The sequence below is a fragment of the Calidris pugnax genome, unplaced genomic scaffold (assembly GCF_001431845.1).
Source record: "Calidris pugnax isolate Ruff unplaced genomic scaffold, ASM143184v1 scaffold8, whole genome shotgun sequence".
NCBI lineage: Eukaryota > Metazoa > Chordata > Aves > Charadriiformes > Scolopacidae > Calidris > Calidris pugnax.
The window spans coordinates 17,393,240-17,465,328 of record NW_015090830.1 but is presented as its reverse complement, the minus strand read 5'-3'; the positions used below and the strand labels follow the sequence as shown (position 1 = coordinate 17,465,328).

General features: G+C 38.2%; 1 protein-coding gene across 3 annotated transcripts; it reads left to right on the top strand.

The window, feature by feature from the left end:
• The first annotated feature begins 12,924 nt into the window (after positions 1-12,924).
• SLC35B3 (solute carrier family 35 (adenosine 3'-phospho 5'-phosphosulfate transporter), member B3) lies at positions 12,925-42,238 on the top strand. 3 transcript variants are annotated; one of them, XM_014940994.1, is made up of 10 exons: positions 12,925-13,030; positions 17,814-18,083; positions 19,416-19,537; positions 21,469-21,623; positions 23,176-23,283; positions 27,586-27,683; positions 30,488-30,580; positions 30,966-31,077; positions 36,113-36,182; positions 37,271-42,238. In XM_014940994.1, exons 2-10 carry the CDS (start codon positions 17,883-17,885, stop codon positions 37,419-37,421), a joined length of 1,110 nt encoding a protein of 369 aa, XP_014796480.1. In that variant the 5' UTR covers positions 12,925-13,030; positions 17,814-17,882; the 3' UTR covers positions 37,422-42,238. The 3 variants fall into 3 exon arrangements, with proteins under 3 accessions (XP_014796480.1, XP_014796479.1, XP_014796481.1); XM_014940993.1 differs by having other exon boundaries at positions 13,014-13,139; XM_014940995.1 differs by lacking the exons at positions 36,113-36,182; positions 37,271-42,238 and adding an exon at positions 32,708-33,553 and having other exon boundaries at positions 13,014-13,139.
• Positions 42,239-72,089: the final 29,851 nt, after the last annotated feature.

Genomic DNA, 72,089 nt, shown 5'->3' with positions numbered 1-72,089 from the left:
TCTGTTTATATTTATGCAGAGGATTTGCTTATAGTAGAAAGGGATATAACATCAAACAATTAATTTTATAAACAGAAAGTATTTACCACTCATGTATTCTCTTCCTCAAATAGAATAGATTCAGCAAGTCAACAATAGTAGGAGTTGAACAAGCTTGGAAAGCTTTGAACATGCTTATATAACAAAGAGATTATATTATGAATATAACTGTTGAGTTACCCTTCTCTGCTCCTTCAAGATTGTCCACACTCTCTTATATGTTCATGACAAACAGACAGCAAAATACCTTGTGCCTGTCAGTATTATATCCACTTTTATTTTCCACCAGAAAACATACAAAAGCTGCCTCTAGGAGCATCTCTCCAGGGCACGGAAAAATGCATCCCTAATCTTTCTGTCCCTTTTGTTCAGCCAGCCAAATATCCAAAGCACCCAAGTGAACAAGCAATACTGGAGAATACATTCAAAGCTGAAATTAGGTTAGTCACTTCCCGACTCTGAAGAACAACAAATATTGTATCCAAACCTATTACCCAAGAAAACATGGAATCAAACTGTGCAGCACTGAGCAGATTGAAAAAGCACTTTCACCCAAAGAGAAAAAAAAAAAAAGTATTTGCAACAAAACAGCTGAATAAAACAAGCATTTCTCCAGGCCTGCAGAGTAGAAGAGAATGCCAGGCAAGGCTCAAGGAAAGCAAAATTAAATCTAGCAGAAGTCCAGGCACAGACTGCCAAGCATTGCATGCAGCAGGGAAACCATTTGCCCTGCTCGTAGACATCCAGTTCAGTATCAGGTGAAAACACCTCATCATTTTTAGTAAGCTCACACTGATGATCCAATTGCTTGAAATGAAAAATAGCTTTGCCAAAGAATATTAAATTCAGGCAATATTTGCTGTGCCTAATGACAGTTGAGCACATGGCCACAAAAAGAGCAAGACCAACGCTCAATTTTTCAGACTCTTTTTCAGTTTTGTGGGAAACAGAGACTTTGTTCCTCAACAGACATTGTAGAAATTGACACCTATATGAAAAGCTTGTTTAGTAGTTCAGTTGCATTTTTGTTCCTTAAAACTTAGGACTTAATCCACGGGCTTCATCTTCTGTTTATGAAACGGGCACTTCAATCCACAGACTACTAGAAGGAAGATCTACTTAGCCAATAGTACTGTTCACATCCACATTCATGATCAGAGAAGCCTTCCTAATCCTGATTAACTCTTGAATTTCATCTAACTAAAATCAGGTTGCATGAAACTTTTTCCATGACTACTCTACATGCTTAAAGATTTCTAAAAAAATTTTCACAGAACAAGAACATACATATATGAGTAAATAAGAAAGGAACAAATGCACTGAACAAGCAAAATTTTGAGAACAAAGACAAACCCGCCTGTCTTCAACAACAACAAAAAAGGAATCAGCCTACATTTTAGATTGCAAAATGAAGTCAAACTCTCCTCAAAGCTGAAGCATTCTGGGACAATGATCACTGGGCTGTGAAAGGAATTAATGAGCTCTAGCAATACAAGTACTACTGCCCACTGTGTTTTAAGTGCTTTACTCACTTCTTCGGTTTTCTCACCTATAAACAGGAGCTAGAATAAAAACAGCATGGTGTTGAAAGCCTACTTGTGAAAGTTTACGCCATCTTCAGAAATTATCAAACACTGTACTAGTTCAAAGTATTACAGATAAATGGCTGGACTAATAGACCACATTTCTGTGCAGATGCCTTCTCACTTTAGGAAACAAGCAAACAGTACAGCTTTGATTCTTTCATGATGGAAAATGTTATATATGGACGATGTAAGTCATGGAACATCACTGTTCATTGCTTAAGGTCATGTTTACCGCCACACTAAATCACTTTAAAGTGCATTCCTACTCAGTTCTGTTTTGTAGTCATGGAATTCAAACATCTACATGGACACTTCAGCATGTAAAATACTGAACATCAAGAGACTGGAGAATCCCAGGGAAAACTACACAAAGGAACTTTGTTTCAATCTAAAAAAAAACCCAAACCTGTTGGTCTTGGAAGAGTCACTGAAATATGTCCAAATACCTCAGCCAATAGCAATGATTCTGGTTAGTGAGCCCTGGAAAAACTGTGCTGGTGAGTGAACTATCAAAGATTTCCTAATAGGGAGGTTCAAAACTAGCAGAGTTCTAGCTATTCCCATAAGGAACAGCCTTTAAGACACCTGTAGTACCTTATAGGCAAAGGACCGTTTTCATACAACATTTTCATACAACCAGGTACTCTTCTAATACAAGTGTAGAATAGCATGTTTTCAGAATGGCTGACTGCAATTAATGCTCACACAAACAAATAGAAAAATAGTAACCATTCTTAGCAGTCACGGCATTTGCCACAGATAATATCAAAAGAAGATCAATTATTCACTATAGTAAATCTACAAAATCTATTTTCCCCTTTATTATCTTTTTCTCTCCTGCAGTAAATATGAAAAAAAAAAAAGAATTGATTAATCTTCAAAATTAAATGCATTGGGTACATGGAAACTAAAGGCCACTAGTTTTTATCTAAACAAAAATTGTTCAACACTGCCTTTAATCCTTTAAAGTGTACCCTGCTGGTTCTTGCTTGTGGAAGGATTTTCTACCACCAGCTTTTGTGCCCCAAGTAATTTTCATCTTTCTCACACACCATTAATAATACTACTGCTCCAGGTATCACTAAACAATATAATTAATGGAGCCCAACAACACTGCAACCTAGCCATGTTGCAATGTGATTTGGGTCTATAAAGAATATGCTGAAGGCCTTGGCAGAATTGGCCGGATTACCCCAAGTAATAATAATGTATAGGTTTAGAAAAAGGAAAAAAAAAAAAACAACACACCAAAAAACCATAAAAACACACCACTTTAAACATAACCAAACAATTGGAATACAACTGTAATAAACTAAGAATAATGAGCATGTTATAATGCTACTTAACTTATTTGTAAATATCAGTTTAAACTGCTTAGCAAAGGAAAAAAGCTTGCAAGATGGACCATGGGGGAAAAAAAGACTTGAGATTATTGGCCTAAGTTCAGCAGCAGAGTTAGCAATTTATGGACTTGATTATACCTTCAAAATGAACAATAACCCAGTAACTACTGCAGTAGAAAGGTACTAAATTTTTATGATATGGGGTAATCAGGTTGGCTACCAAAGACATAGTAGACATGCTGCAAAGAAGAAACAATTCACATTAAAATAGCCAAGTAACAAATTCCTTTTGTGAAAAGGATATTTTTCTTTATATGATGTCTTTAGTAGACTGTAGGCTGTTTCTTTAAATGAATGCATATGACACACTTAATTTTCAGGCACACTTGGTTACAGAAACAGGCACTGCATTGTACATCATGTTTAGAAATAAATAGAGCTGTCATACCTGGATTCATATTGACATTTACATCAGACTCTTAATCTGTATAGATTTGACATATAGGAAAAAGTCAGTCACCCCACATATAAATGATGCTTACATATTCATAATCAAAATGTTCTTGGTTGTTTACTCAGTAAAGCAAAACTAGTTTCTTTATATATCTCTACTATGGCAGTAAATAGTCTGACATTTCAGCATATTTGGAGACAGTACGCTATTTTATTGCAATTACTATTTCCAGCATTAAGGGGCAAAAATTGTGGTGATTTTTCAAAAAAATAATGTATTCTTTTGTGTAGAAGGTTGAAAAGAATTGTATTTTTTGCTTCATGGTGTAATGGGTACTCACAGACTGTGGAATTAGCAATTTCATGCAAAATCAGTAAACTTTTCCCTTCTATTTAGTGCATGAGTTGTTAATAAAAATGAAATAAAAAGTACCTATGAAGACTCAATAAAAACTCAAAGGAATGTAATGATTTTTTAATTACTTAATGCCTACAGAAGTAACTCAGTTGCTATAAAAATGATGCAATAAAATTATAAAATAGAACATTCAGAATTTAATATAAATAATATCCAAATGTTTTTATTACTCTACTGTGTTTTTCCAAATTCTTGCTATCTTCTAGAACTTAAAACAGTTTTTATACTGTCCTCTCCTGAATGTTTATGTAATGAGTTGAGCCCAAAGTTGGGCACCATACCTGTGTAGTTCAACTTTGGATGCATCCATCAGGATTTCCAGTGAAGGCAATGAAGTCACGTAAAAGAATCAGAAGAGACTCTTGACAAACTAATCATCCTTTTCCAAGGAACAATGGAGATCAACACTTCCATACATTCTGGAAAGCTATCAGATGTCTGCACTGAAAGTGGTGAGATATTAATGGTTCACCTCATGGCATGCTAGCCCTAGCTATCCACCACGCATGCTAGTGCTTAATAATTGCCATATACTAGAAAGTTATGTGTGATATTCTTGCACTCTCTCCATGCACAGTAGAAGATGCCCAAGTAAAAAGGGAACCCACAAAAGGTGCATTATACCAAATGGACTGTACATCATATGAATTAGTATTTATCTCTATTTTTCCCTAAGTTATTCCACATTATAAGCTCCCCTGGTCAGAGAGTTTTTTTAATTTAAGTTTATATGAACTCGAGCACAACTCAAGTCCTGTCTTGCTTGAAGAATCTAGACACTATAGTAGCAATAATAAAGAAGATTCAAACATAATTAGGAGACTTGCTTACTAATGGGAAAAAGAAGATAAATTCTTACGCAAACGTGCACAATTTCCAAAAAAATATTGCTATAAAAGGACAATACTATGGAAATAAAATGCTTAGAGTTCTTTTGTGACTTACATTCTTTGTACATTGAAATATTTACTTGATAAACATTTTATACTTCTATCGGTGCTACAATGAAGCTTTCAAAAGGCAGCGGAGGAGAGGGGCAGGAGGAAGGTCAGTGTTGATTATTTTTTCCAATGCACAGGGTTTCAACTAGTCTGAAAACACAGGCAGCTGTTTGCTATTAGAAGGGAACGAAATGGTTCTTCAGGAGCCTATAGCAGTCAGTAGCTGTGCAATGATCATGTGCACGTCTGAAAGCATGTAGCACCCTGCTGCCTTACAAGAGTATCTCCAACTGGCTTGACCAGACCATTAGCACAAGAAATCAGAGGTCGTGTTCACTGTAGTGGAAAGATAGGCCAGGCCAGTAAATGTGCACTGACAATATAACACTGAAAAGCATCAACTAACTCTGCTTCCTGTCTCTGTACATCATAGTAACATTGAAATCACACAGGAAAAAAAACAGTATTTGGGAGATACAGCATTTGGGAGACTAAGTACAACTTTATTGAGGCAAATGATACTTTTCTTTGGGAGGGCAGGGGAAGAGAAATGTCTGCTGTTCAGTTGCCCTTACTCCTCTTCTGTACAGCTCTGAAACTTGAACAATTCTCATTTCTAGAAGTGTTTTTGTCATTTTCATTGTCTTCACAACATTTTTAGTATACCAAGTAAGATCTTGAATACCAGGGCCTCAGAGAAAGACAAATACTTAGAAGCAAAGCAACACTCTTGCAGGCCCAGCACCACTGGTCCAGACATCTGGGCATTACACTACAGTCATCAGTCTACACAAATTTTTCCTATGGCCTGTTAATATAGCAAATGATAGTGAGATTGTATAGAAGGAAGGATATGCTCAATACATCACTCTTATCTCATCAGTTCCACACTGTGTGAAACCAGAGACGGGACATCTCCTGTAACACTAAACAGCACTGATGCTGTTGCTACAAACCAAACCAGAATGCAAGTTCATAGCAAAGATGCCAGAGGATGAAGCTGGCAGTTACAGAAGTCTCTGGCTCTGACAGCTTTGGTCACCTTGCCTGTTGCAAAAATTGTACCACGTTTCTCACCAACAGACCTAGAGGAAGCTGAAACTAGCACATGTCTGTTCGAACGAGCCTCTGTTCAATGACAAGTAGAGAATATCTTTGACGATGACTCTCTGGCTACTCTAGTAAATTCTCTGTAGTCTCCAAAATACATTTTCATGCATGCAAGATATAACTCTATGCTGATATGGAGCAGGGAGAAGTATGCTCAATCGTAAACATTTTCAGTGGATGCTCTTTGCTGCAGTGTGGCATATGGATCCATTCTCAGATAAATGCAGGGTTGAGATAAGGATAGCTTAATAGAATTTTTCATAAAAATGGTTTGGCACACAGATCACAAGTTCTCAACCTTTGTAAAACACCAGGAAAGTTAATAGAAGAGGGAAATCTGCATTCCCTTCCTACCTCAGCAACAGAAGTCCATATAAACCTGGACATATCGTTTTGTCTTGTAGCATACCGTTTCTCAGTTCTAATGTCCACAATGAAGTGACAAAAATACTTCACAGGAGTGGTTTTTAATCAGCTCATGTTTGAAAGATACCCATAAGACACTATAAAATACCATAAAAACACCCATAAGTACAAAACGAGTGATGCGAGGATTCATTTCAAAACTTTCCCATGTGTAACATGTTAGTTTCTTCAGGTTACATTATGTTATGGAGTTTTTCACAATTTTTCTAGCTTTCAGAAAATTTAAGAATACATATAAAATCCATTATTTATTGTATCAGGTCTTTAGTAATAAATACAGTATATTGCTTTTAACTGCAATTGTAGCTAATTCCCAGATGACAATTTTTCTAGCACATCAGCAAAGCACAGAGTTCTTTGACTCAAGCTATTAACTATTATTATTAACTAATTCAGCAGAAGAAACCACTGAAGTGTAAAAATTACTTCAACCCTCTTTTAAGAGGAATTAAGATGTAATGAGCTTCAGAAACTCAGGAATTTTTATCCATATTTATTTCAACAGAATATAATATATTTATATAATATATTTGCTTATCTAAAAGTATTACTTTCCAGGGAAGCCTGTCCAAACCCATTCTCTCCCTAAAGCCACCAATCAGAAGCATAAAATAGACCTCGTATTTTCCTTTCCTTCTTCCAAGCAATATCAATCCTTCCTTTCCAGTATCCACTTGACACCAAAAACTGTTTGTTTTGTTTTCCAGGAACACACCTTGCTTGTCAAACACCTACCTTCCAAGTTCATGTACTTCAAAGTACTGTATAATTTCTCCACTTACCCATTCCATGACCTTTACAGTACCCTTCAATCCTAGATATATCTAAGCAGAGAATCTGTTACAGCTCTCTACAGAAGCTCCTTAACTGAAGATTACAGAGGCCAAGAACTTAAATGGCTTTAAAGCAAGATAGACAAAGTGATGGGGGAAATGTCTTCTAGCAGCCAATAAACAATCTAGACACAACCTCCATACAAGTTACTAGCACAAGAAAGGGGGCTTAATGTATCTTCAGCTCCCTAGACTCCATCAGAGAGAGTGACTAAACAGACCATTGATCTGACCCAATATTTTTTCTTAACTTAGCTCTCAAGACCAGATATCCCTCGACATTTCATCAAAGCACACATCACATACCTCCAGGATGTATAAAAAGCCACATCCCTACTCAGCAAACCTCCCAAATCTTACACTTGAAGAAGGAACATCCATTACTTCTTCACTTCTCAGAATTCAAACTTTGGGCAGCCATGACATGCCCTATTAATTACAGTCTTGAAAACCCTAAACTATTACAAAAATCATGCAATAGGACAGTGAGGAATTTTTATATAGAAAACATTCTATCAATCAACCTGTCTTACTAGTACTTACTCTGCCGTTGTCTCCCATGTAACAAAAGAGCTGCAGGCACAAGTAAGACAGCTTTTACTTGCCTGCTCTGGAGTGTCATCAGTGGAATGCTGTCAATTTCGGGTCATACACCTATGAATAAAAAATACATTATTCTAAAGGTTGCTTGTGACATAAACTTACTGGTAAAGTTACTTTACTCTCCTCAGACCACAAGGTACAAAATAATTTGAATACCTCCTTGCTTAAGCACAATTTTTCTGATATCAACTAGTTATGACCTCAAAATTCCCTATGATGTTATTCCAAAGAAGTGGTAGAACATAGATCTGCATACGCATTCTCTCTAAAAAAATTACTGTTAGCATTTCCAAGTACTAACATGTATATGCTAGCAGTGAAAAGACAGAAATAATGAAGTTGTATCTAGACAGTTATCAACAGTTGATAGATTATCTGTCTAGTCATATGTTCTATGTTTTAAGTGCAATTTAAAAATTTAAAAATCAGTATTACAGTACTTTGTAATGTCAGAGGCAGAACCTTAATTTAACTTTATAATTCTAGATACAATAACTTTCCCTTGAATACGAAGTGATGTATCACACATTTCAAACTGGGTATTCTATAATCATAGTGCTTTTTGTTACTGTTAAAACTGCCATTTAGTTTCTGAGGCAGTAAAATGCAGTAGTACAAGGAATACATTAGAAAAGGTTTTAAAAATTAGGCTAAGAAAAATTATTGCAGCTGGAATTTAAGCACAGAAAACTACAGGAAAGAATTCAGAAAACATTTATTAAAGAAGCCTAAACAACATATATATTTTAAGGTAAAATACATGCTTTTATAATTGCATTGATTCTGTGATATTTAACTAGCCACCCCCAGCTTGGATGGGCACTTATTCTTAATTTAAAAAATATTTCTAGCAAAAAGCCAATCAAGCCTTTCTTCTACATGTGTCTTATTTATTTTGTCCTCATCCCACAACATCTCAGAGTAACAGCAAAAAAACCCCAAACAAACAGTGCAAAGCTGGCAGGAAAATCTTACTGTGAAACATACGGTCTTAAATTATCAGTAACACCACTATATTTGTCAACAGAAGAAGAGAACTATTGCTTTGCTCTTCTCTTCCCCATGCTACGAAGGTAAACAGCCTCTCTTCTTTTTCTCAATCAAGTGTCTAGGTTCACCTAACTCCCAGAAACTCAGCGGATGACGTTACGACAGCCAAAATGCACTTTCATCTAACCAGAATACTTACTTTTGCATAATACCTAGCTGTCTTGAATGTAAATCCTAAAGCACAATTCATAGAAAAATATGAAGCTTTGTATGTAATTTCCCACTGTTTTTTGTAAAGACAATAAACCAGTGAATTACATTGGGTTTAGCTTTATCATTGCTCACAAACTGCACCCTCATTTGCATATATCATGTTTAGTCAACATAGCCAGTTCTAGAATTATTTATACAAAGCTAAAAAACACACAGGCTGAAGTATAAGAAAAATCCCTCATTGTTTTGCTTCACCAACTTCATTTTATTTATCTGCTGCATGAAAATGTTTGTGGATACTTGTGACACAAATGGTATACCTACGTACATGTTTCATGGGGAAATATACCTGTATTGGGTAATTTTTCCCACACAGGAAATATTTTTTACTCCTTTAAATTCTTAATAGGAACACACAATATTACTGTCCATAATCCACTAGCAAAAAGCAAGACATGCACCTGTTGAAAATATGTCATGTTTGTGTTCCTTTCCACAGACAAGAAATATACAACACACTTGTTTTGGTTAATTCCCAGCCAGCTATACAGGGCATGGGTACAGGCATACCATTTAACAGTTGAAAAATTAGAAATGCTCATATGCAAAGAGCTGGAAAGTAATCTAGGCTAAACAACAAAGACAAAAAAAAATCCTAATATGAATCTGGCATTTCTAAGTCAGATTGTAGTGAACAGAAGTTCTTGTCAATAAAACTACAGCCAACATCATTATTGTGTATTTTCACTTATGTATTCCAGAAGAAAGACATAGGACTAAGTTTGTGCACAGAGTACACTTCCCTATTGGTATCTTGAGTTGGTCAAGAAGAAGTACAGACATGCTGCATGACAACTTTGAGGTCTTTAATACTTCCACTGCCTCTGCTTGTGATGTACAATATCTATTTCCTGGCTAAACAGAGAAGTTAGGTCCCCAGAGTCTGAATCCAGTACCTTTCATAAGCCCTAACTTCATTTTTAAAAACGATAAAAGAAAATGTAATTTGCTTCCCAGCTTTACCAGTAATCCATACGTGTTCATATTGCAGACTGCAAAAACATCTGTGAGATCAATAATAAACATCCTACTCGTCATTCATTCTTCTGCTTTATTTAAAGAGAACATTTCCCAGCATACACTCCACTCTATGCTTTCTCCAGTTTGAATGATGGAACATGGATAATAGCAGAAAAATGCATCACAAATGGCAGAATGTATGTTCTTTACCAATAAGCAGGAGACCTTCCAAGAAGAAATTGAGCTTTCTAATTTCTACATTTCTGAATTAAAAAAAATGTTACAGTAAGACAGCAACAAGACTGCAAAGTCTCAGATATTAGGGACTAACAGAACCATATTTGCTACTGTGTCTCTCCTCAACACTCTTCCTAATCAAGAGCTCCATGCCCTCAAGTTCCTTATTCCCAGTAGTGCTTATTTAGCCAATCCTATTTAGTGGTATGGTTTGATTTTTCCTCCTATCCATCTGCTTCCACTGAGTCATTCAGGCACACTCTACTCCACATCTTGCCTCCTACGCATTTTAACTTGCCCTCAAACTTCACGATGTTGGGAGCTTTGTGATCCCTCTTGATACCTATTTCCCACCTAGCAGTAGCTGGAAAAAAATAACATCGTAGACAAGTAATCAGTCCACTTCTATCCATAATAGTGAAATTCATTATAGACGACATGTCTAGAGAATTTACTTGTAGTAAACTAGAAAACCCCAGTTGACCATGCACAAGCTTGGATTTATTTACCTGAGTTATTGGAGTGGTTTCTTCTGTCATGGAGACAGTGAAAAGCACCATCCGTATTGCTGCAAAAAGCACAGTTGTTTGCTAAATGTGAAATCCCTCAACCCAGACAGAGGAAACACAAACCAAGAAGCACTGGTACCTCTAAAGAACATGGGTTCAACATTATTATTATTAATAATATTTCAAAGTCAACCTCAAACACATAGTTTCTTTTTGGCATTTGTCACTTAATAAATATTCTTAAAGATATAGAATCATAGAATCATCTAGGTTGGAATGGGCCTTTAAGACCATCAAGTCCAACCATTAACATTCCACCGCCAAACCCACCACTAAACCATGTCCACAAGCGCCAGCCACATCTACCTGTCTTTTAAATACCTCCAGGGATGGCAATTCAGGCACTTCCCTGAGCAGCCTGTTGCAATGCTTGATAATCCTTTTCATGAAGAATTTTTTCCTAATATCCAATCTAAACTTCCCCTGGTGCAACCTGAGGCTGCTTCCTTTTGTCCTATCGCCTACTACTTGGGAGAAGAGACTGATCCCTACCTCCCTACAACCTCCTTTCAGGTAGTTGTAGAGAGAGATAAGGTCTCCCCTCAGCTACCTTTTCTCCAGACTAAACAACCTCAGTTCCCTAAGCAGCTCCTCATAGACCCCTCACCAGCTTCATTGCCCTTCTCTGGGCTCACTCCAGAATCTCAATATCCCTGCTGTAGTGAGGGGCTCAAAACTGAACAGTACCCGCGGTGCAGCCTCACCTGTGCCAAGTACAGGAGGACGCTGACTTCCCTAGTCCTGTTTGCCACACTATTCCTGATACAGGCCAGGATGCTGATTTTAAATGCTTGTACACTTGTTGCTACTATCAATAATACATACTGATTTACTGTGGCAGCATTGGAAAAAGAAAACTTTTAAAACACTGCAAACATAAAAGCTCAAATTTCCCAATGACTACAGGACATACTTATATATATTTATGAATAATGTTAAATACTTCTGCACATTGTTACTAGAAACACAGCATTTCCATTTTATAGCCTGATGTGATTTTATGTATTTTGAAGTTGGATCTAATTCATATATTTCCACAAAAATGCCTTTGGCTACTTTTCGTGTAGAGCTTTTTACCCGATTCTTTTGGCTCTTATGTTCTCTATGCATTTTGCTTCTTCTCTGTGCATTTTGCTGGTCTCATTCACCTTTTCACTTGTTACTATTAAATATTTTTATTCTTTTCTTCCTGCAGCCTCACATGGAACGATCACGTGCTGTGTAAAAATTTTTTTTTTTTTTTTTTTTGCGGTTTTTATGAAGGCAGCAGGTTCACGTGACTGGGTGGTTTACAACTCAGGTTAGAACGGCAGAGAATTAGCCAACTCTTGGAACAGAACCTGTCAGGGGTTCCAAACTATCTCGATGCAACCCTGGTGTGGAAGAGGGGAACTCCTGGGGCTGTTCCAGAGCCTTAAAGCCGGACGGTTCCCAACCGACCTGCACCAACGGCCTGACCAGGGAGTGACCACCAGCCCCTGGGCTGACAGGATGCACCACAGCGGTAGTTACAAGGCGGCGGTTGGGGAGCGGCCATTGGAGAGCAGCCGTTGAAGAGCGGCCGTTGGGGAGCGACCGTTGGGGAGCGACCGTTGGAGAGCGGCCGTTGGGGAGCGGCCGTTGGGGAGCGACCGTTGGAGAGTGGCCGTTGGGGAGTGGCTGTTGGGGAGCGGCCGTTGGACAGCGGCCGTTGGACAGCGGCCGTTGGCCCTACCCCCGCGCTAAGGCGGCCCCTCCCGCCCTCTCCAGACAGGGGGAGCTGGCAGACGAGGAAACCCCCGGCGGGGCATCCCTAGCGGAGGGGCTGTGGCTCCTGACGGCCGGGACTGCTTCACCAGGCCGGCAGACCGGCTCCCCGGTTGCGTCCCGGCGGGATGGAGCGCGTACCGCTACCCGCCGGGAAACGTCGCCGCCCGGCCCCGGCAGCCGGAGCGGAGAGCCCCGCCCCGGTGGGTGGCCCCTCAGGAAGAGGCCCCGCCCCCAGCGGGGCTGAGGCGGCACCTGGAGGGCGACGGCAACCCCCCCCCTCCTCTCCTCGAGGCCGCCTTAGCGGAACGCCGAGCGAGCGGCGCTCCCTCGATGCGCTCGGTGCTCCCTCGATGCGCTCGGTGCTCGCGCCGGCCCCCTGGCATCCCCACCGCCACTTCCGGCGGGACCGGAGGCAGCGGGAGGGCCGTCGCGGCGGTTGGCGGCGGAGGAGGACGGGAGGGGGGCCGCGGCCGCCGCGCCCCTCCTCCCCGGCCTAACAGGTACCGGGGGCGGGGCCGGGGCCGCTCCTCCCCCGGGCACCGGGAGCAGGGCGGCGAGGTGGCTTCCTGGGGAGCGTCACCCGGCAAATAGGGGGCCATGGCCGTGGCGGTGAGGAGTGCGGGGGGCTGGGTCGGGGCCAGTTCTGGCTGGCTGGCGGGTTTTGGCTGGCCGGGAGGGTTTTGCCTGGCCCGAGGAGGCGGTGTGTCCCGGCGCTGGGCCCGAGGAGCCCGCGAGCAGCGAGAGACGTTTCCTTCCCCGGGAGGAGGGACGAGGAACGGCGGCCTGTCGGTTTTCGGAAGCCGCAGCCCCAGCCCAGGGCAACTGGCAGGTGCTGGGGTAGAGCCACGTCTGTCCTGGCCTCGGGCCAGCGCCCGGCAGCTCAGCTGGCACAGGGCTGGAAGGATCTTCAAGGATCACGCCGGTCCCTGCCTCTCTTCCTTCTTATGCCTCCGGGGCGGGAGCCAGGTACCGCCAGGGAAAGTATCTGCTCGGGTTTCCCACAGGTACACGTTTGCGCCCCTGTAACCCGGAGCATCCCTGTTAATGTGCCAGCGACCGTCCTCCCACCAGGGATTTGCAGAAACTGGCTCCAAATAAATGGATCTTGGCCAGTGTGGAACTTGCCTTGTGTGGCTCATGCAGGCAATATTTCTGAGAGTTTCTGCCAAACTGATATTTTTAATGGCTATTTTTCAGAGTCAAATAAAAAAGCCTCTGCTCCTTTGTAATGTTTTTTCCATGCTTGATACAAGTCATTAACTTTTTGGAGGCCAAAAATTTTTTTCTTTTCTAGTTACTTGTTCATTTGCTTCCTTTTCATGTAATAATCACTCTATTTTACTTGTGTGTAAGTTTAAAATCTTGCTATGCATGGTACTTTTCAAAGGGGAAGGAGCAAAAAGTGTTTGATCTAAAGAATGTGTTGTTTACATTTTTATACACAGCATTAAAAAGGAGGGGAGAATGCTGTTTTACACACATCAGGCCAGCTCTTTAGCTACTTGACTCTTCATAAAACAGGTTTTTGCTGCATGTTTTTTCAAAATCAGTTGCTTGAGGGTGACTATTTTTGATACTTAGAAAAATAAGAATTTGAGAAGTCACAGCGGACTTCAGAAGAGTTCTGTTGCTCTTGGTAATGAAATTACTTGGTAGAGAGTGCTTCAGATGGATACATACATTTCTTCAGATATTAAGTAAAGCTCTTTATGAGGGAGTGTTGCAATAGGATGAGGGGTAACAAGTTTTGAACTGAGAGAGAGGAGGTTTAGATTAGATATTAGGAAGAAATTCTTTACTGCGAGGGTGCTGAGGCACTGGAACAGGTTGCCCAGAGAAGCTGTGGATGCCCCATCCCTGGAAGTGTTCAAGACCAGGCTGGATGGGGCTTTGAGCAACCAGGTCTAGTGGGAGGTGTCCCTGCATGCGGCAGGGGGGTTGAAACTAGATGATTTTAAGGTCCCTTCCAACCCAAGCCATTCTATGATTCTATAATGTTCCTTGAAATGTTTCTTGAATGTGGCAATTTTTTTTTCTTTCCTGTAGAACATAACAGAGGAAAAACAATTGCTATGCATCGTCTTCTTATGGATGGCTTTGGGCATGACTGGCCCTGTCAATGTTGTTTCCTACTACTTTAGTGGTAGACTCTGTAATCTTCAAGAGATTTAATGGACAGACTGTAAAAATTGATGGTATTCCTGAGGAAATATTTTGAATATAAGTAGTTGAAAATTGGAAAATTTGTTTTAATTGTGGTGTAGGTTAAGGCTGCTAGGCAGCTAAGCACTACATACCCACTTTCTCACTTTCCCCCGATCCCCAGAGGGATGAGGGAAGAGGCATGGAAGGGTGAAAGCAAGAAAATGTATGGATTGAGGTAAAAATTGCTTAAGAAGTGGAGGAGAAATGAAAAAAGAGTGACAGAAAACAAACCAGGTGATGTAAAGACAATCACTCCTCCCACAGATAGACCGATACCCAGCCAGTTCCTGAGCAAAAGATGAGTAACCTCCCTAATGCCCCTCCTCATGCTTTTTATTGCTGAGTGGGAAGCTTTATAGCATGGAGTATCTCTGGCTAGTTTGGGTCATCTGGTTGTGCCCCCTCCCAGCCTCTTGCACACACCTCAGTCTGTTCACTGGAGGGGGGGGAAGATGGAGAAACAGAAAAGGCCTTGATGATGTGCAAACTCTGCTCAGAAGTAGGTAAAACATTAGTGTATTACCAGCATTGTTTTGGTAATCTAATCTAAATCTAAACACAGCACTGTGCAAGCTGCTATGAAGAATATTTACTCTGTCTCAGCCAGACCCACTTGTTACTGTTTACATAAATACACTTGTTACTGTTTCTTCTTCCCTCTATTTCTTCTGGTCCTAAAACAGTTATTTGACAAGTAATTTTTAAGTTAGTGGCCAGAGTGGAAAATATAGGTATAAAACTATGTGTTACACAATTCATTCCGTTTTTGCACTGTTGAAGCTCACATGACAGTACATGGCTGTGTCTTCTGCTGGGCGTGTGTCATTCTCTGTGTTTCAGTGTAGGTAAAAAATGAGGCTCAGATTACTTTGGCAGCTGTTGTTCCTGCTGAGAAAGTGTGACATTAACAAATGCTGTGTGCCTCTCAAGAGGAAGTGTATGCTGGACAGGAAAGATCTGAACAGGCACCAATGAAAATACAAGTTCAGCTAAGATGGCAGCAATGGGTAGATTGCTAAATACATTGTCTTTCCTTCATAGTGATTTATTCCTTGGCCTTGAACTTTGGAGTCCTAACTTTGTATGCAATTCTTCTGGGGAAAGTAGTAATTCACGTCCTGGTTTAGTGACCAAGCAGGGATCAATGAGTATCTTCTGCAGGTACCTTACTTTGCTTTCCATAGTGGCGGAATGCTATAAACACAGGGCTAAAGCGTACTGCTCAGTCATCACACCCAGTCTTAACAGCTCTACATAATTGCTTTCATAAACTTCACCTTAAAAACAGTTCAGTTGTTCCTTCTTTCATTTTTAGGCTGCTCTAGAATAGAGATAGTCTAAGGATGAAAAAGTAGTTTTTAGTAATGTTTGTTATGATCACTTCATGCCCATTTGCTCTCATGTTATCGTCATGAAAATTAAAATTATTTTTCCTCATTATTGGCAATCCCTGTGATACTTTTATTGAAAGCAGGTGTATTTTCTTTTCCTCAGGGTTTTGCTAGGGTAGGCAAGTCATGTTTTCATCTTATTTCAGTTCATAAGGTGGACAATCTGTTCCTCCATCCTGATAACCTTTTTTGCAGTTATTGTTTGATTCTGTCTTTGAGGATGATCAGAACAATGTATGATATTGTATGCGAAAGCTCACTAGTGCCTCATTGCATGACATGGATACTTTTCTGTTTTTACGGAAGAGAGTCTACTTAAACTTTTTCCATTTTTTATGGCCATCTCATTATGGAATTAGCTAACAATCCGCAAGGGTACTTCCTACTTCTCACTTTTGGTTTTCAACTGAAGAGCTCTGAATTTAAACACAAATTATTATTATAGTCCCTAAACTCCTGTTCTCGTCCCCAAGCTATGGTTGTTCCAACCCAGTAGTAGGTTGTATCAGAAAAGGAGACATAACCACATTGCAAGTTTTATACTAATTCTTCATTTTTCAGCTAAACTTGTCATTTCTTGTGTTGTGTAATAAATTGCTAATGTCCATGCAGATTACATTTACTACTTTTACTGCATGTTCTAGCTTTTATATACTAGCACATTTTCCATTTAAAAACAGCAGGAAAAGCATTTTTCATACACGTGTGATGAGCAGAGGTATTTTTGAGCTGGGTAAAATAAACCACTAAATACTTAAGACAAACAGAATTTAATTATTGACTGTTTGCTGGACTAGATGCTGACTTACACTTAAAAATCTTGGGATAACTGAGTGACAACTGTGTTTAACGTGAGGCCAAAAAGAAAAAAAAGGAAAGAAAAAAAAAACAAAACCTCAAACATCATACTCTCTGCTGAGCTGGAGGAAAGAATTATTTGCCTGTCAGTCTATTAAGCCACTAAATTCCTTCTCCAGGCTTCAGTTATCCAATTTTGTTTTCTATTACATGTGGAAATGGCTGCATGTGATTAATATTAGAGGTATTGCAATACCATAGACCTCATCAGATAACCAATCTAATTTCAGAGACTGACTTCTTAATCTTCTTGTTTCCATCTTCATGTTCTTTTCCTCTGAAGTATGTGAGAAATAAGCAGTGAGTAAATGTGAGAATGAGAGTTCAATGCTTGTAAGCAATCATAGGCTCAAATCTGTAGTTTTTAGCAAGTCTTCTCTTGTAGTGGACTAGTCTTTCATATTTTGCTGTGAAAATGAAATCAAGTAGAGAGAACCATAGTACTTCAATACCAGTTCTTTCAGTGATTTGATCATGGGGATCACTTCTCTCCCAAGCAGTCAGTCCTGTGCGTACTAGCATAAAAGAGCTAGTTTGAGCTATTGTGAAACTGACGCTGGTTTTGTGTTGTTGATGTTTTGGGATTGTTTTGTTTGTTTGTTTTGTAGAGTGTAGGAATGCTACTTCCCACAGGAAGCAAAAGTGTTTTCATAAAGTGTTGCTGGCCTCTGATATTAATTGGTGTTGTCTTTCGACATAAAAAAGAAATTTGTGAATAAAAATAATCCAACAAAACTCTTAAACCTTTATATTTTCCATATAAATGTCTTTAATGTTATTGTTGGAAGGCTGTATGTTATGTCTTACCTGACTTCAGTGTTTCTTTCAGCTTTCAGACACAGAAAGGAAAGAGCAGAAGGAAAATAACAATAGCACCGAATGCAGCGAACTAGAAATCATGGATTTGAAATTCCCTTCTTCAAGAAAATACATTTCCATCAGTGTGCCTTCCAAATCTCAAACTATGTCTCCTCATATCAAATCAGTAGACGATGTTGTAGTTCTTGGCATGAATCTCAGCAAGTTTAACAAACCTACTCAATTTTTCATCTGCGTTTCTGGAGTTTTTATGTTTTATCTAATCTATGGATATTTACAGGTGAATATTATGAACTTTTAGGCCAATTCCTCCTTCCCCTTTTATGTGAGATAATAATATAGTATGTGTTTTAATATGTATAAACATTTAAAGTAGATATTGATTGCAAAGTCTGGCTTTCAGAATTCAAGAGCAGTAAGTAATTGTATAATGTAAAATGCCGTTACAGTTCATGTGCCTACAAGGTTTGGTTCAGTTGGAATTTCATAACTTGGTCTTTTATGTCTGTTTACAAGACACACCTTTCATTATTGTTTTGAATGTGCACTTTAAAAATGTGATTTCATAGTCTTCTGAAAACAAACAAATTGTAGAGCCATAGAGACTTACATGTAAGTCTTTATTGGTGTTGAAACCTTTAGCTCTCCTTGAGTTCCATGAGTGCCTTACAGTAACAATAGTCTATGGTTCTCTCTGCTTTCCCTTAATGACAGACCTGAAACACGTACTATGGTTGTTTGTTAAGCAAAAGCATAATGTTGATGCCGCTTTAGTTAAACGTTTCTCTTCCTGCTAACTTTTACCTTGAGCAGCTACATTTCTGTTCCTTTTTAAATGTTTTTTAACTTCATTGCGTCTTCTCAATAAAGTAGTGATTTAAAAAGTTAATAAGTAAAAATCACTGTATTTCCAACACAGTTTTCCAAAACAGCTGAGAAGTTTGTTAAAATAAAGTTACTTTCAAAGAGTTAGGAAAAGTTTTCATTAATTGAAAGTAGAATCTCAAAAAGGAAAATATTAGGTAGCCTTTTGTTTCTATAACTGACACATCTGCATAATTCTTCATGTAGTGCGTGTATTTTTCTGTAACAAATTGCTCTGAGTTTAAATGTTCCTACAGCCTGAAAATTTATAAGCTCACAAGTGCTATTTAATGTAGGCACTCAAAATATTCCGTGCATGTTCCTAACAAATGAAAGTTGCTAGTAAGTATGTTAAGAGAAAGTTTGTATTTGTGTTACTGTGAGCTATTTATAAATTCTGGATAAAAGCAGTCTACTGGAGTAAATGAAGTGAAAGCTAACAAAAAAGCAGGCAGGAAACAGATATAATTTGAGGTAAATATTAATGAATCAAGTGTATTACCCTTATGAGTCAATCCATTAATTTAAGTGGATTTACACCATCAGTAAATTTTCTCATTGCATCTTGAAGAACCTAAATTGTCTTTAATACTTTGCAAGTTACCTATGGCAGGTAAATTCTTGTTAATAACCAGCAGCTGTAAAGGCTACATTTGCATGTACATGAAGAAAAGAAAATCTGTTGGTTTTGTTTTGATTTAATATTTTGATGTACGCATGTGACCTTAGTGGGTTTTTGTTTTTATAGGAATTGATATTTTCAGTGGAAGGTTTTAAACCCTTTGGGTGGTACCTTACTTTAGTGCAATTTGGATTTTATTCCATTTTTGGACTAATAGAATTGCAGCTCATTCAGGACAAAAGGAGAAGGTATGTGTTTGTTTTTCAGAGCATTTTACCTGCTATCCATGGAATTAGAAACATTTTTATATTTATGGTAAATTTAACTTCTGTTGTTTGAACGTCAATACTGTAAGGCATCAGTAGCAGTTATGTAATTAAGATAATGTGAATTTACTGGATGACGTTAGGAAATGTTACATAAACACCCACTTAGATTTCAAACCTGTATGTAGTCTTGTTGACTCTTCTGTTACTTTGTCGCACTTAGAGAGCATATTCTGTCCCTGAGGTAGTTGATACAGATGGGCTTATGTTTGTGTTGCTTGGGCTTATCACGTCCCAATCAGGCCGACTGCACTTCACGGCACTTGAAGCTATCTCTCATTTAATACCTTTTCTTCAAACCTTAGTGCCTCCTTACCAAGAGGTTCCTCTAACACTCCGCATCTTGGTGAGTGTCAGAGGTCTGCTCTCCATTTGTATGTGGGTGCTTAGGTTTGCTTCAGTGGATGTACTGAGGTTTTGAATTTTTCATTTAAGATAGCTTTCATAACACCCTGCCACAAAATTCTGCTGGATTTTTTCACTGCAGTTGACCGAGGAGATTCTTGCTGTCTCAAATCCTATGGATATGGATTAGTTTGATCTCAGTGTGGCCATTCTGTGGCTTCTTGCCCAACTACAGCCTCTGCAAACTGTACACTGAGTTCCTCTAGAAGCTTGGATAGAGGCTGTCGTTGGGTACATGAATTTTAAAATTGCTTTAAGGCATTAGTTGTGTATAAGTAGTTTTCCTTTCCTGTAGTCAACCTTGGCTGATTTTGCATATACTGCTTTTAAGTAATAGAATTCTTTTCTAGCCAAGTAATATAACTTTGAGAGATTATTGTTTTTATTTTAAACACTGACACCTTATATTTTAAGGTATCTGACTTTTTGAGCTGCAGCAGATAATATTGCCTTTGGGGTGTTCTGTAACTAGTATTTAGGTTTTAATTACCAAATAGTTGCTGATGCTTACAGAGCATGACCCTGTAAGTAAATTGTGCTGAAAATGTAGATCTTAAATATATTTTACATTTTATTTTCTATAACCTGGGCATCTTCTTGTAGACATAAAAAAAGTCTATTTCCAATTTTTTTTTATGCTGAATTCTCTGTGTCTTAAATTTTAAATTTTTCTTGCACACCTCAGAGTATGCCCAGATCACATAATAAGTTATGGATAAGACAGGGTTACAGCAAGACATCTCCTTATGTTACTTGATGTGGCTCTGAGTATGCATAAAAAATAGCTGAACATATGCACAACAATAACTGTAAAAAATCACTCTACAAAGGGAGCACAGCAATTGCGAAAAATTACTGTTTGCTCATCTGTTGTCAGGTGATAATTTCGTCAAACTGCAAACATTACATCTGAAAATATTCAAGGAGGCCCTCTGTTCATGATATATCAATCACTTCTCTTTTAGTTCTGTTGAGTTTTATAAAACAATAGTACTTTTTTCAACTTTCTGCATTCTAAAAATGTGAATGATCATGTGAAAACTTCACCAAAAAATTGACACAGTGACTATGGCAGGACTAATACTCAGGATGTCTTAATATACCAACCTTCTGTGTTTCCTTTGACAAATAACCTCAAGCCTTTGTCTTGATTCTTCTATAAATAATATACCTTCTCAGAAGGAGATTAAAGAATTCCTGCTTGAATACTTCATGAGTCATGAAGTTTTTGTTGTCTTGTATTTGAGCGCTGTTTATTAGCAGTAATTGAAAGAAATTAAATTTGAGATCAGTGACTCGCGCTTTTTAAAATTCATACCATGGAATGAAATTCAGTGAGAAAGATGGTCAAGTTTTATGACAAACATATTCCTTTATCTAAATTTTCCAAGCTAAATCTCCTCTACGTGTGTCTGTAATACCAATTTTCATATGCTTATGTTTTATAGAATTCCTGGGAAAACCTACATGATAATAGCATTTTTAACAGTGGGAACTATGGGTTTGTCCAATACCTCTTTAGGATATCTGAATTACCCTACTCAAGTCATCTTCAAGTGCTGTAAGCTGATTCCAGTTATGATAGGCGGGGTTTTTATACAAGGTAAGATAGTCTATTAGATGATTTTTTGTTTTGTTATTTCTTTGGGAAGCAGTCACATATGGAATCCTGTACTTTGTTAAAAGCTACTGGGGCTCTGGGATAGAAAGGGACAGGTTAATGTTTTTCTTATAGGAGGAGAAATGTGAATTTCTGAAAATGTACAAATTCAATTAGATGAACAGAAAATGTGGTGAAAAACAAGTTGTACAGGTCACATGCAAAACTTAATTTTTATGCAAGCTTTCTTAATTTTTCAGTAATGTAACTTTATTTTCTAAGCCAAATCACTTCATAAATGAAACATTTTCAATACTGAAATGGAAAACTTGGAAAAAAAAAAAAAAATCCAGCCATGATCTGTGAAGAAATCCCGTACTCTTCTTGTTTGAAAAGCTTGATTCCTAAATTCCTAATTAAAATTACTAAATTCCAATCAAAAGTTTAATCAGAAATACACCTGACTTTACATGTCTTTAGCTAGTCCTAAAGTCATAGTTCATATTCCAAGAACAGAAGAAGGGATCTGGACAACAACAGATAAAGACTACAGTCGTGTGAATAAACATGCTTCAGTATTTCTGGATTTAGGGGATTTGGGTATATTATTAAAGTGTCTGTTCGTTTGATACACAAGGATTCATTAAGTCAATAAAGCTCTGCATGGGCAAGTGTTATGGAACAGAATTTAAAACGGTGTATTTCTGTTTCTGTAGCTAATTCTGGCCTTCTGCTTGCAATAGAAAGCTGAACTTTCAGAGGAGGTTACAAGTTTATGTATGCACATGAGCACACAGTATTTACCTTTTATTAGGAGTAGTTTTGTATCATTTTAATGGAGACTGGTATTCCCTCAAAGCTTTGTGAAACTTTATATTGTGTCGTGGTAGTATTGTATTCTCAGAAGCTGTGATATTATTTTTTTTTAATTATTATTTTTAAAAATTTTCAGCTCAAAAAAGTTCCCTTAAAAGCTTTTATTGAGAGTACAGCTTCTGGGAAAGGAATATGTTATTTAAAACAAGATACATTAACTCCTGCCTTTTCATTTCCCTACTCTATCTCTTTCTGTACATCCCTCCATATCCCATCTCTCTCAAACTGAGGGACAATGTAGATTCTAAAAGTGCCCAAAACATCTGTTAGTGTTTGGGAATGACTTCTCTCTGATCAATAAAGGCAGCCAAAATGTCTTGCATGAGGGGAAAAAACTTAAGAAAATGTCTAAGCTGTCCTGAAGTTGCTGAGATGGTGCTTTGTCAGAGAGGATGTGCTTTATTTCATTGAGAATGTGCTTTATGCCAGTAGGAGTAAAACTAAAACTGATCACAAGAATCAGATAGTATCTTTTAAGGTCCTTCTCCGTGTTAGGAACTGCCATTATCAAAGAAACTAATTCTTCCAGTCATGGAAGGCCAGGGAATTGAGTCTTCTGCTAAGTAAAAGAATGACATTGGAACAATTTTTCCTTTGCCTTCCAATCTGCTAAACAGGATAAACATGAAATTTTGAGAGTGTTAACAGTCCACTCATGTTGTTTGTATTGCTTTTGTAGGAAAACGTTACAATATTGCAGATGTGTCTGCTGCCCTATGTATGAGCCTTGGATTAATTTGGTTTACTTTAGCTGACAGCACAGTTGCACCAAACTTCAACTTCACAGGTAAAGATATGTTATATTTTAGGGTTTAACGAAATGCTTGGGTTTTTTCCTACAGTAAGCATGCCATAGAAGTTCTGAGAATTCTCAGTGGAATGCCTTCAGGGATCATAGAGACAGGTTTCATTCCAGCTTTGCACTAGCAGAACTATATCTCTGGCAGAAGAGGCCTTTATTCAGAGTGTTAGTTTTTAGGTTCTTTAAATTTCTGTAAATTCCAGCCTTTAGGTTGAAATGTCTTGTGCTTGTTCTCAAAAAATACTTACTTCCCAGTAGTTGTGTTAAAATAAATACAATAAAATTCAGTTTGACCATTTTAAAACTTAAAAAGATTAGCTGACTTTTCTAGTTAAACCTTTTAAGTCTTTTTCCACTCCTGAACCATTTATTTTATATTAATTGATGGTCTCACTCAGGTTTGCTATAGTTCTTAGCTGTAGTGCCCACAACCTAACTTTTTGCCACTGTGTAAAATCAGAAGGAACGAAAAGATTTTAACCTGCTTGAATTTCCTTCTTAAATAATACGGGAGAATTGGTTATTCATAAAATCCATGTTATTTACTTGGCCAACACTTGGATTAATATTGAACCTTGCAAAACTTTTGAATAATCTACTTCTAGTGTATTCTTCTTTTGAAATTCTGAGATGAGATAGAACAACTGTTATGAGAGACATTCAGTGTGAAACCTTTCTTTCTTAAAAGTGGAGGCAATGATTTAGAAGTTTTGTTCCTAAAGATAATAATGAATTCTCTGTTTTAAGGAAAAGACTTCTTGCCCTCACAAACTATTATGTCATCCAGTGTTAGTAATGATCAATTTGTGATGTTGTGTAAACTGTATGTATCTTTTGCCTTGCTCATAAATTAATTCTCATGCTTTTTAATGTACTTTCAGTGCTACTGGTAGTGGAAGAAATTACAAAAATCTGTTAATTATATAACCTACTGTGAATTTAGTGTGTTTGTGTGGTGTAACTGGTGGCTGCTTGAAAAAAAAGTGTATTTTTGAGTACAGTATGATGTTGGTATGCACGTAATTATATAGATATGTGTTACCATTACGGCTCATTTTGACTATAGCCTCTCAAGTGTATTCATATGTTAAAATATTCCTTTTGTAAAATTTGAATTGTCTAAAATATGTGCCATGACTGAATTCTGAAAACATTTAGAAAGTAGATTCTTCAACTTAATGGGCGAGGGTAAAGTGCAGCGAAAGTAGCAAAGTCCTGATGCCCTCGGAGATCTGCAAAACACGAGATAAAAACTTAATGTCTTCAGAGAATAAACAGGGTTGTCTTTCATTCTTAATTTATTTTGTACACTTCAAACAAGTCTGTATATATGGAAGCTTAGAGCACTACCATTTGGAGGAAGCTAGTTCTGTGAAAATAGAATACAGAACTAGAATTCAAAAGTCTGGATCTCTCCTTAGGAAGGTGATTCGAAATTCTCCTGCTTACCTTCTGCAAAAGTTCTTCCTGTATTTCTCTGTTCCCTCTTGCCTGTTTTGTTTTATTCCCATGACACTTAATTTACCCGGAAGAAACTTTTGTACTGGGAAAGGCGGAGTTTTTCCTTTTCTAGGATGAATTATGGAGATAGACGATCCCTTCCTTCAAGACGTACTGATTTTTGGCATTGCAGAAATACATAGCTGCCAACGTGTAAAACCGGTGATAAGAATTAATAAAAACTTTGCAAAGTGGCATATTCCTTTGAATAATTGCACTTTTCTTGATGTAAATCACAGAATAAGAACTGAAAGCAGAGAGGCAGAATATAATTTTGTATCTTCATACAGTATCTTCAAATAAATAACAATTTAAGGATGTTAAAACTTTAAAAACATAAACAGCAAATTAAATTACTGTTTTCTAAAGCTGCAGTTTTATTTCACTGCCTACTTACTGCCCCCTAAATTCCTGAGTCCATTCCAGTGATTTATGCATGTTTATGTAGAACAGTTTCCACGCAAAGTAGTGTGATTCTAGCATGATTTCATAGAACTACTTCTAACTTGTTAAGAACAAAGCTGTTTGCATTTCACAGTTCTAAAAAAGCAAAACTATGCTGTCAAATTGGAGAGGTAGTGGTAGATATCCTAAATAGCTGTGAATAAGGGTACAGAGACAGACTTGTAACATTGGTGCTACAGGAGATGCTGCTGCTTTGCCAGTACAGGTGTAAGTGGAAATTTAACTATTTTGAAGACACAGTAAAAATACAAATTACATGCAAATTCCTCCACCCCAGACTGTTTGTACAGGTGAAGTTTAGTTTAGTCTTTTGCAGACTGAAGTGTTTTGCCCTTCGCTTCACTGTTGTTAAGATGGTATTACTTGGTTAGCTACTACCTCTACTGTATCTTCTAATCTTCTAAAATGTGGAGTAAAGAAGTTTTAATGGGCAGGTAAATTCCAAACAACTTGCTAGTCTGACACATTTGCGTGGTGAGGATTGCAAGTTGAAAAATGTGTTGTAGAGGAACTTATGTCAATATCCCAATAGCTTATAAATGTATAAGCAGTGTTAATATTTTAATGACTTCAAGAATCACATTAATAGTGTAAAATACAATGTAATGTAGTGTTTCAATCAAGTCTGTGGTGCAAGACCTCCAGGTTTAATTTCTTTCAGAACTAATTTAGGTCCGGTTCTTCCAATCATTTTTACTCATGCTTTACGTACTACATAACATTACTGGTCTCGTTCATGGTTTTGCTGCTGCTCGGCAGGTGCAGCGTTATCACGAGTGAAACAATTCTTCTCTGCAAACTGTGTCTGTACATAATATTAACATTTGTCTTGCCTCTACATTTCTCCTTTCCATGCACACTTGCACTTCACATTCCAGGTAACCTTTTCATCTCAATCCGGTGCTGAACCCATGCATTTGTCCAGTGATGTGCCTGGACCCATAAATGCTGCAGGAACCAGCGTGTTAGAGAACACAGATGAAGACATGCTGAGTCCTTTACAGAAGTGATCTGCAGCAAGGCTGTTGCTGAGCTGGAGGTGTAACTACACCTTTGGACCAGAGCTGAATCCACGTAGTTAATATGTCTATACTGTTGCCTTTAGCATAACCAGTGTTATTCAAATTACTGTGTAATTTCAATTGACTCAAACCTTTTCCAATGCCTGATAACTTTGAATAATGAAGAGTCTTTTTCTGTTGCTTCAGTTGCATAAGTCTAGCCTAAGAAAGGAAATGGTTCTCAAGCTAAAAATGCTGGTTCCGAAATTCCCATGTATCCAGAAGTTGGCCAGGGAGACGATACCTTAAATTTCATTGGTCTTAAATACGTTTAATCTTTCAATTCTGAAAATCCTAGAAGCTGGGATTTTTTTTTTTTTTTTTCCTCTGTCAGGAGCTTATACTTCATTTGGTCCATGAGAATGCCTTTTCTGAAACCTCTGGTAGTAAGAACATAATATTAAGAAAATATAACCCTGCTTGTTTTTCATTTTCCACTCCTCATTCTTCCCTGACACTTGGGGTGTTTTAAGGAACCAAGACTGGAGCAGACAGTAAATATGACTTTGATGACTGATAACTTCTGTAATGTTGTATACTTAGACGAAGTGGTATTTCAACCTGTGTGCATCATTAAATAGAAAGGTTGCTACAGTCGTGAAAGAATCGAAGTTTGGAGGTTGGGAAATGAATTGTGACTGGCATGGATAAGGAGTTATTAATTTTTTTATTGGAAAACTGATTATGTTATTGACTGTGTAGTGACTTCGTTATGAACAAATATGGTAAACTGAAACCACGGGGTTTTTATCTCAACAGTAGTTTTTTTAAAATTAGGATTTCAGTAATGAAAGGTTTCTGCTGTGAATCCTGTTGCATTTGTTTTACCATTACATCGTAACATTTCTATTTCCCTTTGTCAGGAAAAAATAATCTAGGATTAATTACTCAAAGGAGTATGTTCTCTGGTTATTTATCCTCATTAAAAATACCTAAATAAATGCAATTGACATTGTTTCACTCTTGTTACTGCAAAAACTTCATCTTCCTTGTAGCAATGCCCAGATGTTCCTATCAAGTTTAGAGACACAGTGCTCAGGGGTTAACTGATGGAGGGAATGAGGTTGGACACTGCTTTATGCTGGTATAATGAAATAGCCTTGCTGACATTTAGAATATGGTATAGAGGGGGTTTTATTACTTTTCTATTCCTGAGATTTTTTATTTTTTTTTCAGGATAGGTACAGAGTGGTTTTTGTCACTACTCTGCTGCTAAATATTCTGAACAGGTTTTTGTTTGTTTGTTTTTTTCTTATATTAGGTGTGGTCCTAATATCCCTTGCCCTCTGCGCAGATGCAGTTATAGGAAATGTACAGGAAAAAGCTATGAAGTTGCACAATGGTTCTAATTCAGAAATGGTAAATACCAGATTTGCAATTTTGAAAGAACACCTTCTATCATAGACAAGGCATACAATGACAAAACATGAAACTTAAATCTACTTTTCTCTTGCATATGTAAAGAAGAGCTCTTGGTGTACCTTTCTTGGGGTTTTCTGTTTGTCTGGGGGCTTTTGCTGGATTTTTGTTTGTTTTTTTTTTCTTTAACCTTTCTAGGGTGCTACTTTCTGTGTGCAACTTCAAATGTATATTGCAGCTACAGAAAACACTCATTTCTAGCAACAATTTCTTTGTCTACCCTGCAGACCAGAAATCAACAGAGTGTTTTCTGTATGATCATGCACTTAATCTCTGAAAAATATATACTGTTCTTCTGGTATAGATGAACATGTGTTAAGTGGAACATGTTGTTTTTCTTACTTGCCAGATTTTGACTGTAGCATGTGCTAGCATTTGAGAGGCAGCCTTTTTTGAAGCCTATGAATTGTGTAAAAACCTTGACTTCTAGAATGGGTGAATATATGTGCTCCCGATTCAGTGAAATGCGTAATTTTGAAGAAGTCTTGCTTAGTATTCTTATACACTTCTTTGGAACACGGATTAGCTGTTTGTATGGTCTGATTTTTTTTCTTTGTAGACAAAATTTATGTTTGGCATCTTTTTCTCTACAGTTGAGTAAAGGCAAGAAAAGTTTTTATTATAACAGACAGTATTTGGATATGCCACAAGTAAAAAAATATTGAAATTTAATTGGCATAATTGGCATGTATTTGAAATTTAATGAGAAAGTCTAGTTTCTCCTTTATGAGGATAGCTTCATAAATGGAGAAAAAAATAGAAGGAAGCTTCAGTTAAGGCTGAAGGTAATTTAGGTTGGCTCAAGAAGTTTGAGCTGCAAATTTCTGGAAAGTGGAATATACCTTCAAAGTGTCATTGTATTCTTGTTTTTATTTTTGTACTTTTTCTTAGTATTCACTGTTGGCTGCTGCTGGAGGCAGAGATTTTAGCTACATGGACCTCACCTGACCCAGTGCAGCCTTCTATAGCTGTAATCTCTGACATCCAAAGCAAAGTACAATCTGTAACTGTTTTCTTGCACACTTTGCATCTTGCCAACAGTCATCAGACAGTTGTTAACTGCCTTACCTACAAAGCTCATGTTCTCTCCAGAACTTTGCTTCTGACAAATAGTCTGACAAACATTGTTCTTCATATTGTATACTCATACTACTTGTAGAGAATCAGTGAAGTGATTACGGATATAAAGGTTTTGTTTGGTTGAGGCCTAGAGATTACACTCCAGGATTTTGTTCAGAGAATACAGTGCAGAATTACAAGTAGAATTTCAGGAATATTTTTTTCTAGATTTGAGATTATGGGTAAAAATTTAAGAGGTCTTCTGGATCAGAGATCATGTTTAATGGACAGTGATCTGGAAATAAAAATGAATAGTGAAAGAACCTGTCATCCACAGAATCTCTGTTTTATTGCTGAATTTGGAGCTTGTCCTGGGTTAAGCAATTATGAAAAAAAAAAAGGGTGTCTTGCGGCTGAAATAGTAACCACTGCTCTGTAAAATTATACTTGATTTTTGCCTTGTGTGTGATTCTAAGGAGTGACTTATATCACACTGCCTAACGAGGAACTAGCAATGTGGTGCTCATTCCTGGTTGTAAAAAGTGAGGTCTTTGGGTAGTTTGGGAGAAAAGCTGGATGCAAAGGCAAATGAATAACTAGAGACTAACTTGTGTGAGTATAAACACTGTAAAATAAGAGCTCTGAAGATCAGATCGTTGTTTTTTAAGAGTCTGAAAGCAGTTCTGCTCTTGAAATGGATATTCATCCTCCTTTTTGTAGAGCAGTGATGTGTTCTGTTGTCTCATGACATTGCTATCAGTTATTAATAGATTTATTTTTGCAAATAGTTGAAATAGTATAACAAGAAAACAGTTCATGAAACCTGTGTCAAAAGAAGTAAGCCGGTAATTGACACAACATTTTGAAAGTGTAGTAGATCAGCATGTTCTAGCTAGTAAGGTGTAGAATAGTTCTGTTCAGTGTCTTCCTTTTTCACAAGAAAAGGCCACTAAACGTTACCCGAAGAGCTGAATGCTTCCTGCTGCACGGAGGGATGTATGGGCGGGCAGTTCCAGACTGTATTGTTGCCTCTATATGACAAAGGATAAAATGAAGATTCTTTTGTTGCTGTATGAAGCTATGAATTAAATAAGGGTACAGACAAAATGAGTGTAGTCTGTTCTGAGTACTGAATTAGGCCAGAGCTGATCATATTTGAAAATCTTGTAACCTGTAACCATAATGCAGGTGTGCCATGTACGTGAACTGAAGTGACACAGATGAAATTTATGTGGAACTTCTGGCAGTTCATGGTGATTATGTGCTATCCTTTGCAAATTTAATGTAATATGGATCCTTACTGAGCAGTTTAAGTAGCAGAAAATGAGATACATTTAACATGTTATTCAAACTATTAAATTATATAGTTGTGTGAGGTTTTATTTAAGCTGTGAAATCCTGAATTTGAAGGATTTACCACAGTCAACATTGATCTCAAGATGTTATTAACTGAGTAGCTTAAAAAACTTTTTTTATGTAGTTGTGGGTAGGAAGAATGTCTGTAACACTATTCACTTTTCACTGTACATTAGCTGTTATAGAAATCCTTGTAAAAATATCTTCAATCACTGCGAGTTCAACTCCGAGAAGTTAAGCACATTAATAGGGCCAAGCGTTTGAAAGTATTTAATTTTGTACTTTTGTATAGTATCACCTGGTAATTATTTTCTCTTGAACTATTCTAGGTTTTGTATTCCTATTCAATAGGTTTTGTGTATATTTTATTTGGACTAACATGCACTAGTGGATTAAGCCCTGCAGTAACATTTTGCTCAAAGGTAGGTATAAAGATTTCCTTTTTTCTGTGAAAAACCTCATTGGAAAACATTGCTTTGTATGGTTTAGAAAATGTTACCACTTCTCTAAAGTTATTTTTTCATCATGTAAACTGGTTAACTTATATAATTAATATATTAAGCAAGTTTTTACAGTCTTTGATGTATTAGATAGGGTAATGTTTTAAAAAACAAAACAAAATCACAGGACCAGACTTATTTTTCCATTATTTAACTAAAATTAAATAAGGATCTTTGCATGAATGCATTGTTGAACAGCTTATTATTGCTCAAGCAGTTGATTAAAGTCTGTAGTTTTATGTCATTTTGCAGTACCTCAGGGTTTGTTTTACATTTTCCTAACAGGCTTTTTTTGTTGTTGTTGCAGCATCCAGTTCAGACTTACGGTTATGCATTCCTTTTCTCCCTGACTGGGTATTTTGGCATATCCTTTGTTCTAGCTTTGATTAAAATCTTTGGTGCCCTTCTGGCTGTAACAGGTATGAACAAATGATATCTTTACTGCTTTTGGTATAAAAACAGAAAGTGATCCTATTACTTAGGACAGAGTTTTTGAGAATTGTTCTTTGTGCTGACTGATCATGGTTTGTGTAGCATGGATCTTCTCTAGTAGTATGTGTTTGAGAGCTTCCTGGTTCTTTCTGTTCCACAGTTTTAACCTTGAAGAGCCTATTAAGTAATCTGGTGCATGTAGCCTGTGCTATGTTTTAATGCAGAAACAACACTGTTCTAAGCAGAGGAATTGCAATGAAAATGTATAGAAAAGTGTGAGGAAAAGACAGGTATTTGAAACATGGAAGGAAAAGTAAGGATATTCCAGTAAGGCATAATAGGCAGTGTCATAGTCCCTAAGCACAGAAATTATGGAGGTTTCCAACAAGTGGTGTTGCTAGAAAAACTAGGAAGAACTCCCCCAAAGCTTCAGTGGAGTGCTGCTGTAGCAATGTTAAATGTACTCTCCAGATTCAGTTCAGAATAAACTCAAGTGGAACAAATTCAGATTTTTGTGATGGTCTGCTCAGTTCTTTTTATTAAATTGAAATGAATAAAGGGTGTGTATTAGTTTTGGAAGTCAGGATTTGAATTAAGCAAACTTCTAGTGGGCTAACAGCTGCTGTATTATCTTTAAATTGCAACTTGTGTATTCACAGGACAAGGTACAAGCCTATTGTTAATAACAGAAGCAGACGCTGTCTAATCTTTCAGATCTAGAAATCTGATGTAATTGTCTGACAAAAAATGGAAGCAGTCATATTTTCTGTTAAATGCTTATTATAGCATATGAGTGTATCAACCATGTCACAAGAAATAAATGTAAACAACTCTGAGTAGTATGTTGAAAAGATTTGGAACACTCACTTGTATGTCTGCTAGCCGCATGTGCATGTGGAACAATACAAGGCCCTAAAGTATGTCAGAAGGCCATGAAGACGATCAGAGGGTGGGAGCACCTCTCCTCTGAAGACAGGCTGTGAGTTGGGATTGTTCAGCCTGGAGAAGAGAATGCTCTGGGGAGACCTTAGAGCAGCCTTCCAGTATCTGAAGGGGGCCTACAAGAAAGCTGAAGAGGGACTTTTTACAAGGGCATGTAGTGATAGAACAAGGGGTGATGGCTTTAAACTGGAAGAGGGTAGATTTAGATCAGATACCAGGAAGAAATTCTTTACTGTGAGGATGATGAGACACTGGAACAGGTTCCCCAGAGAAGTTGTGGATGCCCCATCCCTGGAAGTGTTCAAGGCCAGGCTGGATGGGGCAGCAACCTGCTCTAGTGGGAGGTGTCCCTGCCCTTGGCAGGGGGGTTGAAACTCGATGATCTTGAAGGTCCCTTCCAACCGGAACCATGCTATGATAAAAGTTATTGGAATCCTCTCCAGGCTAAGAAAGTCACCATATACAATCTTGTCTGTTGCTGTGACAGTTCATGCAGAAATAAAAAGTTTCTGTGATATGATGTTCTCACCCAATAATGTAATGATTTCCTAGCAATAAATGCAAGTCAGACCTATCTGCATTGACATGCCCCAGGTATGTGTCCAGATGGATGAGGAAAAGGAGGATGTTAAGCAAGAGACAGTCACAACCATTATAGATTTTCAACCTTTATAGATATTCAGACTTGACTCTTACCCCGTATGCAACTGGACATATTCTTCACGTTGAGTAACCAGTCATCTGGAAAAATCATGTGGAGAGATTGAAATCCTACTAGCTGAGATTGGCTCTCTATGAATGAGACTCATTGTGCTCAGTGGCTTCCTCAGCACTGCACTGGCAAGTAATGTCATCTGGTTATGCTTGGTCTTTACTAATACATTGGCTGATGTGTGCCTTAGAATCAATGAAAAATATTAAAACTGAACTATATGGCTTCAGAGAAGGAAATGTCTTCAGATGTTGTTGATACATTGCCTCAGATTCTTAATGGAGGAAGCAGTATAGAAAATGATTAAATCAAAGGAATCGCTAGTAAGAGAGATGCGACAGAAATTGTCGTTCAGAAATAACTCGTACTAATTTATTGTGGCTTGCATCTGTATTTGTGAGGATGTGGCATATTTTAGTTTGTTGCGTTATCTGAGTGTGGCAAAGCTAGCTACAGATAATGACATAACTGTATTACGAGTGAATGCTTTTAACCTGTGTCATCATGAGTTTGTAAAACAGTTATATGACTGAAGTGTTTACATATCAGAATATTCTCAGCAGGTGGAATAAGGGAAAATGACCCTGCTGTTCATTTTAGCAGTAATTAGTTGTGATTCTAACATTTTTTTGTGTATCTAAAAACAGGAAAAGCGTGACACTTGATTACTTTTTAGCATCTTACTGTATACCTGTTTTCAAGCTGTCCCTAAAATTATTACTCTTTACTATATGCAACTGCTATAGAACATAAAATTGATCATCTGTAGAAAGTTGTTGCTTCCAAACTTAAAATGTAACTTTGTATTTTTTAAAAAATCAGCCATTGCTGATTCTTTGTATTTTTTAAAAAATCAGCCATTGCTTGAATAGCCTCTCCTATCATTTATACAGTCATTACAGTAGCATGTCACCAGGCTCATTCCTTCCACAGTTCATTTTTTCTTAAAATGACAAACATTAGTCACAAGGGCCTGGGAGGGAAAGGTGTAGCAAGATGCGGGGGATCTGGAGCTACTTTCCTCTCTTCCCTCTACCCCTGAAAGCTGGTTTCTGTCAAGTGATGCTCTGCTTCATTCGCAGTAGTGGAATGGAGAATACAGACGGTTGTTTTCTGACCTGAGGACTGCATGCTCTGCTTTCCCATTAATTGTTGCCTCTGCAGCATTTCTATTTCATGTTTGTTCAGTACATCTCCTTACTGGAAATTGGTCCAGATGAGAGGGTTGGTTCATGTATTAAAATAGCTTTTTTTAAAAAAGTCTTCATGTGCTAAAAAATATTTTTAAATGCTGTGGAATAGAAAACCCTTCCCAGGTTTTCTTACGCCTGACCTTGACAATCCTAACACTTGAGACCTTTCTGTCTTGCCTGTAGCAATGTGAAAATGTTTATTGTGCCGTGGAAGAACACCACATTCATTACTGTCCCTCCCACCCCCCATTCACCCTCCCCCTTCTTGGGTGGGAGTGGGGTGAAAGAGTTTAATGAAAATTGTATTTCTATTAGCAGAATGAGAAATTATCAGACTTAATTGGGAAAAAGAAGAAAAGGCACTTAATTTAGAAGGAAATGGTTACATAAATATTTTAATTAATAACTGATTTGAAAGAACAGAAATAATCGTAATTAGAGAAACTGAAGTAATTTAACCATTTTTTAAATTATTCATCTGTAAACTGTTTTCTAATTAAAACTCAATTTTCTTTTTCATTCTCCTTTAATTTTTCATGTAATAGAAAATCATTTTATTTGATGCGCATAAATTTCTTAAAATGTAAAGAAAATTGTTACTAAAAAGTTGAGATTGGATCAGATAAAGCAATGGTGAAGGCTGTTTCTTCAACCACAAAACATGCTTTTAAGTAAATATTTATTTGTGGTGAGGGTTGGGGAAAATGGGGAAAATGAAACTGGCTTTACTAGCCATAACAGCATGAATACCGTAACAGCATTCAGTAGTCATTGGTTCCTTTTATCAGTATGTTACAGTAAGAAGAGTGTGGATGTAACTATACAAGTAAGGCTTTCTAGTATGGTGTAGTTAAAAGTACTTTGTGGTAAACAAAATATTTTCTCTTAATAAAAAACATAGTTTTTCTTTAGGTGCAGACAGTTGTACTGGGATCTTTGTTAAGTGAGCAGCCTGCACTGTCATATAACACCTTCTCAGGCCCTTAACCTCCATAGCTACACTGGTGTGTCTGGTTGCATTGTTGCTTTTTTAAAATATATTTTGTGTAACATTGACTCATTTATTGATTTTGTTTCAGTGATAAAAAATATGGGTTTCCTACTACACAATTTGCTAGCAACGCTGTATTCTTGTTCATAGCAGATAGAATGGAAATCATTATTGGAGCTATAGTTAATTTGAGAGTAACCCAAACAGTTTACTTTTATTTTGGTGACAGGATTGTGTTCTCAACTCTTCTTACTACCTTGGCTCTTACTAGTGGTAAGAGCACATGTAGAAGAAGGTCTCTCAATGGTTTTGACTAAAACTTCCTAATGCATAATGATTGAAGTCGAGCATCCTTGGTCTCTTAGGTTTCTAACCGGAATTGTATTTCTCTGCACTGTTAGATAAATTTTCAGTAACTTCAAAAGAATGATGCAATGCTTATCCCGTTCCACTTCAAAATGAAGCCCAAATCACCACTGAACTGAAATAGCATGAGGTGGAAATGGCAAAAGATTTAGTGTATCCAAATAGTGATACTACTACTTTCTGCTTTAACAGATTAGTTTATACCGTCAGTTACTTGCAAGGATTGTTTGTTGCTTTCAGATATTGTGAATCGATTAGCATGAAGTTATTACTTAAATAATTAAAATTGAATTTAAATTGGAAGAGGGGAGATTTAGATTAGATATCAGGAAGAAATTCTTTCCTGTGAGGGTGGTGAGGCACTGGAACAGGTTGCTCAGAGAAGCTGTGGATGCCCCGTCCCTGGAGGTGTTCAAGACCAGGCTGGATGGGGTTTTGAGCAACCTGCTCTAGTGGGAGGTGTCCCTGCCCAGGGCAGGGGGGTTGGAACTTGATGATCTTGAAGGTCCCTTCCAACCCAAACCATTCTATGATTCTATTACATAGCAAGTCTTGTTCTATAAGTTTCTCTGCTGCAGATACTGTGAACAGAGCTGATAATACTGATGCAGAGTACTTGTTTCAAAGAGCATATGGTTCTAGCACTATTTTGCACTGGACTGGGGCATTTGCAGGTCTATGTTTGTACCAAGGATGATCATCGTTTTAGCCAGACACTTAATTACGTGATAAGGTTATCTACTAATACTGAAGACTGTAGTATGTTCTTTTGCTGTAACTGAATTTTTGAAGAAGTAAATATTTGTTTTCCTCTGCAGTAACAACAGGAAGAAAAGCAATGACCATTGTGCTTTCTTTTTTGTTCTTTGCAAAGCCATTCACATTCCAGTAAGTATTTCTATTTTTGAATGGGTTTTTTATATATTTTATCAAAAATTCCATTCTCGATCATGGGAATATAACAACAGTAATTAATCATATTCAGGCTTTAATGCTTTTAATTTCTTATCTTCTACAAATGTTGGCCATCTGCTGTAAATATTGACTGGCTTGTTGATGATAATCATACTAGAGATAATAGTTTCCATTTTTCTAAAGGTCTGGAAGACAAGCTATTGCATGTGTTGGCATTTTTTGTTTGCTTTTTTTAAGAAAAATCTTACATAATTTCTCGTGCTTATGATACTGAATACATTTTTTGGGTACTTTCTCTAGGCTAAAGGAAGGCATTTTCTCCATTACAGTATTTGTTTCCTCTTTTATGAGCTCAGGTTTGAGGTTGAGTTAAATAACTGCAAGCTTCTATTATCTTGATATATTAAACTGCAAGATTTTTGAGCTTAGGTTTCTTCCCTTTTTTTAATTTCAGGGAAGAGCTTACATTGAAAAATGCAGCTAAGCAGCTACATTGATCCTAATTGCCTCTGGTTTGAAACTAAATAGTATTTAATTTTATTGCTATATATACATTTATTTGAGATTTAAGAACAAAGCTTACAGCCAAATGCCCAAATGGAATTTACTCCAGCTGAAAATCTTGAGGCTTAAAATAATGGAGAGCTGAAACAAAATGTGCTTAAATTGGGAAGTGTAAGGCACTGAGAGAGAACCCATTTTGGAGCCATAATAGAGAGCGTAGCTCTCATAACTGTTGGAAGGAAAAACATACCAAAACCCCTCAGGACTACTTTATTCATGTGAGAAAGAACAGCTACTGTTTAGTTATTATTTAACTACAAATGCACCTTAATAAGCTCTCCAGACAGGGTGTGAAAAGGAAGGGTAGAAGGATAGCAATAATAAAGATTCAAGCAAATTCTTTCTCTGAGTCCATTAATTTGTGTTTTTGGTTTTTTTTCCCCCTAAACTCTTCTCTCCTTCATGTAGGGGCTTTATTTTTATTTAATGCACAACTATTGCTATGTAATCACTACAGATAAAGTGCTAATGCTAACTATTTTTCCCCTCCCCTTTAGGTACGTGTGGTCAGGCTTGCTGGTTGTCCTTGGTATATTTCTTAATGTTTACAGTAAGAATATGGATAAAATCAAGCTACCTGCACTGCATGGTTTTTGGAAAAAAAGTGTGGAAGAAAGAAAAACAAGGACGTTATCACAAACTGTATAGACAGTGGTTTATGCCTTGTCTAGACTATGATTTACTATTATTATTTTATTGGAACAGTCTTCAACTGATTCACTTTCCAAAGGGAATTTTATTAAAACCAAAGGAGCTGAAGGCATATTGTCTGCTTGCAGACTGCTAGAAATGCACATGTTTGTGAGCCCTTTCTTCAGAGCACTTGAATTCATCGTAGAAGGTGTTGTAGGCCGTTGTCAGATGGCGTTGATCAGGCAATGAAGGACAGCAGCTCCTGGCAGACTGCTGAGAAGCTGCGCTCCAAATGGGGACACAGTAGAAGACTAATGTGGGCATTTTTTATAATATTGGCCATGCGGCTGATCTGAGATTAGTGGTTCTTTGTCTTTGTTAATTGTCTAGGCGGGGTAATTTAAATGTAATACTGTATTAACATTTAATGGAATCTAATCAGAACTGGTTGACCAAAATGCAATTTTAAAGGTGGAATGTTTAGAATATGGTATGTTGTCACTCTTTTTCATTTTAAATAAAATGTTGGGGTTTTTTTGAAGTTATTGATGAGATCATCACAGAATTTGATATTTATTGTAGTCATTGAAATTTTTATGGAAATCTTATGGTGTTCTGTTTGATTGCTTGCAAGTAACAAAAATGAGATAGAGTTTGTGCTTGTAAAAGGGAGGAACAGTCTTTTAGGCCTGAACCAGGCTGAAAACATAGAATGAAAAATTCGTGATTGAAACAGTAATGTAAGAAGCTATTATTTGCTTATTTGTGGTGAAATACAAAATTCCGAGTGGCCTGTGGCCATCCATATCATAGTTGCGTAGAGAGACATGGAAGCTCTCTAAAGTATCATCAAATCAAAACTCTTCTTTTTCAGTATTGGAGTAAAGAATAACAGCATCTGCTAAAGTATTTTGAATATCTTTGTGTCAGTCTGTGTGTGGTCCTGTGATGAACTTAAGAGGATTAGGGTACAGATTACAATTCTCTTTATTTAAAAACAGGAGGAGACAGTATACTACCAGTCGGTCTTTTTTGTCATGAATTTAAAAACACTTAAATCCATTTGTCTCTCTGACTTTGATATTCAACTTGCTTTTGAATCGCTTGCCATCTCTTTCATTTTATATACTTAACAGTAGCACTTTAAAAATACTAATCACCTTACAGTTCGTTTTTCTCATGTGGCCATGACTTTGTTGTTGTGTCCCTTAGATGCATCTTGGTGTGTGTTCTTTCAAATTAGACAAAAGTAAATTGGATAATAGAATTGTATCGTCAGGAAGAATGTATGAAGAATAGAAATATCTCACAGGATTGCCTTCTGCGAAAAATACTAGTTTATGAAGGTTTTCAAAATGTGCAAAATGTTTTTCAGACATTTAGGAAGAATTGCTGTTCCAAGGAGCCTGTTATCAAAGCACAGACATGAAATGTGCCTTAAATTTTGCCTATTGAGTTGGTAGGTAGCATATGCTATATTAAGTATGTTATAAAAAAGAACATGGAATAACATAGCCATCTTAGCATGATGAGACAAATAGGTGAAGAGCTACACTAACTGAAGTGCACTGTTTCCAGCACTCAGGCTACTCTGCTGTGTCAGCAAAGTCTTTCAGTCTTGCCAGGTTATGAGAATTTATTGTGTGGGACAATTTATTTTTTTTAAATTCCCAGCTGTTGTATGGTTGATTGTTTCCTGGAGAGGGTAGAGGGGTGTGAATTTGACAAACAGATACACCTTGAAAGAGAAGGGTGGCCTACCATGGCTATCCATTTTTATGTTGCAGCCAAAGTTTTATGATAAGATATGAGAAAGGGTTACAATTCCAAATTTGATGCAAGACTGTATTTGCCCAAGTCAAGGGGATTGATGCACATTTCTTTCCCTGTAATAGTTATCAACTCTTTTATTCCCTTGCATACTTTTCAAGAAATGAAGTTGCTCTTTCCAATGAGGTTAAGTTACCTATCAAGCTTAAAAGAGGGGCAGGTTTTGAACCTTTGAATAGAAAGTAATTACAGAACATTTACTGATCTGTTGGCTGGTTTGGTGGAACTTGGTAAGTCTCAGCTTTGCCATCTGTAAACTCACTCTGTTGCTAAACATTACTGAACTTCAGGAAACCAATTTATGTGAAAAGTACCATACATGCAGAAAGTCATAGTAAATATAATTCATTTAGAATCTGTTTTATATAAATAGACAAGAAGTCAATCCTAAAGTTTCTGACTAGAATTCAAATGTAGTATGTAGGTTGCTGAACAGTTTATATAATCCAGTTTTGTCTCTATTTTCTCTCTTTGGAAAGTGTAGTGTTCACAATAATTTACATTTTAATTTCTTCTCTGTTGTATACAAGACATAATGGAACACACATTAGGGGAAATTCTGATTTATTTTTTTATTCACTTTCTTAACTATGGAAATGTATGCTTTGTTTTACAGGTGTACTTTAAAACATTATTTTTGTAGACAATTTAATATTGTAGGCTTAGTGTCAGTAGCATAAATTTAAGAGTCAGATTTTTATTTTCACAGGGGTGAGTCTAGTACTTGCTAATCAACAACATGTAAGCGTGTTAACAAAAATGCATGCACAAGTGAGAAGAGTTCATAATTTGTCACCTGTCATGGTCTCTGCAGCTTCGTGCTTTCATTGAGACATTAAGAAAACTTTCATTTCAGTGAATTGCTGTTTGTGGAGTTTTTTTAATAAGCTTTATAGTACATGCAAGTAATAGAACCTTACAAACCTCCATTTCTTACAAAATTTTGTCTTAGGATCTTCTGTACTGTATGTGTGCATTGGGTTTGTGTTGTCTATGAAACAAGAATAAGGGCTTGTCCACAAAGTAACTGTAAATTATTTATTTTTCATTTAAGAGCACTTATATTGGTATGTTGGTTAATCCTTCCTAATGTTGCTACATAGCCTGATCATAATAACTTTTGCATTTTATAGTCATTGTCTCCTGGCCTCTTTACAGTAGGCAACCACAGAAAAAACATTCATTCTGTCACCATAAAATTTATTATCTGTGAATAAGTTGCTTTTTATTCTTAATGCTACACAACTTTGTCTTCTCCACAGAAACACTGTGATATAAGAACCAGTTATAATGAGATTGAAGTTCACACTAAAATTTAAGGCTGCCCAAGGTCTTCACTGATGTCAGCAACCTACCTCTGTGACACCCTCGCCTTCAGGGGACTGAGGGAGCTCTGTTTTCCTAAATTAGTATGCATTTGCAGCTGCTTTCCCATTACATTTTTGCATTTATTTGGCATACTTGAATACCGAAGTAATTGACTGTGCAGTGGACTTCTTCAGTATTTCGGTATGTCAGTATCATCAAACTGCTAATTATTCAGATACCTATATGTGAATACAAGTGTGGAAAAACCAATGCTCTGAAACGCCCCGTAAACCTACAGTGTTTCCTGATACTGCATTTAACTGTTTTTCTTAATCTGGTTTTACCACTTGTGCTTTGAATTTACCAAGCATTTTAACCTAAAACTTTCAGGTTTCCATTCCTGCTTACATCATACTATTACAGACTGATCACCTTCCATATTCTCTGCTTCATGTCAATTATGAGTGTCTCCATGATTCCTTTAAATCCTTTTTTTCTCCATGAAAAAATACTTTCCATTATTTTTGGAAAGGTCTTGATGAGTGCATGCATGAGTTAACTCCTTGACCTCATTCCATCTTCCAAGAAAATCTCACTTCTCCCTTGCTTGCCTTTGAGATCTAAAGGAACAGGAAATAAATTATTGCAAATGCTCTTCTTTTCTTTATTAAGTGCCTTCCTTACTAACCTGGTTTGTCTTAATTGTTTCTTTTCTTTCTGCCTCCCATGCTCCCAGGCACAAACAAGCCCTTCTCTTATGTTTGACCACAGCTTCTTCAGTCATGGAAACTTTTTGAATTGTTTACTGTTCTGGAAAGATGTATGGAGATGCGTGTATACTCTGGAGGGCAGGAAATAATAAGCAAACTTCACAAGTTAGGGAGGTAATTAAATGGATTCATACTTTTTTTTTTCTAGAGGGATTTTATATATCGTTTAGGTAATAGCTCAGAATTGTTAGTGGAAGGGTTTTTTTTTTCTTTTATATTTTACCTGTTTAAATTTCTTTAGATTAATTTTAATATTTAATATAAAACTCCTAACTATTCAGGCAGTTTAGACATTAATTTTAGTCTTGCCTATGAGGCAGAAAAATCCTATCTCCATTTCACTGATAAAGCAGAGATGGTAACTTGCCCAAAGTTGCCTTAGTAGTCTGTGGTGAGCAGGGAATAGATGTTAATACCCTCAGTTATTCTGCGCCCCAAGTCTAACAGAGCCCTTCTGTACCTGAAATAAAACAGTACCATTGTAACTACTTTTCTTTTACCCCAGTATTAGAGATTCTAAATTGTTTCTGTTCTATACTAGTATAATTTAAAGTGAAATTAAGACAGTCATAAAGTAGGCTTCCTGCATTTTATTTGAAGCTTCTTTGCGTTGTGTGCGTTGTTATTGTCTTGTTGATTTGGTCTGTTTTCTGTGAACACTGCAACGGAAAACAAGCCAGAGAGAGTAGCATTTGTAGGAGAAGCATAATATCCTTCACTTCCAGGTGACTGGTCTGAATTTAGTTCACCTCGCTACTGGTCAAAAGCTGCTGCCATTGGAAAACTGTGAGGAATTGTCATGATGTGAGGACTTGAGCATAATGATGTCATGCCAGATCTGTATTTTTTTGCCATTCTCTTGTAGAGAAGCAAAGACAGTAATGCAATAAAGAACACTCATACACAAATACTCAGCTTAGAATATAACGCTGTCAGTGCTTCTTTTCGATACCTGGATCAATTTCTGCTGTTTTGCTGGTTTTTCTTGAGGTGTGATAGTAATGTATTGCCTCTCTACACTTTTGGATATTTAAGTATTTTTTGTATTTGTTAGATTTCTCAGTTTTATGCTTCCTCTTCTCTTGGTTTATTATTTTAAGTGTAAAGTTTTACCTTGTAATTTTCATTACACCTCTAGTACTGTGTCCAGTTCTAGGCTCCCCGGGATGAGAGACAGGCAGGGCTACAAGAGAGAATCCAGCAAAGGGACACAAAGATCATGAAGGTACTGGAGCATCTCTCCTATGAAGAAAGGCTGGGAGAGCCAGGACTGTTCAGCCTGGAGAAGAGAAGGCTCAGGGGGAATCTCATCAATGTGTATAAATACCTGAAGGGAGGATGCAAAGAGGACTGAGCTCAAGCCCTTTCCAGTGGTGCCAGGTGACAGGACCAGAGGCAGTGGGCACAAACTTCATCACAGGACGTTCCCTCTGCACATCAGGAAGCACTTTTTTACTGTGAGTGTGACCAAGCACCAGCACAGGTTGCCCAGAGGTGTGGTGGAGTCTCTATCCTTGGTGATACTCAAAACCCAGCTGGACACAGTCCTGAGCAACCAGCTGTAGGCAGACCTGCTTGAGCAGGGAGCTTGGACCAGATGGTCTCCAGAGGTCCCTTCCAACCTCAACCAGTCTGATCATAGATCTCATGGTCCTTGTCCAGATTCTAATACTTCTATTTTTTCTCCTGTTTTCAAAGCATTAAGAAACATACCTAAAACAAGTAGCTCTGTTTGGGTTGGCTCAGCTGGAGAAGCCACACTGACCATGCCTGATGGTGTGATTATAGCTGAATAGTGAGTAGTTTCAGAGCACAGTCCCCTTGAGAGAGACCTTCATTTGGTAACTGCTACTCACTGTGAAATGACAGTATGTGAATCTCTTGGAGCAAATGCAAGAAACTGGTAGATGAAATTGATGCCATAAACACAGGATTGTGAATGCATTCATTAAGGATTTCAAAGTGGCTTTTATTTTTCTGCATTTAGCTCTTACCGTGCTATTGGGTGGTTTAGTGCAGTTGAGGGGGAGATGTAGCTCTGAATGTGGTGGGTGAGGAGAGAAAAGCCATGTCATCCAATGATGAACAGTGTTGGTTTAAGATAGAAATGGCTTCAGTGCTTACTGTGACTTTAAATGTAGCCTTCGATATTAATACTCACATGCCTAATCCACTAAATGTGCTTATGCTTACAGACAGGTAAAGGTATACCTATTTGTTTTGAACCTGATGGATGCTTCAATTTGAGATAGACATTGCAGCCACAGGATTTGGACAATCATGGACATGTCCACAAATCAGATTTGAGGCCCCTGGAAGGCTTTAATGCATAAAGCAGAGTTCGTATAAGCTTCAGGCAGCGACTAGGTGGAATTTAAGCTCTTTAGGCTTTAACATGCCTTTAATCTTTTGTTGCTCTAGCCTAAAGTTAGGATTATTTATTTTGTGTACTATCCAAATTTTGGTACTGGAAAATCATTTTAGTGAGAAATATGCTAAGAATTGCCCTTAATAAGCCGTTCAAGTTAACAGCTGGGAGTGCTCTATCTCTTGTTTACACCATCCTGTGCAGTGCAGCTAATAGTAAAATCTGAATGTGAGTGCTTGGCCTCTTCAAATGAAGGCTGTATTCTTGATGTTAGGTAGTATCACCATCCTTGATTTTAACAAAAGAAGACAAATTCTACATAACTACACAGGTAAGAACTGATTTAAAAGTAGCTAATCCCTACTATGAGTCACACCTGCTTTCCCTGGACACCTTCTCCTCAATAAATGAGTCATGCCTGGCTGTACAAGCTTGATTTGCAGATTCCCGTCTATCCTGGGATTAAAGCAGCCTGAGATTAAGCAATCACACTTGCCAGGGATGAGACCAGTTACTGCCTAAAGGTTTTTGATCCCCAGGCACATAGGTAAAGGCAACTTGAATCCACCATCTTAGACCTGGTAAATTTTGCATTGCAAGGCAGCTTCAGTATAATCTATTCTTTCTCAGATAAGAGCTCTTTTGTTTTTTTTTCCAAGGAGTTGAAATGTAGACTGTGTGCAAAAGATACGTTCGGCTTCTAAACAGAAATGTCACTAGTCTGGAGAGCTAGCTTTTTTCCTACTGAGAGCTAAATTTGTGCAATGTGATGTCTTCTACCAGGTTGTATTTCTGCACTGTGCATTGTGGTAGGATGAGGAAAGAACACCAATAAAAGAAAGAAATTAAAATCAAGATGCGTTGAACAGCAAGAGCGTTAATTCTTGGCTATCCTTTTTTTTTTCATTGCATAATGTTGGATGCAACAGATAAAAAGTAGGTTTCAGTAATCAGATTAAGACGTGGGACAGGGATTTTTTCAAAGCAGTCAAAGACAACTGAAGTCCTGTTAACTGCTTTACTGTTCTGAAAATACCAAATTCAATGACCACAGAAGAGCACTAGACTGCCCCTCTCTGTACAAAGCTTCCTTTGCTGTCTGTGGAGATCCACTGTGAAGACAGTTTCATCTTAAATGTATACCTTGATCGATGGGCGAAAGCATTCTTTTTTAGGTATGCTGAGACTTCGTGGTTGGAAATAGGAAGGCTCCTGTTAGTCATCTTCATTGCAGGTCATTCAGAGTTAAGAATTGTTGTGCCAAGCTGAAAACGAGCGAAACCCATTTGGTAGATATGCAGGTGGCTGAAGGGAGCTGTGTATGATTTCGTAAGTGATTTCACTGAATTTTTAGCGTTGGAAGGGACCATAGAGATCATTAAGTCCAACTCCCCTGCTAAAGCAGGATCGCCATAACTTCTTTCTTTATGCAAAGAAGGCCATGAATTATTGAAAAAATAAGGATCAGATACCGCAAAATACATAAAAATTTTGCTTCCTTAAATGGACAATAGACACCTAGGAGTTTGTGTTCACAAATTTGTGACATCAGAATCAGAAAACTGCCATGCAGTAAATTCAGTAGAAACTGCCTGTGTGCACATACTTCTCACTGAAAAAAAACATAAATTATCTCACATATATATTGAGCACATAGGTTGTTACTGTGGAATAGCTGACTGTAAGATCACATTCCTCCTATCTTGCAGTAACTTTTATGTGTCTCTGATCTGAACTCTGCTACGTTTTGTAAGAAGCTGGAGTAAATCTGGGGCTGAGCAGAGAGGTGCAGCTGTACTTCCTTGAAACACCTGTAGCGTCATAACCTCAGAGCTCTCTTTACAAGAAAAGATGGAGAAAAATCAGCAAAGTCCCATTGCTTGTAAAGTCTATTAATATTGAACTATCAAAACACTAGTACCAGTAGCCTACGGGTTGCACGCTGCTGTAGGGGTGAACATCTCTGCTAAACCAGTTAATATTAAGCATGAATTTATACTTGTAGAATTCTGATACATAAAAGCAACACATTTTTCTAGTAGGTATAATTTCACCTTGGTTAATGTTGTGAGCTACATCCTGACTTAACTTTCAATGAATGTATGTGGTCAATTGATGATTTATTTTGACTGTGTGGAATAACTGACACACACGACTCCAACTTAATTTAGTCTCTTTGCCTGTGGAATACTGGCATCCAAAAGCAAACCAAGTGATTTACTTGGATTTTTTACCCAGAAGTCTGTGGCTGACAGGACTGAAGATTATTTTTTAAACAATGGATTAATAAAGGTCTGTTCAGTCATGATTCCCTGTTTCTCCACAGTTGTCTATTTATAGATTTTTAAATCTATATTGTTAGTTTGCAAGAAGTGCAATAACTACAGATTCATACAAATTCTATTGAATGTAGTGCATTGCACAATGTACCATAAAGCCTCTTGACACATACGAGCAGCCCAGACTGCAGATCTATTGTTATTTCACTGCAAGAAGACTGTAACTGCTACTTACATTTCAGAGGAGAACAGAAACCTCAGAATAACATAATCTCATATCTTTGGGATTTCTTGTTGAAACAGAGGAACCAGTGCTTCTCTTCTGCCAAATAAAAAAAAAAAAAAAAAACATCTTTCCTGAAGAAAAAGAAAGTATTTGAGACCTTTCCTTGTAAGTGAAGGACAGGGCACTACTATGAGCTCATATGTTTAATATGCGTGAAATTAGGGCTTTATGCAGAATAACTAACAACAATTAATCATTTTTAAAGAAACTGTGAATCCAAAGAGGGATTTATAGAAATTCTTGAAAAGCAAAAATGTACAGATTACTTCAAAAGGAGATCATCCAGCTCCTCCCTGGGGCTGAGTTTCAGCAATTTAAACTCATTCAAACTCAACAGCCAAACAGAAGCAATTGTGTGTATAATATTTGGCTTGGGCTGAGGGCAAAATTAAGCCTTAGTGTAGGGAACATCTTGGTGGTAGGAAAGGCAGAGGTTTCTCCAGGAAAGCAATAACCAGGGAAGAACAGTTTCCACTTAATGGAAAATGCTGTTTGCTCTAGGATGGTTTGTTACATTTTTAGTTAATGATACCATTAAACAACCGAAAGAAACAAAGAACTTGATTGACGGAAGTGCTGGAACAGGAGACTTTTATCCAGTGGTCTACTTGCTAGAGCAGTCAACTTGGGTGTTGAGGTCTCTTTCAGACCCTTTTTCTTGAGAAGTCTGTAATGTTGCCAGAGATGATAGTAATTATTTATAGAGTAAGTTCAAATATAAGGATGGAAAGATGGAGGGACACTATCCCACCACATTGTACAATGTAATCTACTTGGGCATTTTTGTAGCTAGTAGAGAAGTGAAATAAATAATAGAATTAGGTCTTCAATATAGGTTTTCTATGAAAGGTGTAGTATTTCTTATCAGTTTTACAGGATGAAATTGAATCAGCACATTTTAAAATTATTCTGTTCAATTTTATTCTTTATATTTCCTTAGCATTTTAGCTGGAGCATCAATACCTGAGAATCTGTTCCTTAACGCTTTGGTTACTCCTCCAAAGTAAGGCTGGGATGGCAATTTAGCAGGAGGTCAAGGGTGCATTCTCTATGTGGGGAAATACTGTGTCCTGTTTTACCCGTCCTTTATAGATCTGGCCACTCTGAAAAGTGCCTTAAAACAGCAAGTAAAGGGGAAAAAAAAGTCAAAATGCTAACTTGTTTTCCTTTGCTCTTGCTCTAGAATTTTTTTTGGAGTAGGGGACTGCATGAGCGTGGGGGTTTTTATTTTTTAATGGTGCCTTCATTCGAAATATTGAGTGCTACTACTTTATCTGTGTTTCTTAATTGGCATTTGTGTAACAGATTTTTAAGTTTATCCTAAGGAAAGTCTCGAGTTAAATTAAAATTAAGTTCAGGTTTTGATAATGTAATGCACAGAACATAAATTTTATGGGGAAGCTGTAGCTATCCCCAGCCAGAACAGTATACTTTCTCACACAACTTTTTTCTGCCTTGCATTTAGGCATGCAAAGGATGAAGCACCGGAGGAAAATGTATTGCATTGTTTTAAAAGTGCTTAATTTGAGGAGCTGAAACGCCTCTCTGTCACTGAATAGTTACAGCTTTGTGTCACTCTGGAGCTGAGGTGAGGCTGAGAGCTTTAGTTACATTCTCTACTTTGCTCTCTGTTTTCTTGTAAGAGTAACCTTAATTGAATTTTCTGGATTTAGAGTACTTGGTTTAGAGAGAGTACTTGAAGTGTGTAGTTACCGCTGTTTGTCTTGGGGTAACACATACCCAGCTCTGCCTCGCTGGTTCCCAGACAGCCCTGCAGCAGGGAGTTGTCTTCGTGGTGGAAGGCAAACAGAATCAACAGGCAGTTGCCCACCTGTGAAAAATGGCCAAACATTTCTCTCTCTTTCACAAATAAAGAAGAGAGGATGGCTGAAGCAGGAGCGCTCCACAGGGTGACTCCAAGCTGGACCTACTGGATCTCAGCCTGGTGCCTTTATACCCTAACTGCTGTATTTCTCTTCCTTTGTTTTACCAGTGACACTTTTGGCCAGTGGCTTTATGCTGCTGTTTTAGGAAACGCTATCGCGTGGCTTGATTTCCATCAGCTGACAGAGATGCAAGAATTTCAGTAGCTTGAGAACCGCTCTCATTCTGGCTGATACAACGTGAAACATGCAGTTTGAAAATACCTTCCAGGCCATCTGTGGTGGCCCAGATAGGGCTGTGTCAGAGACCTCAATTCATTTCATAGCCTTTCAGTCCTCTGGATTCACATTTACTAGGTAGACTCCCACAGGTTTCTCCACAGCAGGCAGAAGGGCAGCTGAGCAAAGGGCTTAGTACTTCAGCAAGTGTTTGGATACTTCCTGGAGATTCATCAGGAAATGCTTCTGATGCAGTAACTTCCTAAGGCTACCTTAATTAGCACAGTAGCTTGCAGCTTTCTCTATGCCAGGATGGTCTCTTACAGCAGCAAGGTAGAAATGGGTCCCTACCCCACCCAGCTGCACAGGGAGCTGTGAGTCTCTTGGGCAACATGACCCCGAAGCAAAGAACTCCCATGCTCGTCTGTGAGTTACGGATTAAAATGTTCATGTGCTCAACTTTATTTAGGGGAAATAACGTTCAAATCTTGAAAGCCAGAGTAGTCACAAAGTAAAACTGATCCGTACATCCCACTTTCCAGACAGAGAACACAATTATGCCATGTGACCTCTGTATCCACTCAAAATGCCTTACTAGCTACCATCGAGCACCCAACTCCTCCTGGATAAACAACAGGCTACAAATTCATCACAAAAATCGGCAAATAATGTTGAATTATAAATATATTTGAGAAAATTGTACTGTGTTGGCTGACAATTCATTAAAAAAGAGGAGTTGAAATTGATCAAATGAATTGTTTGTTACTAATTATTTGCCTAGTGCTAGCTGTGATGTGAGACCTTGAGGGTGGGAATAAATTATCTTAATGAGGGATTAGGTTAAGGCATGTTATAAATTCTCATTTCAAGAGCTAACCCCACCATTAATATATTTGCCTATAACTGTGAATCTTCTTTAATAGCTGCCTGTCTTCTTCGCACTGCATAAAATGTTCCTCCTTTTTAAATCCCTATTCTGAAAAGGAAGTATGTAGCCTCCCGGATTTTATCTTCATTAGGAACACCAAAGAAATACCAATGAGGAAATAACAGTAATATAGACTGTAAGTTATATTTCATTATGGAGAAAGAAACTTCACATCCCAAGGACAGATGAAGTACCAGATACCTTCTACTGTGAGCTGAACACATCCTTGCTTTCAAAAACCTCGTTTGTACAGTGCATTTGGCCTTACAGAGACAGTTTTCTAACTGAAATGAGGATGGAGAAATGGGGATAAGCTGCCTTATACAACTCAGAAGGGAAAAGAGGAACAAGGATGCATGAACTGTTTTGCTTGTATTAGAGTCAAGAATTGCCTCTTAGGATCCAAACACTGTAAAAGCTCATGATGATGGTAATTTTTGCCTCAGACAGTCCAAGTAGCAAGGATTTTAAATTTGATCTTCCTCCATTAAGTTTCTGTAGGCACATTATTGTATATCATACTGTTACAACTTGAAAAAATTGTCATTTAGATAATTGCTCTGTCACCTGATGACCCCTCCCCACCAGCAAAGTGGAATGGGGGAAAACAAGGAAACACGAGGGTTGAAATAGAAATAGATTTAATAGGATAAGACTAAATAATTAACAATAATACTAAAGAACCAGTATTAATCCTGATACTAATATAAGATATACAAGAGTTGTACTCAGCCAGTTATATCAGTAGGAAGCTGTGCACTCCCAGCAGTGGACAACAAACGTAGGGCACTGTGAGTGCAACGGCTTTGGGAGGAAGGGAAGGACTCAGGGGTCTGGAATCGGGGTAAGGAGTTCTCTGGACCACTGCCATCAAGGGAGAGAGAACTACACAGCAAACTTTTCAAATTTATACTGAACGCGACATTCATGATATGAAATAACGCTGTTGGCCAGCCTGGGTCAAATGCCCATGCACTCCTCCTTGTCCCTGCACCTGACAAGGCTTGAAAACACTGAGACCTTGAATCCCATAGAGCCTAGCAGGCTATAAAGTAAATATTTTCAGAAATTCAGACACCAGAGTCCTCTAAAAGTGCAGTTTTCCCCAGCATTAGAAGAAAAGTTACTCCTGTGTCTCTCAACCCAGGACACATACTTAATTAGTATATATCATACTTAATTTTTATAACTGCTATTAATAATTCACAGCAAAACCTGAGACAGGTAAATCATAGGCTGGTTGAGATAGGGACCGTTTCTCTTCATGTATTTGTCCAACGTCTTGTAACTCTAGATACTACTGCAATATAACAACCATGTAATAATAAAACATTATGTTTTTCTCTCCCTGTCTCTTTCCCATTTTCCACAGCTGTCCTCCAAGTGCTTTTAAAAGAAAGGGCATATCATTGTCTGCACTTCTACAGGCACATTGGCACCCGCAGTCACTCAGCAGGTCAACGTGGCCGTCAGTGCACAGACACACAGCTCCCCGTGCCGCGCCTCACGTGCATCAGTCCTGTGCCTGCTCTGTCCCTTAGATACTGATTCCTCAAAAGACCAGCAATACTGGCTATTTTGTAAGTAAGTCCAGGGTGGAGTTGTAGGAGGACACATGAGGTGGTCTTTCCTTTCTGTGAACTTGTTTTATTTCAGAATTTATTCGACTGAATTTCCTTTGTATTTTTAAGGCATTATATAATGGCTCAGTTTGCCAAGAGCTTTCGAACACTTTTAAAAATGATACTTTACTCACCTCCTTTTTGGTTTGTCAAATACACACTGCTGTTTTTCACTAGTTCCTTGGTGTAGAGTTGGGTAAGCTCTGGGAGCACACAGGAGATAATGCACTACCCATGCAAATTGTCAGAGCTCTTTGAAAATGCTGTTCAAATTACTGGAAACAGAGTTGGGCCCTCTCTGCTTCCAGGGAGACTTGTTTCTGACCCCTGTCAAGCCCCTTGCTATTGAAATTCAGAACAGTAACAAACTTCCCAGCATTCATTATCCTATTCAGTATCAATTCAGAGGCAGCACTTGTGTATTTGTGTTTGTGCAGGAAAGATTCATCACATTTTTGGGTCAGTTACCTTGTCAGCTGCACAAACACACACACACGCACACACAGAGGGAAGAAAAAATGAGCTTCATACGCTTCATTCATGTCAGAACTCAACAACTTTAAGAGTGCAAATATTCTGCAGTCGCTCATGAAAAGAAATTTTTAATAATAAATATCTAACAATTAATGGGCTGGTAGCTGCAGTTGTCTTCAGGGCATAATATCTAATTTCCTTGCAATGTTTCATATCCTTACTTTTCACGCTGCAACAGTCTATCATTAAAACCGAATGCAGGTTTCTATCACTTTTATTTATTTTTCAAATCAACTTATAAATCAGTGCCAGGCCTTGTTACAGATGAGTTCCAATAAATTATCGGCTGTGGACAAATTCTGAATGTTAAACATTTTCTGTTTTTTTTTTTTTTTTTCCACTTACTGTGCTCCTGTGTCACCCTCTGAGCCTGGAGCTCATGACAGGCAGCAGCGGGAGGGGTTGGAAGGTTTTTCTCCCTTTTAAACAAGATGGGAACCTGGCTACTTAACTAACTGTGACTTAAATAATATAAAAATGTGTTTGTTTTTCAGGAAAAAAAAATAACTAGGGAGACAGTTTCACACAACCTGCAAGAAAATTTACATCTCTGGACTTCAGTAAGATAGACATCATCTCTTTTACTTCTAGCTGACAGGTAATTCCCAGAGAAACTTGTAGCCCTAATCTAACTCATATTAATTCTTTTACCAAAATGTTCTGTCATTGCCCTTTGGAAGCAGGTCATAAGTGCTTTTGTGAGGTAATGTTAACTTTTCCTTAGCTTATCTGTCACTTCTAAACTGAGTTATCGAAATCAGCAGTGTATCACTGATTTTGATATGACTCTCAGTTAAGTAAATTTTATTTCTAGGTTTACCACTAGGCTGAGATACATCAAATGGCCTAAAGTGACATCGCGTTGTGTGGCTGATGAGAAACTCTGACTATTGTAATTAGTAAAATGACCTTTAAAAATATTCCAGATTGCAATTGTCTATGGATGGGGTGCAACAGTAAGCGCATTAGCTGTGGTCCTTAGCCTTGGTGAACTTTGTATCACATGAACATGTGTGGAAGAAAAGATTTATATAAAAGCCCTCTGCAAAATGTGTTCTCTCCCAGTTTTTCTTTTTGGAGTCTCTTCCCTTTTTTTTTTTTTTTTAGACTTTTATGTTTCTTTTTCTCTTTCACATCTCTTGGGTTTTCAACCCTTTCCCTCTATTGCTAGATGTCACGGTTTCCAGTCCACACAGACAGAGTATGATTTGGCTCATTTTTACCCCCTTGAATTCAAGTAAACTTCAACCCATTCCTTGAACCATAAAGTGAACCAAGTGGAAATTCCCCACTGTTCCTTCTATTCCTTTCCTTTTTAAATTTTTTTTTAGCATAAACCCCCCTGTTATTATACTCACTCATAATTCATCAAGTGATATTTCAGGGCATTGTCTGACATTTACCATGGTGGATAGATTACGTCATTCAATATATTGTTGAGTGGCAGACAACGGTAATCCTTAGCATAAAATAGGAAATCCTTGAAGAAAAACAGGATGAATTTCTACACAGCATGGCAAAGCCATGGCTTAGATGAGAGTCAGAAGTGTGGAGTAAGCACCAGTTTTATACACGTTCTTTCTTTCCGCCTGAATTAAAAAAAAAACCCCACACCTTGTGACTATATAGTGCCAATTTTTGGATTCATCTGAATGCATTGAGAAAATCCTTGGTGTGTCTTCGAGGTCTTTTCTGATTCCTGCCTAATGAATCATTTTTAGTCTTTTTATGCATCTCTTCCCAGGTACCTGCCATTATTTCAGTAAAGCAATTACTTTTTTCCCCTAAATTCTTCGTTAAAATACCTGTACTTCTAATTGGCCAGATAGAACTGTCTTATTCCTGTGGCAAAGTAATTATATATATGATTTCCCCTTCCTCCTTGCCCCTCAAATTAAATGGTCTTCAGGGCAAAGATAGTGTTGGTTTCAAGGTCTGCTCTACATCCACTACACCACTGTAGAGCACAACAGCAAATGCACAAATAAACACAGGTTTGGTCACTGACTGAAGTCCCCCTGATTAAAGATGTAACTTTTTTTACTATATACATGTATGTATTTTACTCTATTTATCAGTTCATCTGAAGGACTGACAAGGGGATTTAAAGATACCCTGATCTGCAAAACCTGCAGACCTAGGAACAGAGCAAAACTACAAGTTGAAATTTGCTATCCTGCCCTGCCTTACCAAATGTAGTTCAGCCCATTTACACTGTTCATGTGATACAAAAAGCTCCCTGGAACAAGTATTGAGCTGGGAATGTGCAACTCAAGGATTTCCTGGGGAGGCATATTTTAAATCTGGACCTGGCGAGAAAAAGCAATTGATTTTTATATCCTTCCCCTTACCTAGGTGATAAAGAAATTGGGGCAAGAGGCAGAGAGAACCTTTTCCATTCTCTCCAGTGAGCCTTTTGAATTTCTTTCAAAAGTATTTAATAGAGTTGAGAGAAGTGCACTTATATATCCATTGAAATACTTTAGTGGCTAAGCTAGATGGGAGAGATGTTCCTACCATGCATTACGGGCATCAGTCTGTGCTTACAGAAGGATTCAGGTTCCTGGGTTGGTGCGAGGAAAACTTCCCAGCGCTTTCATGGACCTTTGTCACCACCTGCACTCAGGTGGTGCCTCTCAAACTGCATGGGATTAGGAGCTCCTCTCATCAGTGTGTCTCTCTGTCAGCAGTGTATCTTTGCAGTGTAACATGGTCCTGTGATTCTAACATAGGTATGTTACACCCGAACCATAACACAAACCTCTCACAAACACATCAGCTGTACATCCAATAACAGCCAGGTACACAGTTTCCATTTCCTGTGATGCTGAATTGCCAACAGTTTGAAACTCAGATTCTTTCAGCCAGATACCTCAATTCATACTGAGATGTCACTGAAAAGCGGGGCACTATTATTTCTGTGTTTATACAGAAGCTGATTTTGGAACCCAGACTGAAAACTAATAACTGATACTGATATTTTATTACGGAGAAATTTCTTTCTTGATCTTCTAAACCCACTGTGTTGCTTTGCACTGTGCAGAGCAATGTTGTCTGACAGGCAGGCTGCAGGGGTGCACGAACCCAGCTTTTATCTATCCACGGTCTCCCACTGACTTCACATGAAGTTTAGGGCAAATCTCCCTCTTTCCCCATCTGCACCCTCTCAGTTCCAACAACAGCTTGGTAGGGGGTACTACTTCCCAGAATTGCTGTAAGACCTAATTAATTTGCAGGACGCTTGGAGTTGTTTGAATGAAAGGCGCTACAGAAATGGAAAGGTATTATTATTTTTATTATTATTATTAATAATAATAATAATAATAATTTCACAGGAGCCCTTTGCATTGTTCTCAGGAGCAGCCTGTGCCTGGTGGAAGGCTGCCTTCCAATCTTTCTAGACACAAGCTCTATTAACATACAAACGAACAGGTCACACTATTCTTGGAGCAGAACTCTTTAGCATGTTAATGACAAATTCACACTAGTGGCCCCTGAGTGCTCTGGAGAAATACAGGTTTTGCTTAGCGCTTAATAAAAAAGGCCTTCATAAACTATGTCACTTGGGGCCGATTAATACTGTCGCAAGAGATAAAATGGAAGAGGAAAATGACAGAAATTTATCTTTTCATGGGTGCCAAGTGTGGCTTCCATGTGTACTACAATCTCACTATTAATGTAGTATTCATTCACAGCTACTTAGCAGAGGCATTTATGGGGCCACATTTTCAAGTGAAGGCTCACAAAAAGGGCTCAGCTTCTGTTTCTGGGCACTTGAAATGACCACCTTTTGCTCTGGTTTAGAAAAGAGCCCAAAGTCAATATGGACTAATGTGGAGATGTCTACTAGAAGCCATAGATCCAGGATGGATCCACAGCTGCCGTATCCTGCCCTAATGCCACCCGAGGACTGCTACGACTGGTTTCATCTGAGGAGTCATCTCATAGCTCCAGCTACTTAGTTTGATCCTTCTGTGCAAGATAAGCATTTCTCAAAATCTGCCCCTGCATACAAACGGATGAGCTCTTTTTGTACTCGTGGCCACAGTGACATGAAGCACTTCACGGCTTTGGGTATATTTTAGATGTGAAGAGGCATAGGAAAAAGGCACCTTCCTTATTTCTTACAAAGCATGGTTTAAGAAATAATTTTTTAATCAAGGATATTCTGTAGGCCACTTACCTGAGTTATAGATGAGAGAAGAAAATTTTGCTCAGAGGACTTTATCCATAGCCCAAAGAAATCAGCAGAAATCAGTCCCCTTGATTCTCGTGGGCCTTGGACCAAGTCCTCATTTAGGCAACAACATTTTATTCCTGAAGAACATTGTTTGGTGGCAAGATTTGTATGCGTGCCTTTAAAAACAGTCTTCTTTTTATACATACTTCATTAATTTTCCTCTTGTCGTTTTTGGTTTAGAAGCCAACAGCTGCAACAGGGCACAGGAGTGCACAGCGGCGTTACCCATATTCAGAGCTGGCTGCTTGTTGCTTTGTCCGTGATAGCAAAGGTGAGCTGTTCTGTGAGGGGAAAACACTCGAGGGCTTACAGCAGCCAAGCACAGCGAGCAAGCAGGGCTCTGCACCAGCCAGAGGCTGTCCACCTGCTGCTCCAGCCAGAAATGCTCTGTACACACACTGAAACTCATGGCAGGGATTTGAAGAAGGCACGCTGACACTGAGGTTGCCATTTGAAATTCAAACAATTAATGTTATGAAGAGGCAAAACCATTACTGTAGTAGATATACTGCTGTTGCCCTCATGGAGCTAAACTTTATACCAAGTGCTGGTGCTAAATGTTTTTTTATAAAGGTTAGATGGTATCTTTGAGGATTTCATGCATTTCTTTTTTTCTGATTAGTTCTTTTTTTTTTATTAGATCTAGTGAGGGAGTTTATAGAGGAATGAATGACAAAATGAAACTGAAAAGCAGTATAATTGGTATTTTAATTGCACAGATACCAGCTTCAAAATTCCAGTAGCAAACCAAAGTTACAATATTTACAAGGAAAAGAGCAACAGAGATATTTCTTCACAGGCTTTTAATTGGAGTCCTAATGAAATCAACCTTGTGAAGGTGTGGGGTGCCCGGAGCATGCACATGATGGCAAAGAAGGTCTCTGTGTGTTAGCATTCAGAAAGAGTACAGCCTGTGGCATCGTTTAGGCAGCGCCCACTCAAAGTTTCCCAGCTGTGGGGAAAGCCAATTTTGTCACTCCAGGAACGGGAAGCTGAGCTTCCCAAGATATCTTTCCAGGCCCTTCTTGCAGTCGATGGGGAGAGGGAGTTTCCTCCAAGGGGCAGCAGTGACTACGTGTAAGGACCTGTGTGAGATGTGACAGGACTCTCTTTGCCTTCATTCCTGTGTTTCCCGCTTAGGAAAACTAAAGCACCAAGTAGAGATGCGCGGCTGATTTTCACCCAGTGTGAAGTTAAGAGCTGTCATGGAGCACTGCCTTGATCCAGCTCAGGATGCTTTCCAAGGCTCCACAGCAAGACCTAGCCAGATCGGGCTGCTCCTCTGAATCACCTTCCTGCCACTCTCCATCAATCAAAGAGGAAGAAGGGTGTCAACAGATGAAAGTTAATCAGTGTGGCTTAGGTACTCTTGAAAGTGTATTAGAAGTGTAGTAGCCAGGTTGTTACGTTCCTAAGGACAGAGAAGTCCAGGGTATGTATGTGTTCTTAGTTCACTGCAACTGTGGAAATGGCAGAAATGGATAGGCTTATTTTTTGGCTCACTTTCACTGGGTTTACGAAGAAAGAACTATCCCAACTCTTATGAGTTTATTTCCAAAAGTGTGAGGATACTAGTAAGAGTACCAGTGTGCTTACTGCAGTAAAAGAGCACCAGCCTAAGGTATTAGTGTTCAAAAACCTTGGCCTGCAATAAGGAATATTTGTGTCACGTGACAGTCTGCACCTGAGGAAACAGTGGTATTTTGGTCAGCATCCTCAGATGGTCGCACCTACAGAAAGGATCCGGTTTTCAAAGGTGCCACCTGCTTAGCAGGTTTCATAGGACTAAGAAGAACTGTTTGGATGAACATTTTGGAAAAGTAGCGAGCTGTTTAAAAGCATTAAATAAGGCTCTGGATTCCTACCTGAAAGTTCCCCTTTGATCTGATTTTAGCAATCTTACAGTGCACTGCTACATCACAGCACTTTTCCATTCCTATTACACAGAGAGCAAAGGAGGAAGAAACCAACTTACTTACCAACCAAACTGAAGATGGACATGACTTCACTCATTCATCAAATAGAATCAAAGTCAATACAGCAGTGTCAGTAAATCCTATGTAATGATCTCTCTTGAAAGAACTTTTACATGCACAGAGATTCATTGTTAATTTACCTCTTTGACATGTAACTCACTACACACCAAATGCTCAATAAGCTGCAGGGGCAGGAATCATTTGTAAGACAACAAAAACCCCAAAAAACAAACCCACTAGAACAGTCCAGGACTGCTTAGACCAATCATAGTAGGTAGCCCGAAGATCACTTTATTTTCTGTTGTCTAGTGAAAGGCCTCTATTAAGCATTACATTGGCAGGGGATGTTAAGATGTGGTACTATCCAGATGTATCCTACGTGGCAAGAATAGCAAGACAAAGTCTTAAGCTGGGCAAGATTTTTGTTTTATAGGAAAGGATAAATTAAATCTTTTAGAAGAAAATGCCAGTTGCCATGTGAACATCTTCAGTCCTGATTCTCATTCCACGTATCATTGTCTTTCCTTTGCAAAATTCTGCTGACTTGGGATTTTTAAAATGCGGCTTTCAACCGAAGAAGCAGGCAGGTTTTAGCTTGCATCACAAACAAACCAGCACATAATGGTAATTGAGTGAATGCCATCAATTGTGTTGTGCCCATCCCTACTCTCACTGAAGTCAGTCAGAAGCTGGGAAGAGCTGAGTTGATGGGCATCAGCAAAGCTTGTAAAGCTCTTTGGAATTTGTAGAAGTGCAAGAAGCCATGCCTATGTAAGATCAAAATGGATTTTTCCAGCAGAATGGAAGAAAAATAAGAATATTTATAGGAATTACTAAGTGACGTTTTATGGCGTATTTTACTCAAGACATCATTCTCTTCTACTCTAGACCTAAAATCTGTCATCTATAACACCACTCCTTTCTTCTCTTTTCCTCCATGTATACATATGGCTTACTTATATGGTGTCTGCATGTACAAAATTTGAACCTATAGAGATTAATTATAGATTTAATAATACTAAATTTCAGACATGAATTATCATTTAGATGGGCTAAGTAACCATTTAATGCAGTAATACCTAATTACTTATTGGTGAATATTCTTCTGTGTAAAACTTACACACTTTCATTTCAGGAAATCCAGTTGTGCACAACTTCATGGCATTTATTCATAAGCATTCCAGAAAATCTTTCTGAGAGTCAGTAAAAAAAACTCAGTGTTGTCTATGAGAATAAAATAGCATTTTCCCAGCTAGACTATTTTGGGGGTTCTACATTCAACATGATACTATATTTAGGGGGAAAAAATCCTCATTTTTCCTCGTTGGGACAGATAAAAAACACTAACGCAAGTAAGAAGATGTCCATTAACTCCATTAAGTGAAGCTTCGTGTCTGGGAAGAAGGAAGCCGCTGCGTATGGATGGTAGCAGTTATCTTCCCCCCTACACGTATCCAAAAAGCAATTTAACGCACCAGCAGCAGTTGCCTATTAATCGGGTTAGAAAAAAGGTAGCCTGGGAGGGTGGGTTTAAAAGAGGAATATGGCACTATTATGTATTGCTTGCAAAGTAAACAAGCAACATCAGTATAGTCATTTCCTAATTACGAGCTGTTTCATAAACTGTAAATGCTAACATGGGAGAGGTAAATCATAGCAATTTAATTAATAAAACACTTTAGACAATTAAATCCATATGTGCATGTCCCGGGGCACAACATCAATAATAGAAGCTTGCAGGCATATTTTGGAAATTTTATGCAATCATTTGCAGATCTTGTAGTCAATAATTGGTACAAACTGTTTTAACTCTTCCTTGCCTGGACTGGAAGAGGGAAAGGAATTGTTAATTACTATTATTATTATTGATTTCATTACTATTTTTATGTTACCTGTTTTTCCACCTGGTGTGTGTATTTTAAAATTATTTCTGTTCAGGCTACAAGATGAATCTCCTTTCTTCCTTACATATGTGTGAGCTCTGTAAGCAGAATAATGAATGAACTTCACCCTAGAAAGGTAACAGACCTGTCTTCCTGATCCACAGAGCTAGACTAAAATTTGCATTGCGCACACACTACAGCTTCGGGCTCTGAAGTTTGAGTATGTTTTCTGAACAATGGGGCTTGTGCTCTGAAGTCACAAGGATCTGTCCATGACCAAAGCCATTTTAAAAGATTTTGGAGACCCTAACCGCGAAGTTGAATGAAGACTTTGACAGTTCCAGACAGAAGATTGATGGATGTGCTGAGAATCCACCTCATGTGTGCAGCAGGTCGGACTATTGCAGGGGCGGTTAACCTGATAACATTTTAAACCAGACTGCCAACCATCCAGAAAGGTGACAGGTGACCACAACCAAAACAGTGCAAAGACCTATGTCCCACAGAGCTTTCCCGTGGGACACGGAGCTTGACAGTATAGTATAAACCTCTATAATTTGGGATATCTAGCAACCTCCATTGCCTATTAAGCCTGGGAGCCCATTTGACCACAAGAGCAACCACATAAATCAACCACATGTGATTTTTCTACAAACAAACTCCTAGCAATACCTAAAACCAGCATTTATAAAATGTCTGAACATCTCCAAGGAGCCAGCCCCAGGATGAAATAGTTGGCTGTAGGTGAGCTCAGTCAACACTCGAAGAACTGGCCAGAGTGTTACGTCCCCAAACTCCTGTATACCAAGAAAGTGCTTGGGTTTTCTAAGGCTCATTAAGCTCGGATAAGAAAACAGCATGGATCACATCCCTGCGCTGCCAGCTAATTTCCAGTGTCCATGCAAAGCTTTGTTCTTACAATTTCAAGCAATAATGAATCCAGCCCTGGCAACATCAAAGCATGGAATGATCTTTGAACCACTGTAACTGCATGTCCTCTGGGACAATGCAAATCTCAAAGACTTTTAAAGCAATTAGTGGATTCAGCCCCATTTACATCAAAGTTCCAGTTCCGATTTATGCACTGCCATGATAGCAGTGCTCCCTGGGGACAAGACAGTTCACAAAGTCACAGAAGTAGCATGTAAATGCTGGGGACATCTTGAGTTAAGGGGATCTCACAGTGGAAATTCTTCCGAAAGAGATAAAACAGATGTTAAGTCTCCAGGGAAAACAGTCAAGCCTTCTGAGAAACTCCACTTTAAGCCCCTGAACCTTAACTGTCTATGCACTCTGAACTTTAGCATCCACTAACTTCCCAAAAAGAACCAAAGAAGAGATTTAATCCTGAAAAGGGAAGACTTGCCAACATTTGAATGAAATCCACCAGGGCTTCCATAATTTCTGTTGCTTTCATATAAAAAAAAATGGGTAATGATTTAAAATTGTGGAGTAAATAAGTAGAAAGATTAATTAGCTGGCAAAGTGATTCTGCTGTCTACTTATAAAAATACTAGGGGGGAAAAACCCCTTCTCTGAGAGCACATGATCACTTCCCATGAATTCCAACTTCCCTTTCATTCTTGTTGTCTCAAGTTACATGAGGTTTTGCTATTACCTTTCTAATAGCAAAAACTCAAGAGATTAAACGTGTCCCACTTCTTGATCTTTAAGGATGGTGTTTTCCACTGCCTATTGTTATTTGCAGGACCAGGACTTCACACATTACAATCTGCAGAGCATTTGAGGTCTTCTGAGAGAGTAAAGTAAGTATGAATCGCTGATGCCGTTACTGGTAACGATCCAAAAATGTTTGTCTGCTGGTAGGGAGACAAAAAACCAGGAACCTTCTGGAAATGTGGATTACAGAGTGAGAAAGATTTAAACATTTCTATGTTCAATTGAAATCTTTATAAATTGAAGCTTAGCTTTTTCAAATTCCTTTTTAATTATTATGATTCAGATATTTGGTAATTCAACATAGTATACCACAGCAGTTTTATTTTAAACTGTGAAGGCACTTGTAGCATTATATTCTAACATGAGGGATGTTGGTTGTAACTATGTGGGCCATTATCAAGTAAATTGCCAATATATAATAATGAGTATTTGCTTTTTATTTTTATTTATAATTATTTTTTCTACCCTGTAGAACACAGTAAAACTCTCTTGGTTCATGCATGTTTTCACAGCGTGGGGCGATATCAAAATGAATAATGCTGAGGTGGTTACTAGCAAAGCATTGTGGAGAATATGCTTGTGTGACATCGTTTATATGTAAATCCTGCTCCAGTTCATCAGAATGTTAAGCAATTTCAAAGCCATACTGCGCTGCCTTGCTACCCACTCGAAGGAGTGTCTTCTATTGTACTGCTTTGATTCCTGATGTGTGCCAGCCTGCCTCCTTGGAGGAGAGGTGAGCAAACGCCCTCATTTCAAGTCCCATCACACAGCCATGTTGGCAAACATTTCTTCTGATAACACTGCTGCTAAATCCTGCTGCCCCAGCTCTAAGACTGTCTTAATGTCCAAGATCAGTTTTCCTATATGTGGTTCAGTGGCTCAGTATTTCTTTACTGCAGAAAATCTTAGTTGAAAGGGCAGAACAGGCATGCAATGCTCAGAAGAACCAACACCCCTGTGGGCTGGCATCTTTCTCCAGTTTGGAGCTGTCAGAGAGCTGGGATGCCACTTTGAATAGCAAAAGTTAGGAGAGCCACTGAAGAAAGTACTCACAAAGAGCTTAAAAGTTCAATTGTTAGTGGTTCCAGGTAAGCACATGCTGGTTTATTTTAACTATCTATTCAGATTACAAAGATTAACATCTTTTTGACAACATCCCTTTGGTTTTTTAAGCAACATCACAGGCATCTGGAATAGCCATTATTCTTGTGGCAGAAAAATGATCACCATATGCAAGCTGAGTTCTGTGGGCTTCAGAGAAAGGGGAAACCACACAGTAATACCGGTTAGTCTAAAGATGTTTTTCTAATATTGTTTGAATATCTCTCTTGAGGTGAGTCCTGTTCGTTGTGCTTTTAGAGTCAACCCTTTTGCTTAAATGGCTAAAGAACTAATTTAAAACTTAATTTATTAAAAATATTGTATCTATACGTTCTTTCAGAATGTACATATATGTTCTATATTTATTCTGTAATTATAGATTGAATTTCATCAATAAAATATATCACTGCTTATTTCAGCTTTTTTTCTGAGGTAGACAACTTGACTTTTAAAGACTATGCGTTCTTCAAGAATTAGAAATAAGATCAGTCCGGGCTGTACTTTTAATTTAAGCCTATAAATAGTCCTACAGAATCAGTGAGATTATTTCCATGTTTAATTATAGTGATTGTGAATTGCAAGATTTTGATGAAGATTATTCTGATAATGAAAAAGAAACTACTCTCTCTGTTACCTCAATTGTTTTGTATTACAGAATTTGCTACATAATTTAATGGAATTCAGTGGAAATTAGTCTAAGATCCAATATTGAATATCTAAATTATTTTCTAAGATTTTTTTAAACAGAGAAGATTTTGATTTTCATCAATTCTACTGCACTCTTTCACTTATGTGAAAGTGAACAAGTGTTCACTTATGTGAACACTTAAGTTTCACACTTATGTGTGAACACATAAGTTTCACTTATGTGAAAGTGACAAGTCACTTATGTGGAAAAAATGCACTCACTTGAAAGTAAAAGTAGATATATCCTGAGCAAAAAAAAAAACAATTTTGGTTTGAAATTCAGTTGTTCCCACATTTCTAGTTAAAAAGCCCACTCTTTTACTAATTTTGTGGAGCAAGACATGTATTTCCAGCATGGCTGCATTTTTTTGTTTTCTTAATTGTCCTGGTAATTTGTGATTTCCAGTGCTGTAGACTGACTCTATGTGTGGGTTTTGATATCTCTGATAGTACGTGGTCTTGTGCAGTTGGATTTAACTGCTGAAATGATACTCAAAAGGCCAAAAACAATTTGAAGTTATTAAGGTTATTAAGCAGAGACTGTTATGCTCAATCAACTTCATTAATGCACTTGGATTTTTTAATCCATCCCATCCGTATGTTTGTGGATTTGATTTTTATTGAGTCTGATGTGTAGCAGAAAACTATGCTGTATGATTTAAATTTGTGATAGGCAAATCAAAAAAGGTGAAACACAGGGCTTAATGTGAGATGTGGTCTATAAAATGCTGCTGCCAAGGTGGCACATTGCTATGCACCTAAAAAAAGAGGGAGCCGCTCTTCAACAGGAACGATGTTGGTCTTTTTATATTGCATGAGCCTGCCTTCATATTATGCAGAAAATATATCCATAAACAGCATTTGCTACTGGCAGCCGTGTATTCTCACTGTTGAAGAGCAGAAGCATCGTGGCCTTGGGTGAACATGGGAGGACACACTGGACAGGTTAGACAGCCTTCCCTTAGGCCCTTGAGCAGCTGAAGGGAGGCCACATGCAAAGGAGGTGGCTAGAGGTTACTTCAGGTGTGCAATATTGTCCATCTAAACTGGGTTCTCTCCTCTCATCCCTAGACTGATGGAAGAGCTTACGGATGTTAAGGATGCTGAGTATTTCTGTGGGATCTCTCAGGTAATGGAGATATCTACTGGTGGAACACCACCATCATCACCTCGTTATTCTTATTTAAATATTATTATAGCAATAATTATTAGAATGGTGATAACAACAACCACAAAAAAACCAAAAAAACCTCACTGCTGCTTTAAAACAAAGTTATACAACCAGACTATACAGATTTAGAGAGCACTGGAAGTGTTTAGCACAGGTACTCAATGATGAGAAATCCATTGGTTTTAGAGGAAGAAATCATTAGAGAGGGAAAGCGATGCAAATCCAAACAGCTCCCTGATATATCTAAAAGGGAACACTTTCAAAAATTAAACATGCACAACTTCTCACTGTAAGAATAGGGGGTTTATTAAGAATTGTCATTTATATCCATGAAAGCCCTCTCACTGTCAGAATTCAATGCTTTTTCTCTCTTCACTGCATTTGGTAATAATAAAAAATATAGTTTCAGGAGATTGTGCAAGCTCATAGTCCTTTTTTTGTGTAATAATAGCTACATGGGTTTAGATATCTCCCCAGTAAATTATAATTTAATTTTCAGCTATTTAAAGGTCACTCTGAATAATATATATGCTGCTTAATAATCAGTTAAAATAATGGCACCATTCAGGAGTGTAGGCTAATAGCAGTATTGCCTTTGTGCAGGCCTTTGCTGTTTTCATTTGTTGTGTGATCGGTGAAGCAAGAGAGAAGTTCCCCTCGTACGCCCGAGCCAGATCTTCAGTCTCTCTTTCTTTCTCTTTTTAATGGGAGGAACAAAAACCTTTTCGCAATCAGCAGTAATCTCTCCAAAGGTCTTTTAATTTAAAAAGTCATAAGTGTTAATTAGCTATTATTAAGTGCCCCCTGTATAAATTAACGTGATTGATGAAAAAATTAAGGGTAATGAAAAATGTAGCAATGCATGTATTTTTAAGAGACTATATTAAAGATGAAAGTCCCCAAAGACAGAAACTAAGGCCTGCTGCACCCGTGCCCTGCCTTTATTAGTATTAATAATAAAAAATATATAGATATATATCTCAGGAATGCAAATGGCACATTGAATATACCAGTTGTAACATATTTCTCATTTCATTGTGCTTTGAACACCTCTTTGTGACACAGTCTTATTCCAATGTGGTGTAATTTGTCCAATTTCTTTTTGGTTTGTGGACCAAAAGGAAGTTCTTTGAAAATGGAAACTGGGATCCAGAGGTAGAGAGAAAAGAGAACTGAACTAACTGAATGACTGGGGTTTCTCATTGATTTTATATGCACCGTGGTAAGGCACTACTGTGGTTTCCAAAATCAGTTCTCATTTTTTCTGTTGTCAAAATCAAAACTCAAAGTATAAATAAGAGAAATACTCATTTCCCAACAAGGCTGATTTTCTTCTATGTTATAAACAGTCAGTTTGTAACTGTTCTGGGTTCTGCAACCTGTTTGCTTACATGAACCTGGCTGGATCACCATTTCACAAGAAGCAGGCTAGGTTAGGCCACGGTGACGCTACATCAAGAGGTGTCTCCCAGCAGAAAATGTTTGAATAAATAATATCAGATCTGAACATTTTATTTGCCACCTTCTCATTTACCCAAAATATATTATCTGCATCTTATAGTCACTCATTTACTTGGACTTTTGTTTTATATAAAGGCCTTATATGAAATCATAATCACAATGTGATATCCACTACATGAATATCCACTAGTTCCCACTAAAGACTAGATTGACAATACAAAGAGAAATTTATTATTAGCATTCTTGCATGATATAAACGCAGGGTCCCTCTTGAAGAGCCAGGGATTTAGCCCTAGGCTGCAGCACCCCTCTGAGGTGTGCCAGCAGCAAGCAGTTTCACAGTTTGCATCTCTAACGAAGCCTGGTTTCCTATGACACTGTGTCACATCATGGGCCACAATAACTGCAGCCCTTGACTGTTGCTCCACCTCCTGTTGCTTGGTTGGCAGGCCAGAAAATAATCTATTTTTCTATGGGGAGTGTGAACCTGTGGGGTGCGGGCTGGCTGGTCACTCAGCTATGCTCAGTGGCAAGTGGGTTAGTATTTGCTGGCTCTGGGCTTGCCTACAAAGTGCTCAGCCTCTCAACAGCAAGTAGTCCCCAAAAAAGGCTTCATAGGGTTCATGAGGTTTCCTTTCCTCCTCTCAACCCCAGGCAGCTATTACATAGGTCTAACATGGGAGTATCTCTGTGTGTGCCTCTGCCAGGCATATCTGAAACTGGCCACAATTCAATTTATTGGATAGTCACCAACGGAATAAGCTTATGAGCCTGTTTTCCTTATTTTTCTTCTTTCTTCCTCCATAGTTTCTTCACCCCAGAATCTCAGTGCAGTTCTGAACCTTGCTAACTAAACTAAATGGGATTAAACCGCATTTTTTACAGTCTGTGAGCCCTGGAAGTTCACACTAACTTGTCTGTTTTAGAATCCAGCAGAAGTCAGAGTGATGGTACATATAAGTGACACCTAAAATCAAACCTGTCCAAAACCTTCCAGTATGAGACCTTTTTTTTTTTATTTGCTCATCACCTTTTCAATTAATTAATTAACTAACTGGAGTGAAATACAGGGCAAGCATCTGTGTCTCACTGATTGTTTTAAAGCAAAAAGGACTAGACACTTTTGAGAGAAAGTGTGTTTTCTGGTTCTAATAAAAAAATCTTGCAATTATTCCTTGATAATATGCCCCACATTTTATGCTCTAGTGCAAAAGTTTGAAAGTGGGAAGAAGATGCTAGATATATGCCTTTAGCACAAATTTGATCAAATCTCGAATCTCTATAAACCCTCTGAGAAGTCTGCTGTCAAGAATTGGAAAGATTTTGACAGCTGAAGTCTCAGAAGAGCCTGATTGCATTAAGCAGCCCTACGCACTGACCAAGGTGCACGTGCCGCGCTCCCAGAAGGCTGGGGGTTCTCTAGCCAAGAGCTCCAGAAGTGATGAAAAAAATTCTCTCAACACACCAGACAAGGAGAAAAGACCAAAAGAACAGCTATATTGATTCAGATCAAAAGTTAATCTGACCCACTAGCCTATTTCTGATGTTGACAAACAGTATACGCGTAAGAAGTACAAAAGTAGTATAAGACAATAGTAGCCTTGAATATCCTTCAAGTTTCCGAAAATTTGCAACTCTGGTACTTCCAGAGTCAGAGGTGGTTTCTGTTTATGAAATCCTCACTGGGTTTCTCCTCCACCAGCTTGTCCAGCCCTTGACTCCATGTAGACCTCAAGCTTCCATGCTATCCTATGGCAAGAAGTTCTATGAAAAACCCTCTTTGTTTTGAATTTGTTCCAATTCCTTCAATATATATAGTTCTTGCATTGGAAGACGAAGTGAACAATCCTTCTCTATCCAATCTGTATTAACAAGACAATTCAGGCCAGAGGTACCTTCAGGACACCATCTAGACCAACCTCTTCCTTAAAGCAGGGTGGGAACAGGCTAGTCAGGGCTTCATCCAGTCTGTTCTGGAAAAGCTTTGAGAAAGAAGACTGCACAAGCTCTCTCGGCAACCTCCTTCACTGTCCTTGGCTGTCCCTGTGGGGAAGAAATTTGTGTCAGGGAGCGGCAAGAGCAGGGCTGCTCCACAACAAGGAATGAGCTGAAAGATGAGTGTGACCACAGCCCAGGCAATGCCCAGACCAACTGGGATACAGTCACACAGAAGGGTGGGATGGGTAGACTTGGGTGGCAACAAGTTCCATTGACAGTCCCAGACAAGCCCAAGGCAATGAGTCAGGTCTCAGGTCCAGCCAGGGTCCTACTAGGCAATTCATGTCAGAAACAGCACATGGGGCCAGAGATGGAACTGGAGGTAACACTAGGAATGTAGGTCTGAGGTTCATGCAGCAAACAATCCCAGAAACAGGATCAGAGAGAGGTACATCTATGATGTACTTCAGGAAGATATTGTCCTGAGCTTAAATAGAGATCCTGAACCAATGATCTTGGGCTCCACTCAGTTACCCTCACCTGAGATATCCTAGAATACCTGCCCCAGCTGCCACACCAAAAGGAAATACACAGCAAGTTCTTTATTATATCTACCAGCAATGTGTGAATATGTCAGATTTTCAAAGATATCTCAACTGCTGCTGGATACTTATATGCAGGCAAATGAATCAGTTCTTTAATGTTAGTTGTACGACCCTTCCATCCCATAACTGATCACCCTCATTGTCCTTCTCTGGAGACCCTCCAGGTGTGTTAGATGCTTTTTAAAGTAGAGACAGTAGAGACTGGATCTGCATGCAGTATTCAAGATACACACCTGCAGAGGTTTATTGACATTTTCTGGTTCCATCTCTGCTTTTTTTCTAATGCTGTTTGGTTTCTTTCCTTGACCATTTGGGAACTGTTTTGGTATTTTCATGTAAATACTGATTTTTGATGTCATAATATCTGGTTCCTGAGATGTAATGAGGAGTACATAGAACATGTTATATATAAATCTGAGACAGTTTCTTTCCTGGCATGCCAGTGACATGTACCTACACTGAATTTGATCTCCCTTTCAGATGAACCTGACTATGGTCTTAGCTTTCATTCTGCTCAAGCCATATTGATTCTAGTATTTTTAACTCCAGAGCACTTCATTCCATAGCTTTAACTTTTAACATTGATTTGTTTTGCATAATACATAACTTAGCCTTGTATATGCACTACATGCTTTGTTTAAATCACTTTTTTTTAGGCACGAGAAATTAGCAATGCACATTTTATACTCCTAATAATTTATTTTTTGAAAACTTTATTGCTTATGGCATCGCACAAAATGAATAGCAACACTTAATTATATCACTAGCTACTGTTGAGAAGAAAATACAGTAAAGAATAGTTAAACAGAACTTGAATCTAGTGGAAACTCACCAGATGAACATCTGTTGTCATTTCAGTGCATGATAATATATGGAAGTGGTGTGAAAATTTCGGTTGTAGCAAATCTCTGCTTGAAAGATGAAAAGTAGTTACACAGAATCATAGAATAATTTAGATTGGAAGGGGCCTCTGGGGTAAAATTGTTCAACCCCAGCTCAAAGCAGCTCCAACTAGTTGCTCTGATCTTTGGCCTGGCAAATTTGGAATATCTCCAAGGATGGAGACTGTGCAGCCTCTCTGGCAACGTGTTCCAATATTTGACTGGGCTCATTGTGAAAATTTGCTTGCTAATATCTAAACAGAATTTTTCTTATTGCAGCTTGGGCTCACTGCCCATAAACCTTTCACTATGAATCTTTGAAAAGGGACTGGCTCCTACCGCCCTTATGCTCTTTTGGGTGGTATAGGACACCAGTAAGATCTACCCCAACACCTCCTCTTTCCAAAGCCCACTTTTCTCAGGCTCATATATCATGTGCTTCCACCTCCAGCCATCGTGTTGGCTCTCCATTAGACCTGTGTCAGTACATCTTTCTATAATGGGAAGGCCAAAACCAGACACAGTGGTCAAGATGCTGTCTCATAGATAATTAAAGTGCCATGTTCATTATTTATACTTCAAAGTAGTGTCACAGGGCCCCTAGACAAAGGTTTCATGCTTGTTGTTAGCAAATTGGCATGGAATAAGAGCACTGGAGAAAAGTTAGTGGCCCATCGGTACAAGCAACAGTGGCGGCTAGTTTCCAAGAATACAGCAGAACCTGATCCTCATTTGGTATAAATCATCACAGCTGAATTTAAGACTACGGAAGTTACCATATTTATATTGGCTGAGAAAGTGATTTGCTGTGCAAACCACAGCACAACATAGCCAGTCACAGAAAGCTTGTAGATGTGTTGCTTATTCTCAGTCATCCCAGAACAGAGAAAAGCCTTAGTAATTTGACTTTAAATGTAGAATAAAATTATTTTGTGAATAGCTAACAGCTCTATTGGTTTGGTCAAAAGTCAACCACATCAGCAGAATGATTCTCAGTGATTTCAGTGGACTGTATTTGATATTTCATGAAATATACGGTCAGTTTAACAAGTACTATTATTCTTTACAATCTGTAGCACAAGGAATAGATCTGCCACAGATCTTATGCCACCTATCTGCATGCAGTCTATTATTCAAGAGCAAAGTTCTTTTTCTCTTTGTTAAATATGTAAAAAAAAATACCACCAAACCATCGATCCAACATTTACAAGTGAAAAAAAGTGGGGTTTTAGACTAAAAACCAATAGAAGTACCTATCCACTTCTGTGAAATTAATGAATGTTTTTAATTGCACATGGTCATACTCTGTGAAAAAATACCCTTAGATTCTGTTCAAACATGTACAAAAACCTCTGAAATTTTGTGCTGCTCTATACCATAAATCACTCCTCCATAATAATGCCTTTCTGTCCAAGCACACTAATCAAATCTCTTCCCTGTCACTGGAATTATTACATTTTAACAAGCACAGGATTTAATCATCAGTGCAGGCTTTTCACGCATTTACTTCATACAGGCCTTGACAGCAAACCTTTACTCATGAGTTGTCCTTACAGTGGTGGTTTGATTACCATTTTGACTACTCATGTGAGTAATACTTTCCTGTTTCAGGCCTTTAATTAGCTGAATGCTTTCAGAGATATTTCTATATACTGCATTTTCTCTGTGCATTAACCATGGCATCCTTCCTCCCTCCCTCATGTTAATGACTTGGGCAGGTATGTATTTGTCTAACGTATCAATCACTTTCTTCTCACTTTCTACACATCTAAATTCTTTCTGATTGCTTCTCATGAATTTTAAGAAGCTTCTCTGATAGAAAAGACCTTGGCATCTGTATTGCATGTCACATAGGATTTAATCTTTCGTGATTGAAATTAAGGGCATTGCCCAGCTAAAAAAATAGCCCATGTTATTTTCAAACTTACCAGCTGCTTTGCTTCTTTGTCTTTCTGATGCCCTCTCAAGTCTTCTGCAGCTTGAAGGTCACCAGTGCATGTTCACAGGCCTCCATCAGAATCCAGGAGTGACTACAGATGTTGCTGAGGTGATTTCTTTAATTAGATATGTAGCTGTTCATTGGCAGAATATTCTGCACCTGGGACTAACAATGACTTTATGTAATATGTTAACCTATTCCTGCTAGTGACACCAGGAGAGAAAGGAGACAGAATTTATAAAAGATGACAAATTGTCTACATTAATTTGTTATTCAAAATGCTACTTTCAGTATAAACTCTGATGGATAATCAAAAGTTAAAACTCATCTGCAATACCGGGGCTGTCCTACAGCCAGAAATGTATTTACATTCTTTTTATTTCTGTGTTATATGTTGAAGGAAGTCCAAGCTAACAAAGCTTTACAAAGAAGTTATGTGAGGATTAAAAATCCATGTAATGAGCGAACATAGCAAGGTTACTCGTTGTTGGGTTTATTCTTTAAATTTTATGGTCCGAAACCCATATATGGTTCTGTGCAGACTGTTCTTTCCATCGATTTCAAGAGAGGGCTGTTCAGGTATTGTGGTCTACCTGGGTGATGGGACTTAGACTAATGTTGCCAGGATTTACTCAACAGGATTTTACATAACTTTACTTAGCAGACAGCTAGAGGGATTTAACATCCTTCTACCCCCAGCTGTTATTATACCAGAGATGACTAGTCCCACAGCAGAGCCAGAAGAATGGTCACCCTACAGCTGGTTTCCCACAAAGACAAGTAAGTTGTTGAAGGAAAGCAGCTAAAGAACACAAATATTAAATCCTGTTAACTCTTTGTGGTAACAGTTATATCTGTAGAATGTTGAAATGGACAACTGGGGAGGTAACTTGTTAGGCTCAGCTAGATTAGTCAGGGGTTAGCTGTCATCATGCTTGAGTTAGAGGCTGGAACAGCAACTAAAAGAAAGAAACTTTGACACAGAAATTCCCATTGTGCTCTGCTGTGTTTCTCATAGACACCCTGTGATACATCATTTTACAATAAATTCTGACATGTGATGAAGATCCTGACTTGTCAAGCCCATCCAG

Coding starts and splice junctions, on each gene's coding strand:
- SLC35B3 (XM_014940993.1), top strand. Junction 30,581..30,965: donor CAGTAACATTTTGCTCAAAG/GTAGGTATAAAG, acceptor TTGTTGTTGCAG/CATCCAGTTCAGACTTACGG. Junction 31,078..36,112: donor TGCCCTTCTGGCTGTAACAG/GTATGAACAAAT, acceptor TTTCCTCTGCAG/TAACAACAGGAAGAAAAGCA.